A 72,089-nucleotide genomic window follows, 5' to 3' on the forward strand; every position below is an offset into this window, starting at 1 on the left:
CGGAGGGGAGTGCTTTCCCTATAGATCTTGTGATCGTCGTCGTGAGAGACAGAGAGGAGAGTCAGCGGTGAGAGGAGGGGAGAGTGAAGCGGTGGGATAAGGGAGTGTGATGAGTAGGAGTGGGTGAGGAGAGTTACGACGTGTGTGCCCCCTCGCATCCCTCGGGTCTAGCTCAGTGGAAGCAGATGATTCACCCGTTTTCAGCGAGCCACGCTCAGAGTTGCTTTAAGGTCCATGTGGGCTAGGATTTTGATAAGATCGAGGCTGTGAAATAGGCTAAAACTGCACCCAATGGGCCTAGATGAACTTAATGCCGATAACCAAAGGCATCCTTGATGTGGACATGATTTCCAGTTCATGTGGTTGTGCCTATGTCCAGATCGTGTGGGCTCGCAAAATACTCATTAGGCTAGTAAACAATAGATGTGGATCAATGTTGTTCTTTTCTTTATTTCTTTCTTTTTTTGTCTTTTGTATGTGCAATTCCTTCCGCTCAGTATTGTGTGACTTTATTATTTGTCTCTGTAATCATTTGTGAATGTTTTTTAACATAATACAATCAAAGTTATTCGCATATGTAAGCATACACTCATCCTTGAATGTTAATAGTGTTAAAATTGGATGCGTCCTAGCCATGCAAAGGCTTAGGTTGTGCTTTCTTTTTCGGGTGGTACTCACTATTTGTAACAACTTTCTTATACAGAAAGTGTTTGTATCAACTTGATGCCATATTATGAGTTAATAATGGCCTTCGTAGTAAATATGAGTATGTAAACTAGACTGTTATCTCACATAATAGCATCTATAACCGGAGTTAGCAAATCTGGCCCCATAAATGTCCGCGGACGTACGCGGTCAGTGTCCGGGCGTGTTTTTTTAGCCCCTATTTATTCGCTCATGCATGCATACACATTATTTTCTCTCACATATGTTCGGTCATTTGCATGTAATTGATGGAGATGAAGATAAAGAAGGAAAATAATGAATAAAGAAAAAGAAAATATGATACAGGGTGGGCCACTTCTTACCTAGCGGATCGAGCTGACGCGTTCGCGGGCCCTCATATCCTCCCTACAATTTGTTCTCAATATGAGAACTTATGGACAATCCAGACATATATAGATGATACGAGGGATTCAGGGATTCAGTTGAATCACTTTTTTTTCCTTCTCTCTTTACTGTCTTGTCTGACTATTGATTGGGCGTGTCCGTGAACTTTTATGAGGATTTGAGGATGCTGATTGTAGATGCTCCAAGGGGCGATATTTATGTAGTTTGGAACCATACTAAAAGTGTTGGGTGTGCTTTGTTGCGCCGTTGGTGTTATTGAATTTTCATTAAAAAAGTACTCTCTCTATTTCAAAATATTAGGTGCATTTGTTTTTCAAAAAGTCAAACCTCTAAGTTCACCCAATTTGTATTATCACGAAATGAATCTAGTCAAAGTTAAAGAAATTTGTCATTTCAAAAACTAATACAATTTATATTTTTGAACCGATTGAGTATTTGGTTTGGTGAGGTCGGGAGATGACGTAGTGTATTTTATATCTCTCCCTAATAATAAAGCAGCTACTGTTTCTGTCGTCCGTTGTGGCGGTTTTGCAAAAAGGTCCCTGACATTTTGTGTATTCAACCCGCACTCCCTTTTTAAGTGGAGAAAACGAAAAACGGTTCGTTCGGTCTGGTATATATAAAGTGCCACCTTTATTTTAGCAGAGTCATGTACCTACCGCAGTGGTCGACGCACCGCCAGCTTGCTCAGAGACCTGAGTTCGAGTCCAGGGCCGGCCTTTTTTCCGTTTGCTATTGCTTCATTTTTTTTGTATATTCAAATGCTTTTAAAACATTCATATCTTTTAAATCCTAACTCCAAATCTAACATGTTATATATGAAAATCGCTCAGAAAAAAGTGAAGATTTCAAATATGCTATTATTTTACATGTTACTTTCCTGTTTTTCCTTTCCTATTGCTTCATTTTTTGTGTAAATTCAAATGTTTTTCAAACATTCATATCTTTTAAATCCTAACTCCAAATCTAACATGTTATATATGAAAATCGCTCAAAAAAAAATAAAATTGGTCACGTAATTTTCAAAATTCATATTTAAAGCCCTGTGTCCCCGGTCGTTTTAGCATATTAGTAGCCCAAATGGCTATAACTCAACCCTTTTACCCCATAATCCTCGATTCAATCCCACATAAGCTTATTTTGTTATTTTTTCTATTGAGCATGTATTTTTTATATTAATAAAACAAAGAATTGTGGGGGCGCTTTTAAGGGCTGTTGTTTCACGCACAAATTTAAATATATGACGCACAAATTTTAAAACGGAGTGAGTATTTAAAATGAAAATATATGAAACACTGGTGAGCATAATAAAAGGTGTTGATAACCTATCGAGGTATCTCACATGCTTCATAAATTAAGCTGGTCTGTTTTTCCTCTCCGAAGAGCATATACGAAAACCGTAAGAGTCTAAATTTTTTTATTCAGTTGTAACACATGTACGTGTGACAAACTGAGACGAGAAAGAAGGGAAATAGCTATAGTCATAAGACATGTAACAATGTCCCCCGTTGCAACGCACGGGCATTTGTGCTAGTTTATTTATAATGCGGTGTTATGGGGGACTTTCTTGGTGTGATTCTAGGTTGTCTCCTAAACAATCCATACTTATGTGGTGAAACTTGTACGTCAATGATTCCATGTTTGCACTTCTTTTTTTTTATCTGGTGTGGTGGTGTGTGAGATTGATATGTTTATATAAGTTAGTTGATGCCATTTATTTGGAAAAAAAAACATTGACCCCGTCAAAATATGAACCAAATCCTCTATTCTTAAATAGTTACAACACACTATCTATTTTTTCTCTTCATGCAACTATACCACATCATCAAGTCATGCATGTAGTCATAAGTTATAATTTGTGCACTAATCTATTCATGCCACCTCATCAACCTTAATTTGTCTCATTTATTTTTATGTGGGCATACGGGTAGCATGTCAACATATATTTGTATGTTGTATATTTGGAGCGAGCAAACATATGTAGGTCATATGTTACACATTTTGGTTAAAAATGGCACCTCATTTGACTTCAATTCAACAGATCTCGCTTTTGACACAACATTTTATCACATCCTTCATATAATTTATTGTTTTTTAAATATATCCCCAGAGCACTCTTAATTTTGTTTTGTAATAGTTTTAGTTTTCTAGCATCTATTTATGCATATGTCTTAATTACCAAGGTTTCTGCAGCAACGCGCGGGACATCATCTAGTAAATTAAATACCTTAATCAAATGGAAGAGCTCAAAATTAAGAAGCATAGTGAATTAAAAGAATAGAATGAGAGAGTGCGTTAAGAAATTATTGACCCGATATAAACTAAGTGACCCAACTTCAAATTGGAGTGCTCAATTTATTGTGAGGCCTCTAAAATTAGAGAGCTTAAAATAATAGAATGAGAGAGCTCCTTCCAAAATTGTTGACCCGGTCAAATTGAGTGACACATTTTTAATTTGGAGACCTTAATTGATTGTGAGGCCTCTAAAATTGAGTGATTCAATTTCAAATTGAAGTTTTCAATTTGTTGTGAGGCCTCTAAAATTTGGGAGCTTAAAAACATACAATGAGAGAGCTCCTCGAGAAACTGTTGACCCAATCAAAATAAAGTAACCCAATCATAATTTGAAGACCTCAATTGATTGTGAGGCCTTAAAACTAAAGAGCTTAGTGTATTATTATATTTGAATTGAAAAATCTAAAAACCACAGAAACCCTGTTCAACGGAAGACCTGACACGTACGCACTGACAGGAATTCGAACAGTCAAGCACGGCACAAGGACTTCCTGGGATTGGAGAAATATTGTGCCTCATACCAAAATTTAACACGATTATGACACGGCCGACCCCATCATATTTCCAAGATTCAGCTTCCTCGCAGTTTCGCGAATTCATTGGCACCGCGCGTTTGGCACAGTCGTCCAAAGATCAAGTCAAAGCAAGTTTGGTCATGTTAGAAAGAACACGTCAAGCTGGATGCTTCACTACGTACGTACCACGCACGCACCGGTGCTGCCAATTCCAAACGACTCGAACCATCTGCCTATAAATTGAGCCGCCCACCACACCACGTACCAGTACCACTCACCAAAGCAAGCACCACCTATCTCTACTATTAAAGTAGGATCAAACGTCGTGATGGTTCGACCACTCGTTCGCTCGTTCCCCCACCCTCCTCCTACTTGTAGGCTCGGTGAAAACAAATCAGGAAAACCCACGACGGCATCCCCCCATCCCCGCATTCCCCGACCCCATCCCCGCACTCGTGCGAACTGTCTCGCTTGTCGCCGCCGAAGGGAGGACGAACCGCTCCTCTCGCGCAGTCGCCCGCCGCCGCACACGCCCCAGCGCCACTCGGCACTGCCCCCCTCCCCCCCCCCCCCCCGCGCTCGGTGCCGCCGCCACCCCCGCGTCGCAACCGCGCCCTCTCCCTTCCCACCGGCCCTCCTCGTCGTCGTGCCCTCTCCCTCCCCGCCGGCCCTCCGCGAGTGGGCAGCCACCGCCGCCCCCGCTGCCCCCTGCGCTGCCCAACCCCGCCGACGGACCCGAGCCAGTTCCCCTTAGCACATGCTTGCTACGAGGAGGCCCACGAAGCAATGGTGGACATCCTAAACCCGCCGAGGATGAGGAGGGGGCGCGTGCCGGATCTGCAGCGATGACAAGCACCCACTCCGCTACCCCTCCACCAGCATCAAGTTCGTGCACCAGCACTACCTCCTCCCGTCAGTATGAGGTATATACCATCTGCCGCTGACATCCCAGCCCCTGGGTTCCTCCATAGCAAGGTAGGTTCTTCGGGGATTCGATTCAATTTGATAGGGCAACTGATATGGTAGTGATTTCGTGTGTTTTGTATGATATTACTGCTCTATCTTGCTATAAATCTGCTGAAGCTAGAGTAAATGACTTTTTTTGCAGGTAATTCAGAGTTGGATTCGGTCTTTATAAACTCGACTTTTAGTTTTGCTCCATCGCCAGCTTATTTGCCTTACTTATGTATTCTTGGAAGAGTGAATAAAAGATGCTTGCATGATGAAATACAGGTAGCCACTCTGGGTTCATGTGCTGGAGAGATAAATCTTTGCAATCTTGACTATTGTATACTGCTTTGGAACCTTCCCGAGGCAAATCTGCAAAGCTATATGTGTTTATTTCCGATCCTACAATTATTGCTTTAAGAGAATCCATGATTTACCACATTTAACGAGTTGGTTCATGTACATTCATCAAGTGTTTTTGGCTTTCTTTCAGTTTATGCATGGAGCCGGACGCAAATTGTCGGGGGGATAACCCCGGGGTAGGCTCATCAAGCCTATTCCTTCATTTCCGGTCCAATGGACATGGACGTATGAGGATTCCCAAGGCCCAAGTCTTCTGGCCGGCAAGGCATCACCTGCCGGCTAGAGGACGAGGCGGCCACCTTTCTGGCCGGCCAGGCAACCCCTGCCGGCTAGAATCCAAGCGGCCTCCTCTTCGGAGCCGGCCTGGTCCCGCCAGACGGACTGGGGAGGAGGCGGCCATACTTAAGCCGGCTGGCCAAGCAGGCTAGCCGGCCGAGGATCACAAGTCACATCAGATTGTAGGTCAGGAAGAGACCTCACGATTAAAGGTAGCTACGCGTCAGCAAAGGTACTGGATCAGGGCGCCCGGCAGGTACGAGCGTCGGCGGCCATGCCGCTGACCTACCCCCGCTCTGATCCATCACCTAGCATAGTGTCGGACCGTCACACTCCCACTCCATTACTGCACTCGGCGTGGGGAACAGTGGAAGCGGTCATACTACCCGCCCATGAAGAATCTCGCGAGGCGACGCTTGACGTACATCGCGTGCTCAGCGTCAACCTTACGCAAGAGCCTCATTGGCCAGCCGGTGGGTCCCACAGGCAATCGAGACCATGCAGCCGGCGGGCCCCCCATCGACAAGACAAGACCCTTGTGGGCCCCTGGCCAGCCGGCGAAGCTGCCAGCCGGGTCCCACACTTGTACCCTTTATCCATATTGTAGGCCGGCGGGTTCGTCTATAAACCCCCACGGTCGCCCTCCATGCAAGGGGCCGATCATTCACCGGTCATTCAACACCACACATTCACCAACCACACACAGAGAGAGGTAGAGACGAGTCGGCTGCTCCCCTCTTCCTCCTCCCAACACAGCTCCAGGAGCGACATTGTACTCTGTTCCTATACATCAAACACTCTGGCAGGATTAAGGGTATTATTGTTGGGGAACGTCGCATGGGAAACAAAAAATTTCCTACGCGCACGAAGACCTATCATGGTGATGTCCATCTACGAGAGGGGATGTGTGATCTACGTACCCTTGTAGACCGTATAGCAGAAGCGTTAGTGAACGCGGTTGATGTAGTGGAACGTCCTCACGTCCCTCGATCCGCCCCGCGAACCGTCCCGCGATCAGTCCCACGATCTAGTGCCGAACGGACGGCACCTCCGCGTTCAGCACACGTACAACTCGACGATGATCTCGGCCTTCTTGATCCAGCAAGAGAGACAGAGAGGTATAAGAGTTCTCCGGCAGCGTGACGGCGCTCCGGAGGTTGGTGGTGATCTTATCTCAGCAGGGCTCCGCCCGAGCTCCGCAGAAACGCGATCTAGAGGAAAAACCGTGGAGGTATGTGGTCGGGCTGCCGTGGAAAAGTCGTCTCAAATCAGCCCTAAAACCTAGGTATATATAGGGGGCAGAGGGGGAGCCTTGCCTTGGGGTCCAAGGACCCTCAAGGGCTTCGGCCGAGCCAAGGGGGGCAACCCTCCCCTTCCAAACCGAGTCCAACTAGGTTTGGAAGGAGGAGTCCTTCCCCCTTTTCCCACCTCCTCTTTTTTTTTTCTCTTTGATTTTCTTCCTATGGCGCATAGAGCCTTCTTGGGCTGTCCCACCAGCCCACTAAGGGCTGGTGCGCCACCCCCAAGGTCTATGGGCTTCCCCGGGGTGGGTTCCCCCCCCCCCCCCGGTGAACTCCCGATACCCATTCGTCATTCCCGGTACATTTCCGGTAACTCCGAAAACCTTCCGGTAATCAAATGAGGTCATCCTATATATCAATCTTCGTTTCCGGACCATTCCGGAAACCCTCGTGACGTCCGTGATCTCATCCGGGACTCCGAACAACATTCGGTAACCAACCATATAACTCAAATACGCATAAAACAACGTCAAACCTTAACTGTGCATACCCTGCGGGTTCGAGAACTATGTAGACATGACCCGAGAGACTCCTCGGTCAACATCCAATAGCGGGACCTGGATGCCCATATTGGATCCTACATATTCTACGAAGATCTTATCGTTTGAACCTCAGTGCCAAGGATTCATATAATCCCGTATGTCATTCCCTTTGTCCTTCGGTATGTTACTTGCCCGAGATTCGATCGTCAGTATCCGCATACCTATTTCAATCTCGTTTACCGGCAAGTCTCTTTACTCGTTCCGTAATACAAGATCCCGCAACTTACACTAAGTCACATTGCTTGCAAGGCTTGTGTGTGATGTTGTATTACCGAGTGGGCCCCGAGATGCTTCTCCGTCACACGGAGTGACAAATCCCAGTCTCGATCCATACTAACTCAACGAACACCTTTGGAGATACCTGTAGAGCATCTTTATAGTCACCCAGTTACGTTGCGACGTTTGATACACACAAAGTATTCCTCCGGTGTCAGTGAGTTATATGATCTCATGGTCATAGGAACAAATACTTGACACGCAGAAAACAGTAGCAACAAAATGACATGATCAACATGCTACGTCTATTAGTTTGGGTCTAGTCCATCACGTGATTCTCCTAATGACGTGATCCAATTATCAAGCAACAACACCTTGCTGATAATCAGAAGACACTGACTATCTTTGATCAACTGGCTAGCCAACTAGAGGCTTGCTAGGGACAGTGTTTTGTCTATGTATCCACACATGTATATAAGTCTTCATTCAATACAATTATAGCATGGATAATAAACGATTATCTTGATATAGGAATTATAATAATAACTATATTTATTATTGCCTCTAGGGCATAATCCCAACAGTCTCCCACTTGCACTAGAGTCAATAATCTAGCCCTCACATCATCATGCGAATTACATTGTAATAAATCTAACACCCATACAGTTCTGGTGTTGATCATGCTTTGCCCGTGGAAGAGGTTTAGTTAGCGGGTCTGCTACATTCAGATCCGTGTGCACTTTGCATATATTTACGTCCTCCCCTTCGACGTAGTCGCGGATGAGGTTGAAGCGTCGTTTGATGTGTCTGGACTTCTTGTGAAACCGTGGTTCCTTTGCTAAGGCAATGGCACCCGTGTTGTCACAGAACAAGGTTATTGGATTCAGTGCACTTGGCACCACTCCAAGATCCGTCATGAATTGCTTCATCCAGACACCCTCCTTAGCCACCTCCGAGGCAGCCATGTACTCCGCTTCACATGTAGAATTTGCTATGACGCTTTGCTTAGAACTGCACCAGCTTACCGCACCCCCATTAAGAATAAATACGTATCCGGTCTGCGACTTAGAGTCGTCCGGATCTGTGTCAAAGCTTGCATCGACGTAACCCTTTACGGCGAGCTCTTCGTCACCTCCATACACGAGAAACATCTCCTTAGTCCTTTTCAGGTACTTCAGGATATTCTTGACCGCCGTCCAGTGATCCACTCCTGGATTACTCTGGAACCTGCCTGCCATACTTATGGCCAGGCTAACGTCCGGTCTAGTGCACAGCATTGCATACATGATAGAACCGATGGCTGAAGCATAGGGGATGGTGCTCATATGCTCTCTATCCTCATCAGTTGCTGGGCACTGAGTCTTACTCAATCTCGTACCTTGTAAAACTGGCAAGAACCCTTTCTTGGACTGTTCCATTTTGAACCTCTTCAAAATTTTATCAAGGTATGTGCTTTGTGAAAGTCCTATCATGCGTTTTGATCTATCCCTGTAGATCTTAATGCCTAGAATGTAAGCAGCTTCTCCTAGGTCCTTCATAGAGAAACTTTTATTCAAGTAATCCTTTATGCTCTCCAAAAACTCTACGTTGTTTCCAATCAGCAATATGTCATCCACATATAATATTAGAAACGCCACAGAGCTCCCACTCACTTTCTTGTAAATACAAGATTCTCCAACCACTTGTATAAACCCAAATGCTTTGATCACCTCATCAAAGCGTTTGTTCCAACTCCGAGATGCTTGCACCAGTCCATAAATGGATCGCTGGAGCTTGCACACCTTGTTAGCATTCTTAGGATCGACAAAACCTTCGGGTTGCATCATATACAATTCTTCCTTAAGGAAACCGTTAAGGAACGCCGTTTTGACATCCATCTGCCAGATTTCATAATCGAAAAATGCAGCTATTGCTAACATGATTCTGACGGACTTAAGCATCGCTACGGGTGAGAATGTCTCATCGTAGTCAACTCCTTGAACTTGTGAAAAACCCTTTGCCACAAGTCGAGCTTTATAAACGGTCACATTGCCGTCAGCGTCCGTCTTCCTCTTAAAGATCCATTTGTTCTGAATAGCCTTGCGGCCCTCAGGTAGTACTTCCAAAGTCCACACTTTGTTCTCATACATGGATCCTATCTCTGATTCATGGCTTCTAGCCATTTGTTGGAATCTGGGCCCACCATTGCTTCTTCATAATTTGCAGGTTCATTGTTGTCTAACAACATGATTGACAAGACGGGATTACCGTACCACTCTGGAGCAACACGTGGTCTCGTCGACCTGCGTGGTTCGACAGAAACTTGAACCGGAGTTTCATGATCATCATCATTAACTTCCTCCTCAACCGGCGTCGCAACGACATAGGTTTCCCCTTGCCCTGCGCCACCATCCAGAGGAATGAGAGATTCGACAACCTCATCAAGTTCTATCTTCCTCCCACTCAATTCTCTCGAGAGAAACTCCTTCTCGAGAAAAGCTTCGTTTTTAGCAACAAACACTTTGCCCTCGGATTTGAGATAGAAGGTGTACCCAACTGTCTCTTTTGGGTAACCTATGAAGATGCACTTTTCCGCTTTGGGTTCCAGCTTTTCAGGCTGAAGCTTTTTGACATAAGCATCAAATCCCCAAACTTTAAGAAACGACAACTTTGGCCTTTTGCCATACCAAAGTTCGTATGGTGTCGTCTCAACGGATTTTGATGGTGCCCTATTTAAAGTGAATGCAACTATTTCTAATGCATAACCCCAAAACGATAACGGCAAATCGGTAAGAGACATCATAGATCGCACCATCTCTAATAAAGTACGATTACGACGTTCGGACACACCATTACGTTGTGGTGTTCCAGGCGGTGTCAACTGTGAAACAATTCCACATTGTCTTAAGTGAGCACCAAACTCGAAACTCAGATATTCACCCCCACGATCAGACCGTAGGAACTTGATCTTCTTGTTACGATGATTTTCAACTTCACTCTGAAATTGCTTGAACTTTTCAAATGTTTCAGACTTGTGCTTCATTAAGTAGACATAACCATATCTACTCAAATCGTCAGTGAAGGTGAGAAAATAACGATATCCGTCGCGTGCCTCTACGCTCATCGGACCACACACATCGGTATGTATGGTTTCCAACAAGTCACTTGCACGCTCCATTGTTCCGGAGAACGGAGTTTTAGTCATCTTGCCCATGAGGCATGGTTCGCACGTGTCAAGTGAATCAAAGTCAAGTGACTCCAAAAGTCCATCGGCATGGAGTTTCTTCATGCGCTTTACACCAATATGACCTAAGCGGCAGTGCCACAAAAATATGGCGCTATCATTGTTAACTCTAACTCTTTTGGTCTCAATGTTATGTATGTGTGTATCACTATCAAGATTCAATATGAACAATCCTCTCACATTGGGTGCATGACCATAAAAGATGTTACTCATAGAAATAGAACAACCATTATTCTCTGACTTAAAAGAGTAACCGTCTCGCAATAAACAAGATCCAGATATAATGTTCATGCTTAACGCAGGCACTAAATAACAATGATTCAAGTTCATAACTAATCATGATGGTAACTGAAGTGAAACTGTGCCGACGGCGATTGCATCAACCTTGGAACCATTTCCTACGCGCATCGTCACTTCATCTTTCGCCAGCCTTCGTCTATCCCGCAGTTCCTGTTTCAAGATGCAAATATGAGCAACAGAACCGGTATCGAATACCCAGGCACTACTACGAGAGCCAGTTAAGTACACATCAATAACATGTATATCAAATATACCTGATTTTTCTTTGGCCGCCTTCTTATCAGCCAGATACTTGGGGCAATTGCGCTTCCAGTGACCCATACCCTTGCAATAGTAACACTCTGTTTCAGGCTTAGGTCCAGCTTTGGGTTTCTTCGTCGGATTGGCAACAGGCTTGCCGCTCTTCTTTGAATTAACCTTCTTGCATTTGCCGTTTCTCTTGAAACTAGTGGTCTTATTCACCATCAACACTTGATGCTCTTTACGGAGTTCAGACTCTGCGACTTTCAGCATCGCAAACAACTCGCCGGGAGACTTGTTCATCCCTTGCATGTTGTAGTTCAACACAAAGCCTTTATAGCTTGGCGGCAGTGATTGAAGGATTCTATCAGTGATAGCTTCTTGCGGGAGTTCAATCCCCAGCTCAGCTAGACGGTTTGAGTACCCAGATATTTTGAGCACATGTTCACTGACAGACGAGTTTTCCTCTATCTTGCAAGCATAGAATTTATCGGAGGTCTCATACCTCTCGATCCGGGCGTTCTTCTGAAAGATAAACTTCAACTCCTGGAACATCTCAAATGCTCCATGACGCTCAAAGCGACGTTGCAGTCCTGGTTCTAAGCCATACAAGACTGCACATTGAACTACTGAGTAGTCCTCCTTACGTGCTAACCAAGCGTTCTTAACATCCTGATCAGCCGTAGCGGGTGGTTCATCTCCTAGCGCAGCATTAAGGACATAATCCTTCTTCCCAGCTTGTAAGATTAGCTTAAGATTACGAGCCCAGTCTACAAAGTTGCTTCCATCATCTTTCAACTTAGCTTTCTCTAGGAACGTATTAAAATTCAGGGTGACTGTCGCGTGAGCCATGATCTACAACACAAATATATTCAAAGTGGACTTAGACTATGTTCAAGATAATTAGAGTTTAACTTAATCAAATTACTCGCTAAACTCCCACTCAAAAAGTACATCTCTCTAGTCATTTGAGTGGTTCATGATCCACTTACACTAGCTCAAGTCCGATCATCACGTGAGTTGAGCATAGTTTCAGTGGTAAGCATCCCTATGCTAATCATATCATCTATATGATTCACGATCGACCTTTCGGTCTCATGTGTTCCGAGGCCATGTCTGCACATGCTAGGCTCGTCAAGCTTAACCCGAGTGTTCCGCGTGCGCAACTGTTTTGCACCCGTTGTATGTGAACGTTGAGTCTATCACACCCGATCATCACGTGGTGTCTCGAAACGACGAACTGTAGCAACGGTGCACAGTCGGGGAGAACACAATTTCGTCTTGAAATTTTAGTGAGAGATCACCTCATAATGCTACCATCGTTCTAAGCAAAATAAGGTGCATAAAAGGATTAACATCACATGCAATTCATAAGTGACATGATATGGCCATCATCACGTGCTCCTTGATCTCCATCACCAAAGCACCGGCACGATCTTCTTGTCACCGGCCCACACCATGATCTCCATCAATGTGTCGCCATCGGGGTTGTCGTGCGACTCATGCTATTACTACTAAAGCTACATCCTAGAAAATAGTAAACGCATCTGCAAGCACAAACGTTAGTATAAAGACAACCCTATGGCTCCTGCCGGTTGCCGTACCATCGACGTGCAAGTCGATATTATCTATTACAACATGATAATGTCATACATCCAATATATCACATCACATCATTGGCCATATCACATCACAAGCATACCCTGCAAAAACAAGTTAGACGTCCTCTAATTTTGTTGTTGCATGTTTTACGTGGTGACCATGGGTATCTAGTAGGATCGCATCTTACTTACGCAAACACCACAACGGAGATATATGAGTTGCTATTTAACCTCATCCAAGGACCTCCTCGGTCAAATACGATTCAACTAAAGTTGGAGAAACTGACACTTGCCAGTCATCTTTGAGCAACGGGGTTACTCGTAGCGATGAAACCAGTCTCTCGTAAGCGTACGAGTAATGTCGGTCCAAGCCGCTTCAATCCAACAATACCGCGGAATCAAGAAAAGACTAAGGTGGGCAGCAAACGCACAACACCACCCACAAAAACTTTTTTGTTCTACTCGAGAAGACATCTACGCATGAACCTAGCTCATGATGCCACTGTTCGGGAACGTCGCATGGGAAACAAAAAGTTTCCTACGTGCACGAAGACCTATCATGGTGATGTCCATGTACGAGAGGGGATGTGTGATCTACGTACCCTTGTAGACCGTACAGCAGAAGCGTTAGTGAACGCGGTTGATGTAGTGGAACGTCCTCACGTCCCTCGATCCGCCCCGCGAACCGTCCCGCGATCAGTCCCACGATCTAGTGCCGAACGGACGGCACCTCCGCGTTCAGCACACGTACAACTCGACGATGATCTCGGCCTTCTTGATCCAGCAAGAGAGACGGAGAGGTAGAAGAGTTCTCCAGCAGCGTGATGGCGCTCCGGAGGTTGGTGGTGATCTTATCTCAGCAGGGCTCCGCCCGAGCTCCGCAGAAACGCGATCTAGAGGAAAAACCGTGGAGGTATGTGGTCGGGCTGCCGTGGAAAAGTCGACTCAAATCAGCCCTAAAACCTCTGTATATATAGGGGGAAGAGGGGGAGCCTTGCCTTGGGGTCCAAGGACCCTCAGGGGCTTCGGCCGAGCCAAGGGGGGCAACCCTCCCCTTCCAAACCGAGTCCAACTAGGTTTGGAAGGAGGAGTCCTTCCCCCTTTTCCCACCTCCTCTTTTTTTCTCTTTCGTTTTCTTCCTATGGCGCATAGGGCCTTCTTGGGCTGTCCCACCAGCTCACTAAGGGTTGGTGCACCACCCCCAAGGTCTATGGGCTTCCCCGGGGTGGGTTGCCCCCCCGGTGAACTCCCGGAACCCATTCGTCATTCCCGGTACATTCCCGGTAACTCCGAAAACCTTCCGGTAATCAAATGAGGTCATCCTATATATCAATCTTCGTTTCCGGACCATTCCGGAAATCCTCATGACATCCCTGATCTCATCCGGGACTCCGAACAACATTCGGTAACCAACCATATAACTCAAATACGCATAAAACAACGTCGAACCTTAAGTGTGCAGACCCTGCGGGTTTAAGAACTATGTAGACATGACCCGAGAGACTCCTCGGTCAATATCCAATAGCGGGACATGGATGCCCATATTGTATCCTACATATTCTACGAAGATCTTATCGTTTGAACCTCAGTGCCAAGGATTCATATAATCCCGTATGTCATTCCCTTTGTCCTTCGGTATGTTACTTGCCCGAGATTCGATCGTCAGTATCCGCATACCTATTTCAATCTCGTTTACCGGCAAATCTCTTTACTCATTCCGTAATACAAGATCCCGCAACTTACACTAAGTCACATTGCTTGCAAGGCTTGTGTGTGATGTTGTATTACCGAGTGGGCCCCGAGATACCTCTCCGTCACATGGAGTGACAAATCCCAGTCTCGATCCATACTAACTCGACGAACACCTTTGGAGATACCTGTAGAGCATCTTTATAGTCACCCATTTGCGTTGCGATGTTTGATACACACAAAGTATTCCTCCGGTGTTAGTGAGTTATATGATCTCATGGTCATAGGAACAAATACTTGACACGCAGAAAACAGTAGCAACAAAATGACACGATCAACATGCTACGTCTATTAGTTTGGGTCTAGTCCATCACGTGATTCTCCTAATGACGTGATCCAGTTATCAAGCAACAACACCTTGTTTGTAATCAGAAGACACTGACTATCTTTGATCAACTCGCTAGCCAACTAGAGGCTTGCTAGGGACAGTGTTTTGTCTATGTATCCACACATGTATATAAGTCTTCATTCAATACAATTATAGCTTGGATAATAAACAATTATCTTGATACATGAATTATAGTAATAACTATATTTATTATTGCCTCTAGGGCATAATTCCAACAATTATCTCTACGGAGAGCCCTGAACCTGGCTACATCGTGCGTCCCATGCGTGTACCAACCTCGTTTCCAGCGCCCACCTTTGTCTCTTCGGTTCTCACCGACTTTAGCCTACCTATGGCATATGTTGTGAGTATTCACCGACATTTGGCGCCCACCGTGGGGCCGATCGCGGCAGCGGCTGGTTTTACGCGCTGGGCGGGGCCCCGCACCTACACCACCAGATGCATCGCGTTCGGATCAGTTTGCATGCCCGTGGAGCCCGCTTTCGACGAGGCGACACCCATCATGATCGACGTCCCCGTTCGCCATGCGGATTCGGACGAAGATTCTGACGACGAGGCCCTCCCTAGCATCATCGTCGCTGCTATGGAGAACCTCAGCGTTCTCTTCAGTGACCTTCATCTCAACGACGGCCCGCGCTACTTCGGCGAGGACTTCGACGTTGAGGCGCTCTGCGCCAGCTTCAGCGGGCTCTCTATCGCTGAGATGCCTGCCCATGATGTTTATCCCAGTAACGTCCTCATCTTTGACGGCCCTCCGCCGTTGGTGGGGTTCTTCAACCCATACCACGTTGCTGCCGTCTCCAACACCGTGGAGGTGATGGTTATCGGCGCTGGCACCAGCACGGCTCCCGGCAAGGCCTCCGTAGGCGCTGGCAAGCCCGCTGCGGCCACCGCTGATACTCTTCGGGACGCCATCGCCGGCCTGAAGATACCTGTCACCACTTCCGCCGACCCTACTGACGCTCGGGCCTCGTTGGAGGAGGCTCGCAAGCATATCTTGGAGGAGGGCATCGCCGTAGCTTCGGCGAAACGTCGGTTGGAGGCTACGCAGCGCGAGTATAACTCCGCATACGGTCTCACTCCGATTTCCGAGGCCCCTAGCCGGCTTGGATCGGTCTGCAGCTGCGGCTGGTTCATCGCCGAGGTTCTAGGCGGTGATCTACCCACCTACGAGACTCCTGCGGCCAACATGCGAGTGGCGCAGGCAGCCATGGAGGAGATGGCAACCCTGGAAGGTGAGGAGCGCGCCTTCAAGGAGAAGCGGGTCAAGGATCTCCTTGACGCCGCCAACCAGCAACATGCTCGGCTTGACCCCGGTCAGGCTCAATCGGAGTCCCCGGGACCGAACTTGGGGGCACGCCGCAACCCTAGCGGCCAGCACCATGCAGAAGGATCTTCCTTGCATCGTCCTTCCGGCTGAAGGGGCGAGGGAAGCCAAGACCGGCGCTCTCAGCGCCAGAGCGAGCACACTTCGGGCTTGCGTCGCGGAGGCGACGAGGGCGATTCGGAGTGTGAGGTTCTTCCCCCGCGAAGAACTCACGTCTCTGGCTCACGAGGCGCCTCCCCTCTCGCCACCGGGGCTGGCGCCCACGCCACCCAGGATGAGCGGGACGCCCGCCGGCGTCTCATCGTCCTGGCCCAGTCAGCCCTCCTAGAGGAAGACGAACCCGTCTGTCCGGCATGCTTCGGCCCCCGGATCCGAGGGGAGCCGTTCCCCCAAGGTTTCACCCTACCTCGGGATACACCAAAATACAACGGCACGGCCAAGCCAGAAGACTGGCTGATTGACTACACCACGGCCGTAGGCATCGCCAGGGGCAACAAGCGTGTAGAAGTTCGCTACGTGCCACTCATGTTGGTCGGCTCGGCCCGGACTTGGCTCAATAGCCTCCCGGCCGGCAGTGTAAACTCCTGGGTGGACTTCGAGGAGGCGTTCATCCGCAACTTCACCGGCACCTACAAGCGCCCTGGCCGGCCCCGCGAGCTGGCTATGTGCGTCCAAAAGGCCGACGAACCCCTTCGCGACTACATCACACGGTGGACTGAGCTCCGCAAGTCCTGCGAGGTGGTGCATGAGGTACAATCCATCCAGCACTTCATTGACGGTTGCCGAGACGGCACCCTCCTCAAGCACAAGCTCATGTGCGCCGAGCCCACCTCTCTGGCGGTGCTCAAGCCCAAGGCGGACAAGTACGCCACGACCAACTCCGCAATGCGCATCAAGGTGACCGCCTCGGACAAGGTTGTGCCTACGCCGGCTACTCCCAAGCCGGCTGGGGACAACCGAGGTGGCCAGAACAATTACAAGCGCAAGGCAGATCAGATGGATCCCCGCTCCAACAGCAAGTTGGTGGCCCATGTGGAGGGCGAGGCGTCGGCTCCTCAAGCCGGCCCTCCACGAAAGCGTCCCAACCGGAGCAACCCCAACTGGCTGCCCAAGCAGTCCTTCGAGCAGCTGCTCGACGCCCCTACAAGATACATTCTGGGGCGCAGCTGTCTTCCCATACCCTTCGACAGTGCAGCTTTGCGCGCCGGTTGTCGCAAGGGGATGGCCTGCCAGCTCTTCCGGGTGCACAGGCGGCACCTCGTGCACCGGCACCCAACCACACTCCGCCTCCGCCACCGCCGCCTCGCGATGACGGTCATCACCCAGACGACTATCCTCATCAAGACGGAGCGTTCGTCGTCTTCACCGGCGAAGGCGACGACAAGAACAGCCTGCGCGAGAGGAGGCACGAGGTAAACACCACTGTCTCCCTGGTTCCCCAGTACATGCATTGGTCTGACAAACCAATCACATGGAGCCGGGTGGACCATCCTGCAGTGATGCCCAACCCGGGATCATACACACTCGTCCTCGACCCCACCTTCCCTTCCAAAAGGCTCACCTACCGATTCTCCCGGGTGCTGGTCGATGGCGGCAGCAACATCAACATGCTCTACCTCGACACTCTCCTCAAGCTCAGGCTCAAGGAGACGGACGTCCTGCCAACCAGCACCGTCTTCCATGGCATCGTGCCTGGGCAGTCGTGCTCGCCCATCGGCAAGATCCAGCTGGACATCCTCTTCGGCGACAAAGCCCACTTCCGCCGAGAGTCCATATGGTTCGAGGTAGTGGACCTCAGTAGCCCGTATCACGCACTGCTGGGAAGACCGGCTCTGGCCAAGTTCATGGCTATTCCGCATTACGCCTACCTAAAGATGAAGATGCCGGGTCCCAAGGGCATCATCACTGTTGTTGGCGACTACAAGAAGTCGATCGAGTGTGCCCAAGATAGAAGCCACCTCGCTGACGCCTTGGTGATTCCTGAGGAGAAGCGGCAGATCGACCGACTCGTGGCCCACGCTACCGAGCAACCGGCGATTCCTTCTCCTCCGTCCCAATCGGTCGGCGAGGGCTCTTTCAAGCCGGCTAAAGAGACCAAGCAGGTCCCACTCGACCCTGCCAACCCGAAGCAGTGCGTCACCATCGGGGCTGGCCTCAGCCCCAAATAGGAGGGCGAGCTCGTCGACTTCCTCCGTGAGAATCGGGACATCTTTGCATGGTCCCCCAAGGACATGCGGGGTGTTCCGAGGAAGTACGCCGAGCACAAACTTCACGTACGACCGGATGCGAAGCCGGTGAAACAACCCCTGCGCCGCTTCGCCGAGGGGAAGCGACGCACGATCGGAGAAGAAATCACCCGACTCCTCGCAGCCGGCTTCATCATGGAGGTTTTCCACCTGGACTGGCTGGCTAACCCAGTCCTGGTGCTGAAGAAGAACAACAAATGGCGAATGTGTATCGACTACACTAGCCTGAATAAGGCATGTCCGAAAGACCCTTTCGCGTTGCCTAGGATAGATCAAATGATCGACTCCACTGCAGGCTGCGAACTGATGTCGTTTCTAGATGCTTATTCAGGCTACCGTCAAATCAAGCTGGATCCAGCTGATCGCCTGAAGACCTCCTCCATCACGCCCTTCGGGGCCTACTGCTACACCACCATGACGTTTGGTCTGAAGAACGCAGGTGTGACATTCCAACACTGCATGCAGCAGTGCCTACTACCACAGATTGGCAGAAACATCCACGTCTATGTGGATGACATCGTCATCAAGACGAAGCACCACTTCAGCCTCCTCGACGACCTACGGGAGACGTTCGTTAATCTACGCGAATACAAGATCCGGCTCAACCCTGAGAAGTGCGTCTTCGGGGTCCTAGGCGGCAAACTCTTGGGGTTCTTCGTATCCGCCCGCGGCATCGAAGCAAACCCTGAGAACATCTACACCATCGAGCGGATGGTGCGGCCGGCTCGGATCCTCGACGTCCAAAAGTTCGCTGGCTGCTTGGCATCCCTCAGCCGATTCGTCAGCCGACTTGGCGAGAAGGCCCTTCCACTCTACCAGCTCATGAAGAAGACGACAAAGTTCGAGTGGAACGACCAGGCGGACGAAGCCTTCCGCGACCTCAAGCGGGTAATCTCGAGCCTGCCAATCTTGGCAGCCCCATCTGAAAGGGAACCCATACTCATATACATCGCGGCGACCACTCGCGTGGTCAGCGTAGTGTTGGTAGTTCAGCGTAAAGAGGAAGGCAAGGCCCTGCCAGTGCAGCGCCCTGTCTACTACCTTAACGAGGTCTTGTCCGCCTCTAAGCAGAACTACCCTCATTATCAGAAAATGTGTTATGGTGTTTACCTTGCTGCAAAGAAATTGAAGCAATACTTCCAAGATCATGCCATCACTGTGGTGAGCACTGCTCCGCTTTCAGAGATCATGGGCAACCGTGATGCCACGGGCAGAATTGCCAAATGGTCCATCACCATGGCGGACCATGATATTCGGTACGAGCCTCGCACCGCCATCAAATCACAGGTGGTGGCCGACTTCTTAGTCGATTGAGCCGAGACCCAGTTCGAGCCACCGCCTCCAGACTCCACGCATTGGCGGATGCACTTCGACGGCTCGAAGATGCGGACAGGGCTGGGAGCCGGCATCATCTTGACGTCTCCAAAAGGGGGCCAGCTCAAGTACGCTCTCTAGATCCATTTCGCCGCCTCCAACAACGTCGCCGAGTACGAAGCACTGGCTCATGGCCTCCGGCTTGCCAAGGAGATCAGCATCCGGTGGCTCATATGCTTCGGCGATTCAGACTTGGTGGTGCAGCAGGTCTCTGGCGAATGGGACGCCAGGGACGCCAACATGGCGAGCTACCGCTTCCTCATCCTGCAGCTCAGCGGCCCTTTCGAGGGTTGTGAGTTCCACCACGTTCCCAGGGCGGAAAATGAGGCGGCCGATACACTCGCGAAGATTGGCTCCACGAGACAGGCCATTCCAGCCGGCGTCTCCCTCGAGCAACTCCATAAGCTGTCTATCAAGCCATCTCCCGAGTCGGCATCAATCTTTGTACCGGCCGACTCTACGATACAAGCGTCGTCGGCTCCGCCAGTTACGCTGGCTGCGGACCCCATGTAGGTTGTGCTGGCGGCACCGACTCCAAATGCGGCACCGACTAAATCCACGGTGCAAGCGCCGTCGGTTCCACCAACTACGCCGGCTGCGAATCCTATACCGGCTCCATTGGTCCCAACGACTCCAATGGCGGCACCGGCTACAACAACAACCCCGGCTCTGTCCGGGCTCGAATCCTCCCAGTGGGTGGACGTCATGGAGGTAGACGGCGAGCCGGCTGTAGTAATAGCACCAGAGACACCATCAAGCTCGGGGGCTGCAGAAGCCTCCAACAGTCAAGACGAAGCAGAGGCGACCCTTGTGTCGGCTCCATCATGGGCTTAAGCCATTCTGGCCTTCCTTCTTTGCGGCGAGCTTCCTCAGAACGAGGCGGAGGCGAGACAGATCAAGCGCAGGTCCACCGCCTACGCCATCATCAATCGCGAACTGGTGCGACGCGGCGCGACCAGCGTGTTCCAATGCTGTGTCGAATCAGAAAAAGGGCAGGAGATCCTCAAAGACATCCACCAGGGGGAGTGTGGGCATCGCGCCGCTCCAGAACCCTGGTGGCCAAAGCATTCCGCCATGGATTCTACTGGCCCACGGCCCTCGAGGAGGCCGTGGATCTGGTGGACAAGTGCGAAGGCTGCCAACGCTTCACTGCACAGAGCCACATGCCGCCTTCGGCACTCAAAACCATTCCGTTATCCTCGACATTCGTCGTCTGGGGACTGGACATGGTTGGGCCCTTCAAAACGGCTCGCGGAGGGATGACACATCTTTTGGTAGCCGTCGACAAGTTCACCAAGTGGATCGAAGCCAGCCCTATCAAAAAGCTTGACGGCCCCACTGCTGTCAGGTTCATCACAGACATCTCTGTCCGATATGGCGTTCCCCACACCATCATCACCAACAATGGCACCAACTTTGCCAAGGGTGCCCTGGCGCTCTACTGTTCCAAGGTAGGCATCCGGCTCGACTTGGCTTCAGTGGCACACCCTCACTCGAACGGCCAAGCAGAGAGGGCCAACGGCCTGATCCTAGCCGGCATCAAGCCAAGGCTGGTGCCACCACTGGTCAGGTCAGCCGGCTGCTAGATTGAAGAACTGTCGGCTGTGCTATGGAGCCTCCGCACCACGCCCAACCGGTCGACCGGCTTCACTCCATTCTTTCTGGTATATGGGTCTGAGGCTATTATTCCCACGGATGTCGAGTTTGACTCGCCTCGGGTCACCCTATACACAGAAACGGAGGCGAAGGAGGCCAGAGAAGACGGTGTGGATCTCCTCGAAGAAGCAAGGGACTTGGCTTTGAGCCGGACGGCCATCTACCAACAGAAGCTGAGATACTACCATAGCAAAAAGATCAGGCCTCTCTCTTTCAAGGAGGGAGACTTGGTCCTCAGAAGAATCCAGCGCACTGCCGGCCAGCACAAGCTCTCATCCCCCTGGGAGGGACCCTTCATCATCAGTAGGGCGCTGCACAACAACGCTTACTACTTGATTGACACCCAAAAGCCAAGGAAGCGCAAGAGGGATGACTCCGGCCAAGAAACGGAACGTCCATGGAATGCGGTGTTGCTTCGCCCGTTCTATTGCTAAAAGGCAAAAGTCAAGCAAAGGAAAGAGCATGCACATGTATCTTTCTCCCTCTTCAGGGAACAACAAATGCAATAAAAAGAGCATGCTTCATGTTTCTTTTTATTGAGAGTTTTCACTCAGTGTACGCCCTATGACACGCTTCATTAAGCTCGGGGGCTACACCGTGTACAACCTCTTGCTGGCTTAATCAAGCTCGGAGGCTACGCAGCGCACGCCCCTTGCTGGATTTAACAAGCTCGGGGGCTCGCTAGCCGCCCGGACGCCCTCCATTGTAAATGAACACATAGTGTACCGGCTAATCCCTGGTCACCTCGTACGAGCCTGCGGGCTGGCTCCGGCCGCTCAGTTTGCGAGGTGACGCCAGGTCAGGTCGAATACATGCAAAGTTCGGCTACACTTGGGTCGCCGGATCGGGCTGGCTTGATCATATATATGATCTCATTCAAGTCGGCCTCTGATTGCTTATGTCTTGTTCTTTATGTCTTGATGGCTTCGGATAAGAGAAGTCAACCAGGAATCAAAAGACAGGATCATAAGACAACACGCTTGGCATACGAATATAATGCTGAATATATACATTCACAAAAGCATTGGCCCACGACCCACGTTCATTACATCCCTCCGGGGGTAGAACAAAACACAAAAGGACACCGGTTACGGGACTGCGGCCTCATTGGTCGTCTCGGCCACTGCTCCTGATGTGGTAGCATCACCGCCTCCGGCTGCTCCCGAGGTGGTTGCGCCGTCTCCCTCATCGAGGCCGCCGGCTCCGTCCACACCGGAGTTGGCGTACGGCGCACCGCTGGAGGCGACAGCAGATTCCGTAGCCCGGACCGCTTCGTCGGAGCTGCCGTCGGCGTCATAGGGCTGAAGGCCGTGCAGATCTTCAGCGGTCACACCGCCATCTTCACCCCGCTCCAAAACAAAGTTGTCCCAGGCTGCGTACTCGGCGACGTTGCTGGCTCTCACACGGAGCTCCTCCTCCATGCCTTGCAGCTCCGCCTCTGAGTCATCGCGTTGGGCAGCCAGCTTGCCCAAGTTCAGGTTCCGATACCATGACTTGGCCAAGCGTATGGCCATATAAGCCCAGACCGCGCGGCAGAGGCATGCCAGGCATCCAGGCGCTCTCCACCCACTGCAAGCCAGCGGGCGAGCCGGCTCATGGAAGCCGGCTCCACGCCTTCCGGCCACAAGGCCACCACCATCGACGAGCCTGCGACCTGAAGTTGAGCCACAGACTCGCCCAGGGCGCGCACGCGGGCCCGAAGGCCCACCCCGATCTCCTCCACGCTCCAGCCGGAGGTAGTATCTACCTCCTGCCCGGCCGCGCGGCGCTCCTCACGGCACACCTCGACGGCGGTGTCGGTCGCGATCTGGGTCTCGGGGAAGAGACATGGAGTGACGGCAACCAGGACGTAAGAGCACAGCAAAAGGAGGAGACAGCAAAAAGACCAAACATAAGACAAGGAAGAGAGACCCACGATGGAAGGCGCCGTCGGTCTCATGAGAGACCTCGAGGACCTCGCGCTCCCGCACCTTACTCGCATGAGTAAGGCGGGCAACTTCCTCCTGAAGGGTCGCCGCAGACTCCAGAGCCTTGGCCAGCTGCGTCTGCTTCTGGACAAGGGCCTCATCCTTCTCCCTCAAGGCGGCGTCCTTGAGGTCCACCTCCTTGAGGTGAAGCGACGCGAGGCGGTCCACGTTGGCAGAGTAGGAGGCCTCCTTCTCCTGCGGCGTGGCCCGCAGCCACTCCAACTCGACCCGGCCGGCCGCCTCGAGCTCCTTCTTCTCCGTCTGAAGAAGGTCCAGCTTCTCTTGGAGCCGGCCGCCAGCGTTGCGCAGGGCGTCACGCTTCGCGGCGACCTCGCCCAGCCGGGCTTCAAGCTCGGCAATCCGGCTATCGGCCCCCAGGTGCTGGGTCCGTAGCTCGTTGTATGCATGTACCTCAGCATCATAACGCGTCTGCCAAAAGAGAGAAAAAGGGAACATGATTAAGATTCGACCTGGTTAAAACCTAACCAGCCCGATTCTCGGGGGCTACACCCAGTGGGTGCGCTAGCGCGCCCCCACTGAAGAAAACTATGCAGGGAAAAGGGCCTCCAAGAGATTCGGACCGGTCGGCAATCGACCCGCCCGATTCTCGGGGGCTACACCCAGTGGGTGCGCTGTCGCGCCCCCACTAACGCCAAGAGAAGAGAAAAAAGTACAAAAAACCAAAGAAGGCAATGCCTACCTGGGTGCGGGCTTCCAGGCGCTCCATGTCATTGCATACCACGCGGGCCGACTGCTCCACCTTCGACCGGCTACTGGAAAACATCGTCACCAACTCCGGTACGCCGGAAAGAACGGTGTCAGCGGGCAGTCGCAGGCGGGCCAAGTTCGCCGCCCGCCATGTCCTCATAGGCCGGCTCCCAGCCCGACCCTCGGCTCCTGGCGCAACAGGGCCGTGCTGAGGAACGACGATGGCGCCGGCTCCTGGTGCCGGCTCGACAGCCGGCTCGGGCGCCGTCCCGGCCGGTGCTACCTCCTCCGCAGGAGGCGGATGGGCCGCGTCCGGCGCATCCATGGTCGCCCCTGGGGTGTCAGGGGCTGTGTTCGGCGCTGCCAAGTCCAGCTCCGGCGCATCCAGGGCCGCCTCAGCCCTGGGAGAGTCAGGGATCGTCTCCAGGTCCACCTGCACCGACGCTGCCGGTTCGGATGGCTGGGCCCCTCGGTCCTTGGGGCCGGCCTCGCTAGCTGGCTCCTCCGCACGGGCATGTGCGGAGGGGTCATGTCTAGCCTTCGCACGCTTCTCCATCGGCCTCTCGACCCGGCTGGGGCGAGGTTGACCCACGGCGGCCTTCCCCGCAGCCGTGTCCCACCGGCGCTTGGACTCTATCTCAAGCTCCCTCTGGGCAGCATCAGCTACTGCCGAGCCAGCCCGCTCGGCTGCGGAGGCGGTCTCTTTATCCGCATCCTCCGCCTCCCTGTCAAGCAAAGCTCCTAAGGAACAAAGCTCATCCCAAGATGGACAAAGGAAGCGAGGAGGAAACCGTACCCCGCTACTACAGGGACCTCCCTCCGGCCACCACCATGGCGCCTCTTGGCGCCGCCTGCTCGCTGCCCAGATGGAGGACCCGGCGCCGGCCGCTTAGAGGCCGGCCGAGAAGCTGTGGCACCCTTGCCCTTCTTCTCGGTTGCCTCGCCAGCAGCGGTCACTCCGCCACCTTGACGCCGGCCACGCGTCAGTGGTGGGCTGGTGACCTCCTCCACCTCATCAGAGTCTTCCTCGAAGGCTGCACCAGAACAGAATAAGGCTACCTCATCGTCGTCTGTCCAGTCTGGTACGGCGGGCCGTGTGTACTCACCAGACGGCTCGGTCCCTTCCGACTCCAGGGGATCCTTCGAACCGGCGGAGGAGTCTGAGCGGGGTTCCATCGCGCCCTCGTCCTCAATCTCTGAGGTGTCGGACACCTCCACATCGAGAGCGGGCTGACGGAGGGACCCCTGCAGGGTCTCGAACAGCTATGAAAAAGAATTCAACCAAAGGCTCAACAACGCCACCAGCTTCGAGACAAAACAACAGAGAAAAAGGGAGTAAAGCTACCATCGGAGGCGGGTGAGCCCTGTTGGACGGGGACATCCCCCACGTCCATTCCCCGCCCTCATCCATGCGGGCGGTGGAGATCAGGTTCACCCTTCGCGCTACAGCGCCCGGGGTGAACCTCTTGGTGGATAGCCGGCATGGATCAAGCCGTCCGCTCATCTGGCAGACCAGATGCGGCCGCCTCTGCAGAGGCAGAATCCGGCGGACCACCATGGTGGCGAGAAGGTCGCGGCCGAGGAGGTCGCTCTTCTCCAAGATGTCGAGGTGGGCACAGATAAGCGCCACCTCAGGATGCGGCCTGGGAGTCTTCGCATCCCAGTTTCGCCGCATCGGGGGAGCGATGGCGAACGGAGGCATGTTGAGGGCGTCCTGGGCCGGGTCGGCGCTCTTCACGTAGAAGAAACCCTTCTGCCAATGCTTGATAGATTCTTGCAGAGGCATCTGGGGGAAGCCAGATTTCAGGCGATGATGCACCAACGCGGCCCTGCACGATGTCATGGGGCGCGGCCCCTTGAGCTTCTCCACCTCGGATTTCTCCATGGCAATTGATTGCTGCTTGAAGAAGAATAGGCTGCGCCACAGATCGACGCGAGGCTCGATCCCCACGAAGCCCTCGCACAGGACCGCGAAGGCGGCCAGCTGCAGTATGGCATTCGACGCCAGATGATGCGGCTGCAGGCCGAAGAAATGGAGCCATTCGGCGAAGAAGGAGCTAGCCGGGAGCCCGAAGCCCCGGTAGAAGTGCTCGACGTAGACCACGACCTCTCCCGCGGCGGGTGCGGGAGCGGTCTCGGAGCTGGGGAGGCGCACCAACACTTGGGAGGCCGAGGGCAGCAGTCGATGGTGACGAAGCGCCTCGATGTGCCCCTCGTCGACGTCGCTGCCCTACCAGGCTCCCTGCGAGGACGCCTTCTGCGCCGACGACTTCTTCGAGGAAGAACCGCCGGCCATGGCTGCGGGTGGCGAGAGCTCTAAGTAGTTGGCGATGTCGCGACGGCGAATAAGAAGACGAAGGGCGCGAGCTCTTCTTCTCAGGACGCAGGGAGGAAGTGAGCGCGGATGCAGGGCGAGAAGAGGGGGCGAATGGCTTCCTCGGAACCCTCGCGTCCCATTTAAACCCCCACGAAGCGTCGTGGGGAGGGGATCCGGTGCGCACCGGGCCCCATTAATCCCGTGTATTACGGGCGGTAACGCTTCCCTAAGCCCAACCACCACGGAGTAAATCCACAGAGGATCTCCCGCGCGGAGGCTGAGGGGGCGTCGTGGAGGGACCTGGGGCCTGGTCCGGTCCCGTCAGCAGTAATCGCCATCATTACGCCAGGCGGGGCATGGCACGTGGCGTTCTCCGAACAAGTTACGACTAGACCGAGGCGTCGCTTCGAAGCCACCCGATTTCGAAGCCGGCGTCCTTCACCGCGAATAGCGGTCAAAATATCAAGACAAATCAACAAGCCCGTGAGGCCGCCCACCCGCAGGCGGCAGACCTCGCCAGCTTCGGGGACTACAGTCGGGGGGATAACCCCGGGGTAGGCTCATCAAACCTATTCCTTCATTTCCGGCCCAATGGACATGGACGTATGAAGATTCCCAAGGCCCAAGTCTTCTGGCCGGCTAGGCATCATCTGCCGGCTAGAGGACGAGGCGGCCACCTTTCTGGCCAGCCAGGCAACCCCTGCCGATTAGAATCCAAGTGGCCTCCTCTTCGGAGCCGGCCTGGTCCCGCCAGCCAGACTGGGGAGGAGGCGACCACACTTAAGCCGGCTGGCCAAGCAGGCTAGCCAGCCGAGGATCACAAGTCACATCAGATCGTAGGTCAGGAAGAGACCTCACGATTAAAGGTAGCTACGCGTCAGCAAAGGTACTGGATCAGGGCGCCCGACAGGTACGAGCGTCGGCGGCCACGCCGCTGACCTACCCCGGCTCTGATCCATCACCTAGCATAGTGTCGGACCGTCACACTCCCACTCCATTACTGCACTCGGCGTGGGGAACAGTGGAGGCGGTCATACTACCTACCCATGAAGAATCTCGCGGGGCGACGCTTGACGTACAGCGTGTGCTCAGCGTCAACCTTACGCGAGAGCCTCATTGGCCAGCCGGCGGGTCCCACAGGCAATCGAGACCATGCAGCCGGCGGGCCCCCCATCGACAAGACAAGACCCTTGTGGGCCCCTGGCCAGCCGGCGAAGCTGCCAGTCGGGTCCCACACTTGTACCCTTTATCCTTATTGTAGGCCGGCGGGTTCGTCTATAAAACCCCCCGGTCGCCCTCCATGCAAGGGGGCCGATCATTCACCAGTCATTCAACACCACACATTCACCAACCATAGAGAGAGAGGTAGAGACGAGCCGGCTGCTCCCCTCTTCCTCCTCCCAACACAGCCCCAGGAGCGACATTGTACTCTGTTCCTATACATCAAACACTCCGGCAGGATTAGGGGTATTATCTCTACGGAGAGCCCTGAACCTGGGTACATCGTGCATCCCATGCGTGTACCAACCTCGTTCCCAGCGCCCACCTTTGTCCCTTCGGTTCTCATCGACTTTAGCCTACCTATGGCATATGTTGTGAGTATTCACCGACACAAATACTAAAGGTGTTATAGTTTAGGACTTTAGGTGGTCTAATACTTCGTGTATGGGGCCATGGGATGGGAGCACATCACAAAAAACATTGGCTAAGTAAGTTTGTGTTTCTTTTAAATCTCTGCTTTCTCTTACTGCACATATCCCGCCTCAGTTCATAACCTAACTAAATCATGTAGTCCATGTTCGTAAAAGTTATAAATTGTTCAATTCCTCTTTTGCTTACATGCTTAATTAGCTTTCTATTTATTCTTGTAAGCATGTGATGAGTGCAGATTCTGGGTGGAGATGGAGATGGTTTTGCAAGCTGGGAATGTGAGGGATTGGGTCTACACCACACCACTGCATGTTCACTACACCATCGGTGTGCTATCTCCCACGTCCATAGATTTTTGGCCTTCCAATGCTGCAACTATGGACGTCCATGCTTTATGGCATGAATACTATTGAAAAATATAGGTCCCTATTAGTCTTCATTATAGCTTACCAATGTTGTCAGTCTATGATTTACTCCCTCCATTTCTAAATATAAGCTCGTTTAGAGATTTCAATATGGTCTACATACATATGTATATAGACATATTTAAGAGTGTAGTTTCACTCATTTTGCTTCATATGTAGTTCGTATTGGAATCTCTAAAAAGGCTTATATTTAGGAACGGAAGGAGTTCAATACTTTTTATCTTCATTTTTACCACTCTCATCCTATAAAATGAGATAGAGTGTTGTAGGTTTTGATGATTCTTGGAGAAATAAACACTTATGCTAACGAAGCAACGCCCAACGTCTCGAGTGTGGTCACGTTCTGAAACCAAGCAACCATCCTCCTCCGTTCTCATCCAGCAGCAGCAAAATATTTTTGCTCTCCCTCGTTACTGAATTTAAATTGGGGGCAACATTTAAGTTCTGAACACTTGTTACTAAATCATGATCCTAATTGTTGTGCTCGTTGTTGTGTAGTGCTGAATCATGGAATACATTGATTCTCTGCAGGTTTGGCCCACAACGACGGCTCCTCCTCGTGCTCATCGGCCTCGTGCCCAAGTGCTATGCAAGTCTGCATTGGGTATAGACTGAAATTTTGATCTTTACTACTGAGAAAATTCAGTTGGCAAACAAAGTGCCCAAGTGCTTTGTGGTTTCTAACTTTCTATTCTAGCAACTGTGAAATAAAGTGATACTCTTTGCCCCTTCATGCATAATTCAGTTGGCAAAGAAAGGTTGCTATGCACATAAAATTCAGTTTACTCCAAAATCAGTAAACTGAATTTATTTTTCAATCCATGTACACACATACTTAATTTAGTAAACTGAATCATTTAAAGTAAACTACCCATTCTTTTTTGCCTAACTACCTATTCTTAGATTCAGTCAAATAGCTACCTATTCTTTTTTGCCTAACTACCTATTTTTTTACAATCATGCTCTCTTTATTTACAATCGCAACAAATTAAAGAAAGGAAAAGAAACTACAACCAAGAACATGTTAGTGGATCAGAACATGTTGTTAGCAAGTCTATATTTACTCAAGGTCATGTTGTTAATGCATATTTTGTACATCATGTATGCATGAAAATCTTGGAACAATTAGTTTGTTGGCTATGTCTTGTCATAGCTGGGTGCTCCTCCTTCAAAAGAATTAAACGTGACCTCCTCAAATCATAGTTTAGCAAAGAGAACATCGGAGGTAAAATCACAAGCAGGAAACACTCTTATGTTTGTCTGAAATTATTTCCTGCACACCAATTGTTTATCTCAACTTCAGTTCACTGTATTGATGGCTAGGAGGAACTGGAGCAAACTCTGCTTGCCATATGAGACTTGAGCACGAAGCTCCTTAACCCGAAGGCTGAAGTGAACAAATATCCTAACAGTCTTGTTTTATTTTGATTTTCTCCAAAATTAACAGTGAATTTGATTGAATTTACTCTATACCTTCATACTACAGAGGAGGAGGAGCAGCACGGGCACGAGAGAAGCACGGGAGACAGCATAGCTCCATCGGTGGGAGCTCGAAGCGAAGCATTAGTGGGATCTCAAGGAGAACCAGAAGAGGGAGCTCGATGAGAAGCAGCAGCCAGAGCTCAAGGAGAAGCAGTCGCCGGCGATGGTTCGACCAGCGATGGTTCGACCTCCCTAACGATACCTCTTCCCTCGAAGGCACCCACGTCCTTCCTCCCACTGATTTTCTTTAATTATATCCTACAAAAAACCAGCGAGGAACCGACCGGTTTACTATGAGAAACCAGCCCACGTTTTTTGCTAAAAAAAGGAAAAACAGAACCACCTCCCACGTCCCACGAGCAAGCATACCTCCCACCTCCAGCCCCTAGCTCAGTCGCTCCCGATCCCTCATCTCTTTCCTCTCCCCCTTCATCGAAGCCGATGCTCGTCGCCCTGCCCCACGCGTCACCTGGCCGGCCTCGATCTTGACCCGCCGTCGCTCCCCCTAGAGTAGAAGCCCTCCGAGGTCGACGGCGTTTCTCGGCTTTGTCCTTGGAAGGCAGGCGCCTCAACGATGATCCACGCATGGTTTCATCGGGGATCCCGGCAATGGTGTTGCCGACAAGCAGTGGCAAATCTAGGATTTTAGATTAGGGTATGCCGGCCAAAAAAAATCACACACGATAAGGTTTAAATTCATGAATTAAGCTGAAACCATCCACTAAATACAATATAAATAGTTCAAAAATCATACTGATAATTAAAATATCGGTATATATGTGAACTAGAGACTTACAATGCTATTTTTGTAACTATTTTATTCGACGCTGTCGAAGGGACATAAATGTCTTGATAATATCATCTTCATCAACTTGAAAGAAAAAATATCCCGCTCAATAAAAGTGACTAGACAATCATCCAAAAGACTATTTCCCATCTTACTTCGTAACTTTGTTTTCACTAAAACCATTGCAGAAAATACCCTTTCAACACTTGCTGTTGCCACTGGTAGAAGCAATACCAATTTGAGGAGCTCATAAACCAAACCATACACTTTGTGCCTCTTTGTTTGAACAAGCTTAACTGAGAGATCAACAATATTGTTTAGACCTTTGAATCTATCATCCTGTCTCATGTCATCAATATAATTACGTAGCTGCAATTCAAGCATGAGCAAATTATTATTTGAGAATTCCTTTCGATAGAACTCAGCTAGTCTGCGTAGCTTCTGTGCATCAAAAGAATCAAATGAATTAGAAGGATTGAAGGCTGACATGCAAGACAACAACTCCATATTAATCTCGTCAAACCTATTATCAAGTTCTTGACTTATTTGATCAATAACACCAATATATACTTCTCTTCTGAAGTGGTCATCATTGGTTTGCTTTCGAGCACGAGCTTTCCTTGCTGATTTGCCATAAGGAACATAATCACCATCCATAGCAGGAACATCAACACCATGTTTGTCACAAAATGAAGTGACCCTCTCAAGAAAATTATCCCAACCATCAGACCTCAATTCTTGCATTCTTTTCTTTGCCGCATTAACAAGTGATATTGCATTAAGAATATCTTGCTCCCTTCTTTGCAAACACTCCGATAACTCATTTGTGTATCCAAGAATAATATACATCAATTGTGCAAAGAAAACAAATTCAATTGATGTATATACCTGGAGCATTGTCCAACACATACTTGTTCACTTCTTCACTGTTTCCAGCAAGAAACTTCAAAAGTTCAATGAAATTCCCTCTGTTGCTAGATTGTTCACTTTCATCATGTCCACGAAACGCCAACCCTTGATTCAAAATAAACTTGATACACCTAAGTGAATAAGTCAACCTTTTCTTATAAAGACAAAGATCCTCGTCACTCCTCTTCTCAATATTATAATCAATTGCTACTTTGGGATTTTTAAAGTTGATGTATCTCTCTTGAGCTGCAATATGTGCCTTAGAACCCAAATGTTTCAGAAGTGCTTTCTCTCCTATATTCCAATTCTTCCAGCCATCAACAGTAAATGCATCTGACCCAGTACCCTTCTTGAACAAGTAGCATATAAAGCAAAATGCAGCATCCTTCTTAATACTATACTCAACCCAATCATGATTGTACATCCAACAATAATTGAATTGGCGATCTTTACCGAAAATCTTTCTTTTTGGAAAATCATGTGCAAAAGGTTTGCATGGAGCTTTAATAATATATGCTCTTCGAATTGCATCTTGATCATTAACATGATAACTTAGAATGGGATGTCTTTCATCTGGATCATGTGGAAGACGATTGATGTCATAAACTGGTGGCAATGAAGACGGTTGTGGCAGTGGCGGGGGCATAGGATTTACAATTTCCTCAATTACTCTCTCATGAGTCTCCCCTTCCACCACAAGTTCAACTGGATCAGGGGAATGATTAGAAGTAGCAGCATCCACCGTTGCCTTCTTCTTTGCTGCATGATTTTGAAAAAGAGATGCAATGTCCCCGTTTCTCTTCATAACTGCATAAATATTACAAAAATAAGTGATATTGCATTAAGAATGACTTGTGGGTTCTCCAGTTCACATTCTGCAGCTTCTGTAAATAGTGCTTACCTGCAAATTGTCACTTGGCCGTCTTGGCGTTTCTCTTAATCTAATGAAATCAGTGCTCCCTACTTTTTGTCAGAAAAATTATGTAGCTTTAGTGCATATTGCATTCTTTGTGTACATACTAAATTTATATTGCGATCAGTAGTTTTCTTCAGATTTCTCTATACTATTCATCATAACAATCATAATTTTCTTCATATCATCATATGCACTGAATCAAGATTTCTACAATAATTGGAAATAGTGCATGCGGTTGGTCAAGTGTTTCTCTAACCTGGAGACCGGCGATGATTAGATTAAATCTCCGTGGTCAGCTGCGCGGCGGCGGCGGCAACAGCATGCATCGGCGTTGCGACTCGTCACTCGTGCCGGTCGGCGGCTCGGCGGCGTGCGCGTCCTACTGCCAGTCCTGCCTCCTTGTCCTTGGCGACGTTTGCCGGTCGCCGGTCTTCCTGCCAGTCCTGCCTCCTACGACGGCGCGATCCTAGCCGATAGATGAACCGTCGCTGAGTCCAGTCCTGGCTGAGTCGCGTGATCCGTAATTAGCGTCGGTGGCCAAAAGTCTCCAATCGCTAGCTGTGCATGGGCCAAAGAGTCTCCAATCGTATGTAGGACGGAGGGGAGACGGGCTACGGTGGGCTTCCTGCATACGTCCTCAGCCTAGTTGTCCTGCAGGTAAGTGTTTTTTTTGTTTTTTTATAGAAACATGTATATATACATGTACACTTGACAAAATTTCAGGGTATGCCGGGGCATACCTGGCATACCCTGTAGCTCCGCCGGCACCGAGGTTATGCAGCAGTAAGGCCCGTTCCTGTCTGGCCAGAAGATAGCGTCCTTATTTCCCTATGTGGAGCCCGCGGAGAGCATCGGAACGAGCGGCGCGATGGCACCACACACGCCGATGGTGGCATGGTTCTCCTCGATGCCCGACAAGCTGAGGAGCGCACACACGGCATTCTGCTTAGCCGAGGCCGTCCCGGTCCACAGCGTGTAGATGAGCGACTTGATGGCGCCCGCCGCCGTGATGGCTGAACGGTTGCGCTCCTCCAGCGAGAGGTTGAGCAACACCTTCACCGTGTTCTCCTGCGCCATCGGGTCGGTGCTCCGCAGCAGCGGGACTAGCGCGGGGATCGCCCCGGGCATGCTGACAAGCTTGCAGATGTCCGAGCGGTGCTTGGCCAGCAGCCTTATCCTGGCCACCGCCGCGCGTCATGCGTCGGCCCCAACACCTGCATGCACTCCAGCACGAACGGCTCCACGCGCTCGAGCAGCGCCGCGTCTGCCGACATATCCATGGACCCGAGATTGTTCAGATCCACGGCAGCGAGGTCCGGCGCGTCGGATCCGGGCATGGCGGCCACGGCGGCCAGTCGCTCGAGCTCCCTGGAGATGTCGGAGTTGAAGCTGGAGTAGTTGGAGAAGTCCCGGGACATCTCGAGCATCTCCGTGGCCGCGGCGTTGGCGGAGGAGGACTTGGCGACGGCTGCCGGGAGCATCTCCATGGCAGTGCCCAGCAGTACCATGACGAATTTTTTGGTAAGGTTATGGCAGAATTCTGGGTTGTACCACTCGTGTGAAACCAGATCAGTCCATCGTTGATTTCGAAATCGCCATCGCCCAGGCCAACACTCACTGACTGCCTTTGTCACTGCTAGGAACTGAATCCATTTTAAATACAGTAGTACACGATCAAAATTATCTTACTTAGTTGCTTACCTCTGAAATGTTTATTGGAAAGTTGGTTTTAGAGTATTATTATACCGATGGTCGTTCAATTGAAGAAAAAAAAACACTATGCAATGATGCACGGCTGCTGCTATCTGATACTCTGAATTCTGAAACCTTTTGCCGTTCATGCATCCCCTGAAGAAGGATGCATCGCAAGTTAAGCGAAGCAAGGTCGAGATAATCAAGGAGAAGAGCAATTTTATTTGCTACCCTTTGAATGAGGAGCTGGTCTCACAGGCTCCCAACGTCAACGAAACTGCTGTCGAGCTGATTAAGTTCCATGGAAGCTATCAACAGAGCGACCGAGAAGTCCGTGGCCGGAAGAATTACTCGTTTATGCTCCGGATAAAGAATCCTTCCGGAAAAGTTCCAAACCAGCTTTACTTGGCTATGGATACACTGGCTGATGAGTTTGGGATTGGAACGCTCCGTCTGACAACCAGGCGAACATTTCAGATGCACGGCGTTCTTAAGAAGAACTTGAAGCATGTCATCAGCACTGTGATTAAGAATATGGGATCAACCTTAGGTGCTTGTGGAGATCTCAATAGGAATGTGCTTGCACCTACCGCACCATATGTGATAAAAGATATTCTTTTTGCTCAAGAAACAGCGGAGAATATTGCAGCACTTCTCGCGCCACAGTCAGGGGCTTATTATGACCTGTGGGTGGATGGAGAGAAGATAATGTCAGCGGAAGAACCTCCTGAGGTCACTAAAGCGCGAAATGACAACTCACATGGAACAAACTTCCCTGATTCTCCTCAGCCAATCTACGGGACCCAGTATCTGCCCAGGAAGTTCAAGATTGCGGTCACTGTTGCTGGTGATAACTCTGTTGATATTTTGACGAATGACATCGGTGTTGTTGTAGTTTCAGATAGTGCAAGGGAGCCTGTTGGCTTTAACCTCTATGTAAGTGCTAAAGAAAATTCCGCTCCATCTTGTACTGTATTTAGCAATGCTTACCTTTTTTTATTTATCCAAAATTTTCAGGTTGGAGGTGGCATGGGAAGGACACACAGAATAGAAACCACATTCCCTCGGCTGTCTGATCCACTTGGTTATGTTCCTAAGGAGGATATATTATATGCTATAAAGGCAATAGTTGTTACACAGAGGGAAAATGGAAGAAGAGATAACTGCAGGTATAGCAGACTGAAGTATCTGCTTGACAGCTAGGGAATTAACAAGTTCTGGGCTGAAGCTAAAAAATATTATGGAATTTTTTTTGAAGATTTCCGTCCATTGCCAGAATGGCAGTTCAACAGCTACCTTGGGTGGCAAGAGCAGGTATAATTCCCCAGCATAATTATCTTGGTCAAGATGTGGCAAAGAAATTTTTGGAAGAAATTATTTACTGTGTTTAGGGAGGCTTGCTAATATTTTCATACAAAATTTCTGTTATTCGTCATTTTTAATTTAGTTTACTTCCTCGATGTTTTCAATTTTGACTTGGCTTGCGCATTTATTTATTCTCTTGATGTAGTCTGCATATAGTGTTTGATAAATCCTCGCATATCTCTCGCATGTTTGTTCGTTCACAACATTTTTACATATCAATTGGTTATTTCTTGAAATTCGGCTTTTCAATTATTTTTATCTTTATTGTTTATTGCAGGGTGATGGTAAATTATTCTATGGAGTGCACGTTGATAATGGTCGTCTTGGGACCAGGAAGGCCAATCTTTTGGGAGCTTCACAAATAGAATGGTGAGCGGATTTTGTTTTTCCATCGAATACTATTGCAGTTTAGTCATTTGGGAAGGAATTTTTTGGACCTTTCTAGAGAATAAGGGAGACATTTAGTCAGAAGCCCCCAAATGTTGTCTCTTCCCTGCTATGTACAGAGCACCATTCATTCTAATGTTGTTTCTATGCAGCTTCTTGATCTGTCTTAGTCTGTCTATCCTCAAAATTATTATTGTACTTGTATAATTTGACACTGCCGTGTATTTTGGACATATTTTGAACACACACAAACGCATGAGTGAAAATGAGTTCCGACATTGAAGATGACCTCAATCATTAATTTAATTCATTTATATGCATAATAACCCGTAAAACGCAAGGTCATTTTACTAGTAAGAGTAAAGACGGGATGAAGGGCGCGGTCACGTTCGACGTGACGAACGAGGCGTCGAGCACGGCCGGCGGGCAGCGGTTCGACCAGGAGTCCAGGAGTACGGCGCCGCCTACGCCAAGCAGGCCCTGTCCGACGCGTCCTCCTTCACCTGGGGCGTCTTCAACCAGCCGGAGCCCTCCGACCGCAGGCCCGCCGACGGCGACACCGTCATCCTCGCCGTCCGCGACACGGCCGGCATCACCTCCACCAGCGGCAGCACCGTCGAGCTCAGCGCCCGCTACGTCGGCGGCATCACCGGCGACGACCTCAAGGACCAGGTGACCGGGGGGCTGCACCACGAGGTGGCGCACGTGTGACAGTGGGGGCTGCAGGACTACAACGCGCACTCGGGGGTCTTCGAGGGCGTCGCCGACTACGTGCGGCTCAAGGCCGGGTACGTGCCGGGGCACTGGGTGAAGGCCGGGGGCGGCGACCGGTGGGATCAGGGGTACGACGTGACGGCCAGGTTCCTCGACTACTGCGACTCGCTCAAGCCCGGGTTCGTGGCGGAGATGGACGGCAAGCTCAAGGGCGGGTACAGCGACGACTACTTCATGCAGATCCTGGGCAAGAACGTGGACCAGCTGTGGAGCGAGTACAAGGCCAAGTATCCTGGGGTATAGTTATGTTCTTTTCGGGTACTAGCAAAAGGGCCTGTGCGTTGCAACGGGAGAAAAGTAACTATAATCTTTAAGAATTCTGATTATATTGATCATATTACGTCCTTCAAATTGTAGGACATTTCTTGAAATGCATGAACATTTTTTGAATTAGCAAATATTTTTTTTAATTGCACCCAAAAAATAATACACAAACTTTTTTCTCAAAATCATGGACTTTTATTGTTTTCACCAACATTGTTCTCAAAATTATGAACATTTTTTTGAATATGGGAATACTTTTACAAATATCCCGAGTATTTTTTGAATTTACAAACATTTTATGTTTTCTTCAAAATTCTCAGTTTTATAAGTTGCAAAAGTTTTTCAAAAGTCTATATTATTTAAATTTTAAAAAATGAAACAGAAAATGAAAATAGAAAATGAGACTAAAAACAGAGGCACGAACTGTTTTTAAGATTTTTACACGGACTTTTGTTTAAAATTATTAATTTTTTTCATTTTACAGACATTTTCTAAAAATGTAAACATTTTTTTGTATCTGCAAACATTTTTCAAAACTGCTGAGTAGTTTTTGAATTCTCAAAAAAATATGTTTTTTAATATTTTATTTCAAAATTCTCAATTTCTTAAATTTAAGAAAAGTTATTTGAAGTTCTAAATTATTTAAAGTAGAAACAAATGGAATTGAAAAGTAAAATAAAAAACTAAACTAAAAGAACAGGCGGCCACGCATGGGCCGGCCCAAATAGGTGCTGCATCTTTTTTCAATGCCCAGAGCGTAATATAGGAGGTGCCTACATGGGCCGGCCCAGTCAGGAGATTTTCCTGTTTGAAACGTTTTCTATGACTTATAAGTGGCAATTGTGGGTAATTTTCATCAATTTTATGGGCAATGTTAATGACGGACGACAGAAGCACTAATTGCTTTATTAATAGGTAAAGATAGTCATGTTGTTGTTGTTGTTTTCGAATGGATATAGTTATGTTGTTGTGATCTGAATCATGTTGTACCTATATAAGCAGGTGGGCTTATTGCGGGATTGTGTTATTTTCTACCGCGGTACTATTTATTGACTGACCTGAAATAAAGTGGTTGTTACGAATCAGTTTTTTTTAGCTGATTGTTACGAACCAGTTAGTATCAAAGGTTATGTAGAAGTGAAGTAAATTAAATTGAGTGTGCTTCAGTATCCCTTAAAACTTTTTCCACAAATCTCGATGCAGATCGATGGTTTCGATTAGAACGACCATTCTAATATAATTGGTAAACTGGTCCCTTTTAAATCATCCTCGTCTGATATCTCGTCGGAAACAACCCATAGGGTCCGCTTCTACACGCATTTCTCGACAACCAATAATAATATGTTAATATCAAGACGATACGAGTTGCATCATATCTATGCAACAACATAATATCAAGACCAAATCGAGACATTAAGAATGCACACGACAAATCACTCAAAGATGTAAAAGAGCGAAGAAAACCGATGCAGCCTACACACTTGCAACCGCCAGATCCAACCACTAGGGGTCAATTGGGTTTTTACCCCAAAGAGCATGCCTAAGCAGACTCCATACAAACACCTTCAACAAGAACATGGTGCATAAATACCACCATTGTCAAGTGCAACAATCATAGTTGGATCTAGGGTTTTCATCCCGGAGCTCGAGACCTGATGCTCTAAAAGCGTCCACCAAGCCAAAGTCATCATCTAGGTTTGTAACACAAGAATATAAAACATATGCACAATGAAGGACAAGGACTCTCCAATTATATTTTGCTAGTGAACATTAGAACTATAACTGATTGACATATAAAAATATGTACTTTTTTTAGAAAAGGAGGATTACCTCCGACCTCTGCATCAGCACGATGCATACAACCTATTTATTAATAATAAGGCAAACAAATTGCGGTTCAACATCGTCTCCGACAAAAGAAATCAAAAACATAGGTAAATATAAAAGTGCCACAACCGGCAAAATAGGCGTAGATGTCTACTCATCTATTCTATTATTGGACTGCCATCCAAACCGGTCGAAGATATCCCGCGCTACCGTCTCCCATCGGATAGACCCAGTAATCAAAGGCTCCCTGGTTTCTGCAGGAGTGAGTAATGACCATGTATGGATTAATGTCGCAGCTCTGTGTAGTACCTGCAAAAAGTGTATGTTTGTATGTCTGTCAAAAATCACATCATTCCTACAGTTCCATATAGCCCAAAAAAGTGCACAAACTCCAATACGAATGTGTCTAGCCATAGTCTTATCAACTCCATCTAGCCACGTTTCAAATAACGTGTCAATACTGTTCGGAGGTAAAATATGTACATAATTGACATCTTTTGTTTCCTTGCCAGCCTCTCATGGATTTGATCATAAACAAAACATAAGAGCAAAAGATTTGTGATTTTCAGAGGCACCTTGATTTCGACATCAACCATTTCTGTTGTTTTTCTTTATGGTGAACATGCAGTCCTCACATTGTTTTTCTAAAACCGGTCATATCCCCCGCCAATTGTTAAAGACACTGGCCACAGAAATCCTAGTGTCTCCACATTTGTTCTAAATCTAGGACGACTTTGTAGCACTTTTTTTTATCAAAATTAGGCCATGGTTGCTTGTTTGCGTATCAATTGGATTGTAATGATCATTAACACAAGTGTAGGACATGTCATGATACGCAACATGAAGGAATCACTTTAGTTTTTTGGTTTAGACCACACATACCCACCAGGTCAACAAGGATTGGTTGCCAACCACATGACATTCACATACCCACTTGAAATGACCAAATAATTAATGAAAAGCTCGTGGTAATCTCTCTCTGGAATCATTTCTGACATCCAATGTGTACACCAGTCGTTTTGGTTCATATCCATATCTGAAAATACAAGTGTCACGTACTACTGAAACTGGTTGGCCTTCCTCCTGTAGCTCCCGCATTATACTGAGGCTTGCTCTGGATTCTGTAACAGAGCTCACATACCCAAATGTGTACCACAAAGTTTGAAAACGGCGACATTGCAAGTGCAACGGCCTGCACAGAAGCCCAAAATTACGTGTGCTGGGATGGAATTCATGCCACAGAAGCTGCAATGAATATCATAGCATAATAACTGCAGTGATGAGTGGCTTGTACTCATGTCCGCTTCTAATCTCTCTAGAAAACTTTGAGACAGTCTCATAGACTGATCAAAGCCCAAGTTTAATCGAGAGAGTGCTGCTGACACCAAATTGCGCATTATGTCAGTTAACAGCGGTGTAGGATGATAAAGAAAATAATGGCCTTAAAGAAGGTCCTCTTATATACTCGCATAGGCTAACCACAGCACAAGTTTAATCACAGTACTTGTTTCTCTTATAAGGTACAACTGCATGTTGTAAACTTGTTACTCCCTCCGTTCCTAAATATAAGTCTTTTAAGAGATTTCACTAAGAGTCTACATACGAAACAAAATGAGTGAATCTACACTTTAAACTATGTCTATATACATCCGTATGTAGTCCACTAGTGGAACTTCTAAAAAGACTTATATTTAGGAACGGAGGGAGTAGATTAAATGGATAGTACTGAAGGGATCAGACAAAACAATTCTAGTAGTATCTACTGTCAACTCAAGTTTCTGATCCACAAGAATCATCATGGAGACATGGACAATCACAACCAGAAAAAAAAAACTCAGCACAAGAATCATCCCCAGAAGGATATCATTCAGCAAACATAACATCCAAAAGATCTGAGAAACGGAGATAAAGTAGATCACATCCATTGCAAATTTCCAACTAGTTCAAGGTGAAGTGGCGACATGTTTACGTGAATGTGATGAGGAATTCAGCTTCGTCTAATCCACATCAACCAGCCCAGCCAATTTCAGAATCACATAAACTGAGCCGAAAGCCCAAATAAAATCACCAAATGCCTGCAGAAACGGGCAAAAGAAAAGTGCAAGAAACTGAATCGCACAGGAACCAAAGATAAATAACAGATCGCCGCGGCAAAATCGCGAAGCCAATGGGGAACAGCATAGTGTCCAAACCTATCACTTGCATTATCACCTTTCTTCGTGTCACAAGAACAGTGCAGAATCACGGAGCTGCTGCTGCTTTATATTGAAAATAGTGACACTGTGGGGACAGAACTGGCATGATAACTGAACTTTTCCATTGCAATTTCATTCAAGCATCACGATACAAAGGATCAGACGACACATCATATCAACACAAACGAACAGAAGCACCGGACACACATCCGGACCACAGGACAAGACTGCTACTAGCCAGCGGCGACCCACAACCTAGGCGCGCTCCCCGCGGATGCGGCGGGCGAGCTGGATGTCCTTGGGCATGATTGTGACGCGCTTGGCGTGGATGGCGCAGAGGTTGGTGTCCTCGAAGAGCCCGACGAGGTACGCCTCGGCGGCCTCCTGGAGCGCGGAGACGGCGGAGGACTGGAAGCGGAGGTCGGTCTTGAAGTCCTGCGCGATCTCCCGGACGAGGCGCTGAAAGGGGAGCTTGCGGATGAGCAGCTCCGTGCTCTTCTGGTACTTGCGGATCTCCCGGAGCGCGACGGTTCCCGGGCGAAAACGGTGGGGCTTCTTGACGCCGCCGGTCGCCGGCGCCGACTTGCGCGCCGCCTTAGTCGCCAGCTGCTTCCTCGGGGCCTTGCCGCCGGTGGACTTGCGCGCCGTCTGCTTCGTGCGGGCCATCGGAGATGGGGGAGAAGGATCTGGCTGCTGCCGCTGCTGCTGGCTGTGGCGATTGGAGATTGGGATTTCGCTTGGCGGTGGTGGACTGGTGGAGGAATGGAGGTGGGTTTTAAAGGGGATCGGGGGATGCTTTGCGCGCGATGATTGTGTGATTCGGGTTTTGGCCAGGCGGGACGGGCGGCGGGGGATGGGACGAGAGCCGTTGGATCGGGCCCGAATGGAGGGTGTGGATTCGGGTTTGCGGCCATCACGCGGATCGCGATCCGTGGGCTCCATGAGCTGTCGTGCAAGTTGACAGCGGGGTGGACGAGCTCATCTTTGGCAGACTCGTAAACGAGTTAGAGCATCTTCAACCAGCGCCTTAATCGCCGCGCGCTAAAAATACTATGCAACATTGAAATACAATTTTTAGCGTGTCAGAGTGTGCCAGCTTCAGTGGTCACGTCAATGTATAGCGCACGCAAGCCGTTCAAGCGGACGCGCTAAAACTTAGCGCGTGCGAGCAGCCGGCGCTTGCATTTTGTTCATTTTAATAAAGATAAATATGGATATTTCAAACATAAAATAAAAAGACATAGCATAGTTTAATTCCACGACACATCAACAATCATGTCATGCCTCCCATGAGAGATGCAAAACTCATGCCTCTCATGCCCCCCATGGTAGCTCCGAAGCCACCCATACCTCATATGCCGCCCATGGTAGCTCCGACGGGGGCACGTGTGGCGACGGGCGCCACCCATGGCGCCATGAAAAGGATGCGCGCGAGACCGGTGCTCGGAGGAGCTCCAGCGGAGACGAGCCATAAGCTCGTCGGGCTAGGGTTTGCATCGGCGCTTGCAGGGACGGTGGAGGGATCGCGCGCGTATGAGGGGTGAGGGGGGTGTCGGTGCGGCTGTCCATCAGGCGGTTTCGACGGCGACGACGCGGGCAGGGCGAAGGCGCGTCGGCGCGGGGTGGAAGCGGAGTGGCAGCGCGAGCGCTAGATTGTCCAGAGCGCGGTAGCAGGCGCACGAAATTCAGGGCGTGTGATGCCATTTCGCGCCCCGCGCACTGGACTGTTTATAGCGCGCGCGCGTTTTTTACGTCTCTGTTGTAGCGCCCGAAGCGGCTGCGCGCTCTATAATTTTGTTTTTTGCAGCGTGACGCTTATATAACGCGGTCGTTGGAGATGCTTTTACTGATACACACTACAAAACTAAACATCATTGGCCGGCCAAATTACATCATCATTAACTAGTTTCTGACCCATCAGTGCCTTGAGGTGTGTGATGACTTGATTATCAAAGACCGGCCAGCAACGCAGCAAGTCATGTGGTATTAATATTTGTTAGAGGGGAAAGAGGGATACGATGAAATAGTTGTTGTATTGTTTGAGCCTCATGGACATAGATATAGGAGTACATAATTAACTTGGAGTACAAGGCAAGCCAGAATAATTCCTAGTCTATCTTATGTTTCCTAACTAATCACGATACTCAACATCCACCCGCAGTCACAACGGTAGCGACACAGACGGAGAGACTGGAGAAGAATCCGAAGGTAAGCCGACGGTCATCCCTCCACAGTCGTTACGGTCGGTGCATCACCGAAGTTGTGGCTGGAGTGAAAAAGCGACGAGGTTGCTCAAGCAAGGTGGTAGCCCTTTGTGTCGATGTCGAGGTAGCCGAGAGCGTAGGGTGACGTAGCCGTGGTCGAGGTAGCCGTGCGAAAAATGTCATGGTCAATGTCGAGCCGGGGTAGTCGGTGTCGAGGAAGTCGACGTGGAGCTGCAGGCGCAAGGAGGCGCCGAGTTAGTCATGGGCGCAATGGTGTCAAAGAAGTTGTGCGCCGGGAAGAAGACGTAGTTGACGACGCGTAGCACCGGGTTTGCCAAGCCCGGGGACGCATCATGGATGAAGGCACGCATCGGTGTTGTCAGCATCACGCATGCGGAGACGGACGAAGTCGATGTTGACGATGCGTCGCTCCAGGCTTGCCAGGCCTGGGAACACACCGGGACGAAGGCACGCTTCAGTGTTGCCAGCACCAGGCATGCGTAGACGGGGACCTACACACAACTTGTACGCCATGTCGAGGAGGTTAGCAGAGAAGGACTCGATGATGGTTGTAGCGCAAACCGGTGGCGGCGATGAAGTGGTCAGGGAAGACGATGGCGACGCTGGCGATGAACTGGTGTTGGACGAAGATGAAGGAGGTGGATGGGCGGCATGGCTTGAGTGAGTGAGCTGCAGTAGCACCAAAGGAGAGCGGCGGTGGCTGGTTAGGAGCGCGGCAGCGATGCTCCAAGTAGGTGAGGAAGAGCCCGACAGCATGATGAAGACCGGCGCGGATGATAGCATTCCTACGCCGAAGGACGGGGTGCGGTGCATACCATAGGAAGTCGATGCGCGGGGACGGCAAAGTGGACCGCGCGGATCGGGGCGACGGTGGGAAGACCTCGGGATGGTGGCGTAGACCGTGTGTCGTGACGCTATGGCCCAAAGGGGCGACGCAACGGCGGTGTGCGGGTCGATGCAACCATGGGGACGGCCTCGGGCGGTTGCGGGGACCGTGTGCCGCCGCACTATAGCCCAAAGGGGCGGTGTAGAAATGCCTCGTGAGTCGGGGCAACCGTAGGGAGAACCGCTGGGCGGCGGAGCGGCGGCCCGACGGGGCAACGTAGCGGTAGCCCGTTGCTCGATCGGTGGAGGGGTGCGCTGTACTTGGGGGCAGCCTTCACAGGAACTGCGGAGGCGCATGCAACCGACTGATCAGGGCAGTCATACGGTGCAGATGGAGTCAATCGTGACGAGAGGGTTCAATCCGATCGCACGCGAGGTCGGGGGTGCTACTCGGTGATGATGACGGCGTCATGGACGATGAAGCGAGATGGTCGAGCAAACCAAGGCGACGGCGGCCGACGGGGAACGACATGCCAGAGGAGGCCGACGATGGGCCGGGGAGCCCGAGGCATCCGACAAGCCGAGAGAGTCGGCAGTCCCGGCGCAACAGCGAGCCCGACAACCGGCGAGACCAAGGCAGCCGGTGAGGGGGCGGCAACCGGCATGCCTAAGGAAACCGATGATCCCAAGGCGACAGGCGAGTAGCGACGAAGACGGAAGATGGGTGATACAGACGTCCTGTTCAGCGCGGGGCGACGACGACGGTGTAAGTGACGGGGCGGGCAGATGCGCGGACGAGGGCCATGATGGGCCGCCACGTCGCGCAAGGCCTCCAGGTCGAAGTAAAGGCCGGTTGGTCACGCCATGTCGGAGTAGGCGCGCAGGTGTCGATGACGGCGGCGGACGACACAACTCGATCTTAGATCAGAAAACCAAAAAGGAAGAACGTCGATCAAGAGACCGGCAAAAGAGAGAAAGCATGTATCAAGAGTTCAGGAAAAAAGACTCTCTAGGGCAGCCGGTCAACAAGACCAGCGGACGAACCCTAGGTACGGGCGACGCGGCCCTTGGCAACGGTCATGGAGGCCGACCGCCATGATAATTTCTAGTCTATCTTATGTTTCTTAACTTGTAGTACAAAACAAGCCATGATAATTTCTAGTCTATCTTATGTTTCTTAACTAATCATGATACTCAGCAATATTGACCTTCAGATGGTCAGTGTTAACAATTCCGTTCACCATTGCATTCCTGCACTTTATTTAGATATGGTTACCAACAATGCAACCAAAATTGATAGAAAGATATAGCACAATACACAAGCATAATCATTCATTTGCACATTGCTTTTCATAACATAATTCATGTGTACATTTGCACCACTTATAGCTAACGGCTCGAGAATACTAGACAAAGCTAGGCACTTCACATTGAGCCTCTTAACAAACTAGAGAGAGGACTCATATTTTCTCACCGATCTCTATACTAATTTATAAACCCTTTAGTCATCTTATTTTGTGCAATGCCACTAAAATGTAAATCTGCACACAACAAGAATTCTGGACAATTAGCATAAATATTTGTTGATTCATTTGACACACATGTAGTTAAGAATATAATGCATAAGTTTAATACATTCAGTTCGAGGACTCTCTCGGCTTCTCAAAGAAGCAACAAATGGATATTTGTTGTGTGTGTGAAGATGGCATAATATTCCGACATTTGTTTCAAATTCTAAGAAACTATTCCTCCTCGCTTCTTTTATTTTTTCACAATGCAACTGAAATATATGGCATGTGCAATAGAAATATTCTCTTTAGATTGCTGAGTTTGATTAGACATAAAAAAGTAAAGTAATATGCAAAAACCAAGTATAGCATTGAACAACATTCCACTATATCTCCTAATGAGGGAGTTGGTTGCATTTATACTATTTTCGTTCGATGAAATCTTCATCACTATATTGTCACGAGACAGGGCAACCCACAAGAGCATTTTCTAACACATATATGGAAGAGTAATATTTTCTAAGATATTCATAGGTACGTGGAACACATAACAATTGTAAGATTCATAGCAAGAAAATTACATGCATCCCGGAATTTTAACACATTTGTGACATGGATAGCATAGTTGAAACTACAACATAGTTACGAAGGAATGGAGCTCACCAACGTGGCCAACATCACACTCGAAGAACATTGGAGTACATGTTGTGTCTACTACCATGCACCCAGGCACGTATACACATCTGACAGAAGGGCAGATCCCCGAGGCAAAGCAACCCCGAAAAGAACCCAACTATGACCCAGGTGAACGATCGGGGGTGTCGGCACGGGAGACCTGGCATCCCACATAGTGCGGCGGTTGATGGATAGGAATGCGACAATGGCCCGATGGGAGAGCGCCACCATGACATCTGGATGGCTTGCGAGAAAGGCCACCCCCAATTAGTGGCCGAAGCGAGAGGATGGATAGTAGGGAGGTCGGCGGGAGGGACGGACTAGACACGGGAGTGAGGGTAAAGAATGGTAACATGGAGTGGATGATTATTATAACAGGTTGCATACAAACAATATTGACCGATGAAAAAAGAGAAGGGTCAGACTTAAGTTGGTTGTACAAAGTGGTCATATGAAGTAGTCGGTTAGTGACTATAATCGATCCCATTTGATCATCAATACATCATATCACAAACCAATCATTTTTTAACCGGTCCGTGATAACCTACAAACTAAGACTACGTATACATATCACTAACACATCGTGTCTGGATGACCAATGCTAAGCCTCATCACTGATGTGTGGTCAATGCCCGGTCGGTGATGAGTGGTGAGTGTTATTCGATTCTACATTAGTGGCATCATATGAGCTAATTTGAAGCATTGAAATTAAGACATTTAATTGGAGACAACCAAATGGCTGGCGACTTCTCATTCAGATCAAAATCATCACATAAAAGCATGCAATAAGTTTAAGTTTGCTAATGTTAGACTTAAAAAGATGGTGCTAAATCATTTGGTGTAGTTTTTGGATTGCATATATTGCACATATGGGATAACCCTCTTGGTCTCTCATAATTTGAATTTTTAATGCAAAGCATAACATTTCTAGATTCATGTATTGCCATATATCTTGAGATTTGCACTAAAGTATGAATATGTCGTGGTAGATTGAGTTGTCATAACAGGGCAATCAGGTGATTGATGCTTGCAATACTGACATCATACATACGTATATGCCAACAACAATACCCTATTTTTCAAATTATAGGGTCGGGAATAAGCTAAGGGTTTATCACCACTGTCATCAATTCATTCTATTACCAAAATAGAAATACAATAATTTATCAGATCCTCACATCATGCTACAAAACTGATGAATCTGGATAGACCATCCTCTAGATCTATTGTTCCACGAGGCTGGAAAATAGTCCACTCCCCAAATAACATGCTATCTCTACTTCATTAATACAATCAACCCACCCAACAAAATATTCCAAAATAAAATGTGGCGTGCAATAAAGTAGATGAATCACACAATGGATCGTAACATTACCTCACGTCGAATTGTATTATAGGCACTATTTGGATTGAGCCACACATCGCCCTACCAAAATTTTGGCATGACCAAGGAAAGCATGACGAAAACATTGGTTATACGTTGTTTGCTTTGTAGTCTGCATAAAAGTTGGCAAAATGTTAGGCTATCATTTGGTTTATGGCCAAATGACTCGACAAACATCTGGCAATTCATGTTGGTGTGTTTGTTTGCCTCCAAAAACTGAATTTGGTTTGTGACCAGCCAATTAAACATTATATTATGTACTCAATAATAAGATTGTGAACAGACTAAATTTAACTATAACCCTCTCAATGATAAGATTTGAAGTGGACCAATGTTTCAGATTGGCACAATTCACACAAATTCTTATATACAACATGCCCATTCATGAGCCAAATTAATCGAAAGTCTACATATACTAATTAACCATCTTCCTCAACATGCCCGTGGAGCAGAGAGAAGAATAAACAGAAATAGAACCATGATTAGGATGAATACTATAGGCTTTTATGATGACTATGGACATAAAGTTAAATTCTTTGGGCTGGTTGGGAAAAGTTAAAACTTCCTAAGAAGGAGGGTGGCCTTAGTTTCTAGGATCTTCACTCCTTCAACATGACGATGCTTGTGAAGCGGGGGTAGTGACTTATACAAGCTCGTGACTCTTTGTGCACAAATTCTTCGAGCCAAGTAATTCATGCATGGAGACATTCTTTTATGTGATACGGGCCGGCTCGTAGGCACGTCAGGCCCGCTAGCCTGTTAGTTTTTTATTTTATTTTTAGGCTATTATTTGGGCTGATTTTGGCCTGTTAGGTTGTTTTTTGGGCCTATTTTAATATATTGGGCTGTGTTTTGGGCCGATTTTGGCCTATTAGGTTTTTTTATCCTATATATATAAAAATAAGTAAAAAAATAAACGGGTCGTGCCGTGCTGGCCCGCGTGCCCAACCCTCCGGCCCAGGCATGGCCCGAGGCGTGCCGCATGCCTAGCACGACCCGTTTAAATCGTGTCGGGCCGGGCCCATGTCGTGTCGTCGTGGCGGGCTGGCGGGCCGGCCTGTTTAGCCCGGCCCGTTTGGCCAGGTTTGGTTCATCTGATGAGATCATCGTGGATCAAGTGGGAGCCACCATGGGTATCGAGACCCCGCTGATGGTTATTGGCCGGAGAGGTGTCTCGGTCATGTCTGCGTGTTTCCCGAATCCGTAGGGTCTACACACTTAAGGTTCGATGACACTAGGGTTATAGGGAATTGTTATACGAGGTTACCGAAAGTTGTTCGGAGTCCCGGATGAGATCTCGGACGTCACGAGGAGCTCTGGAATGGTCCGAAGGTAAAGATTGATACATAGGATGGATGGTTTTGGACACCGGAAATGTTTCGGGCGTCACCGGTAGCGTACTAGGACCACCGGAAATGGTCCCGGGGGTCCACCGGGAGGGGCCACCTGCCCCAAGAGGTAGCATGGGCCAAAAGGTGGAGGGCAACCAGCCCAAAGTGGGCTGGTGCGCCTCCCATAGACGGGCCCAAGGTGCAGGAGGTGGAGAGGGGGGGGGAAACCCTAGGCGCTGGTGGGCCTAAGGCCCACCTAGGGGTGCGCCACCCCCTCCCCCTGCCCTGGCCGCCGCACCTCCCATCTAGGGGGGCTGCTGCACCACCTAGGGTGGGAACCCTAGGGGTGGCACCCCCTCCCTCCTCCTATATATACCTAGGGGTTTGGGGCTGTTTTGGACACCGTTTCTTCTCTCCCTCGGCGCAACCCTCCTCCCCTCCCTCCTCCTCCTCCCACGGTGCTTGGCGAAGCCGTGCCGAGAGACCTCGTCTCTCCATCGACACCATGCCGTCCTGCTGCCGGAGATCTTCCCCAACCACTCCCTCCTCCTTGCTGGATCAAGGTGCGGGAGACGTCACCGGGCTGCACGTGTGTTGAACGCGGAGGTGCCGTGGTTCGGCACTAGACCGGAATCACACCGCAATCTGAATCGCCGCGAGTACGACTCCATCAACCGCGTTCTAGCAACGCTTCCGCTCAGCGTTCTTCAAAGGTATGAAGATGCACTCACCCCTCTATCATTGCTGGTCTCTCCATAGGAAGATCTGAATATGGCGTAGGAAAATTTTGAATTTATGCTACGTTACCCAACAGTGGTATCAGAGCCAGGTGTTGTATGCGTAGATTCTATGTACGAGTAGAACACAAAAGGTTATGGGCGATGATTTGTCAATTGCTTGCCGCTACTAGTCTTATTCTTTTCCGGCGGTATTGTGGGATGAAGCGGACCGGACCGACCTTACACGTACGCTTACGTGAGACTGGTTCCACTGACAGACATGCACACCGTGCATAAAGGTGGCTAGCGGGTGTCTGTCTCTCCCACTCTAGTCGGATTGGATTTGATGAAAAGGGTCCTTATGAAGGGTAAATAGCTTTGGCATATCATCGTTGTGGCTGTCACATAGGTAAGAAGGCGTTCTTGCTAGAAACCCAAACCAGCCACGTAAAACTTGCAACAACAATTAGAGGATGTCTAACTTGTTTTTGCAGGGTTTGACATGTGATGTGATATGGCCAAAGTTGTGATGTTGCATGTGTGATGTATGAGATGATCATGTTACTGTAATAGGATTCACGACTTGCATGTCGATGAGTATGACAACCGGTAGGAGCCATAGGAGTTGTCTTAATTTATTGTATGAGATGCAACGCCATGTGTTTACTACTTTTACTTCATTGCTAACGGTTAGCTATAGTAGTAGTGATAGTAGTAGTTGGCGTGACGACTTCACAGACACACGATGATGGAGATCATGATGATGGAGATCATGGTGTCACGCCGGTGACAATGATGATCATGCGATGCCTGAAGATGGAGATCGAAAGAGAAGAGATGATAATGGCCATATCATGTCACTATATGATTGCATGTGATGTTTATCATGTTTTTCATCTTATTTCTTAGAACGACGGTAGCATAATAAGATGATCCCTCTTAAAATTTCGATAACGTATTCCCCTAAGTGTGCACCATTGTGAAGGATCGTTGTCTCGAAGCACCACGTGATGATCGGGTGTGATAGATTCTAACGTTCGCAAACAACGGGTGTAAGCCAAATTTACACACACAAAACACTTAGGTTGACTCGACGAGCTTATCATGTATAGACATGACCTCGAATACAAGAGACCGAAAGGTCGAACATGAGTCGTATGGTTGAATACGATCAGCATGAAGTTGCTCACCATGACGACTAGTCTGTCTCACTCCATGTGACGGAGAGGTATCTCTGGTCCCACTCGGTAGAACATCATCATGAGCTCAATGTGATTAAGAAGTTAGTCACAGGATGACGTGCTACAGAACGAGCAAAGAGACTTACCGGTAACGAGATTGAACAAGGTATAGGTATAGCGACGATTGAATCTCGGGCAAGTTCTATACCGACAGACAAAGGGAACTTTATACGGGATTGATTGAATCCTTGACATCGTGGTTCATCCGATGAGATCATCGTGGAGCATGTGGGAGCCACCATGGGTATCCAGACCCTGCTGATGGTTATTGACCGGAGAGGTGTCTCGGTCATGTCTGCGTGTTTCCCGAACCCGTAGGGTCTACACACTTAAGGTTCGATGACACTAGGGTTATAGGGAATTGTTATACGAGGTTACCGAAAGTTGTTCGGAGTCCCGTATGAGATCCCGGACGTCACAAGGAGCTCCGGAATGGTCCGGAGGTAAAGATTGATATATAGGATGGATGATTTTGGACACCAGAAATGTTTCGGGCATCACTAGTAGCGTACCGGGACCACCGGAAATGGTCCCGGGGGTCCACCAGGAGGGGCCACGTGCCCCAAGAGGTAGCATGGGCCAAAAGGTGGATGCCAACCAGCCCAAAGTGGGCTGGTGCGCCTCCCACAAAGGGGCCCAAGGCGCAGGAGGTGGAGAGGGGGGGGGAACCCTAGGCGCCGGTGGGCCTAAGGCCCACCTAGGGGTGCGCCACCCCCTCCTCCTGCCCTGGCGGCAGCACCTCCCATCTGGGGGGGGGCTGCCGAACCACCTAGGGTGGAAACCCTAGGGGTGGCACCCCCTCCCCTCCTTCTATATATACCTAGGGGTTTGGGGCTGTTTTGGACACCATTTCTTCTCTCCCTCGGCGCAGCCCTGCTCCCCTCCTTCCTCCTCCTCCCACGGTGCTTTGTGAAGCCCTGCCGAGAGACCTCGTCTCTCCATCGACACCACGCCATCGTGCTGCCAGAGATATTCCCCAACCTCTCCCTCCTCCTTGCTGGATCAAGGTGCGGGAGACGTCATCGGGTTGCACGTGTGTTGAACGCAGAGGTGTCGTGGTTCCGCACTAGATCGGAATCACACCGCGATCTGAGTCGCTGCGAGTACGACTCCTTCAACCGCGTTCTAGCAACGCTTCCGCTCAGCGATCTTCAAAGGTATGAAGATGCACTCACCCCTCTCTCGTTGCTGGTCTCTCGATAGGAAGATCTGAATATGGCGTAGGAAAATTTTGAATTTATGCTACGTTACCCAACAGTGATGACACACAAGTATAGGGAATCTATCATAGTCCTTTCGTTAAGTAAGAGTGTCGAACCCAACGAGGAGTGGAAGGAAATGACAAGCGGTTTTCAGTAAAGTATTCTCTGCAAGCACTGAAATTATCAGTAACAGATAGTTTTGTGATAAGATAATTCGTAACGGGTAGCAAGTAACAAATGTAACAATGCTGCAACAAGGTGGCCCAATCCTTTTTGTAGCAAAGGACAAGCCTGGACAACTGTTCCATAAGGAAAAGCGCTCCCGAGGACACATGGGAATTTATGTAAAGCTAGTTTTCATCATGCTCATATGATTCACGTTCGTTACTTTGATAATTTGGTATGTGGATGGACCGGTGCTTGGGTGCTACCCTTACTTGGACAAACATCCCACTTATGATAAACCTCTCTCGCAAGCATCCGCAACTACGAAAGAAGAATTAAGATAAATCTAACCATAGCATGAAACATATGGATCCAAATCAGCCCCTTACGAAGCAATGCATAAACTAGGGTTTAAGCTTTTGTCACTCTAGCAACCCATCATCTACTTATTACTTCCCAATGCCTTCCCCTAGGCCCAAATAATGGTGCAGTGTCATGTAGTCAACCTTCACATGACACCACTAGAGAAGAGACAACATACATCTTATCAAAATATCGAACGAATACCGAATTCACATTATTACTTATAACAAGACTTATCCCATGTCCTCAGGAACAAACGCAACTGCTCAAAAAGCATATTCATGTTCATAACCAGAGGAGTATTAATAATAATTAAGGATCTGAACATATAATCTTCCACCAAATAAACCAACTAGCATCAACTACAAGGAGTAATCAACACTACTAGCAACCCACAGGTACCAATCTAAGGTTTTGAGACAAAGATCGGATACAAGAGATGAACTAGGGTTTGGAGAGGAGATGGTACTGATGAAGATGTAGATGGAGATTGACCCCCTCTCGATGAGAGGATCGTTGGTGATGACGATGGCTTCGATTTCCCCTCTGGGAGGGAAGTTTCCCCGGCGGAATAGCTCCGCCGGAGCTCTAGATTGGTTCCGAAGTTCCACCTCGAGACGGCGGCGCCACATCCCAAAAGGTAAGATATGATTTTTTCCAGGTCAAAACCCTTTATATAGTAGAAGATGGACACCGGAGGCCTGCCAGGGGGCCCACAAGCCTGCAGGGCGTAGTCAGGGGGGTAGTCTGCGTCCCTAGCTTGTGACCTCCTGGTGGGTCCCCTCCAGTATTTCTTTTGCCCAATATTTTTTGATATATTCCAAAACAATTCTGTGTAACTTTTCAGGAATTTTGGATTTGTGCAGAATAGGTCTCTCAGATTTGCTCCTTTTCCAGTCCAGAATTCCACGTGTCGGCATTCTCCCTCTTCATGTAAACCTTGTAAAATAAGAGAGAAAAGGCATAAGTATTGTACCATAATGTGTATTAACACCCATAATGCAATAAATATCGATACAAAAGCATGATGCAAAATGGACGTATCAACTCCCCCAAGCTTAGACCTCGCTTGTCCTCAAGCGAAAGCCGAGATCGAGAAATATGCCCACATGTTTAGAGATAGAGGTGTCGATAAAATAAAATATGGACATGAAGGCATCATGGTTATATTTAGAACAACAAAACGTATTGATATAGAATATCTTATGCTAGAGTAACAATTCATTCACAAGGTAAAATATGAATCAAGAACTCTATTGAGATCTAACAAACTATGGTTTCAATCATTGAAGCAATTCAAATTTATAGCAACGTAGGAAAGAGTCAATATAAGAGCTTGTAAAGCAAATACACATACTCAATCATCTTATGGTCTTTCATAATTGCTAACACTCACGCGGTACCTATGAGGTCAAAGCTTCAATAAGACACACAAAAAGATAGGGGCTTATAGTTTTGCCTCCTAACGATTTACCTCAAGGGTAATGTCAACAATAATAACTCATGACCACCCACATCCGAGTGGATATATTTGTCTAGATCATTCCCCAACACATGACGCTTGCCAAAAGATAAAGGTGAAATAAAGGAAATGGTGAAGATCACCACGATTCATACATAAAGGTAAGTACTAGAAAGTAAAGGTAATAGATAGGCCCTTCGCAGAGGGAAGCAAAGGTTATCATGCGATTTTATAGTTGGATGCGCAACCTCTTAATGCAAAAGAACATCACTTTATATTGCCCCTTGTGATAAAGAACTTTATTATGCAGTCTGTCGCTTTTATTTGTTCTATATCACAAGTTCGTATAGAGTTTATTTTCCTCGCACTAATAAATCACACATATTTAAAGAGTGATTTTTATTGCTTGCACCGATGACAACTTACTTGAAGGATCTTACTCAATCAATAGGTAGGTATGGTGGACTCTCAAGGCAAAACTCAGTTAAAGGTTTTTGGATGCACAAGTAGTAGCTCTACTTGGTGCAGATTTTTTTGGCTAATATGAGGTGGAAGCAAGCAACACATGTTGAAGGATCTACAACCATATAACTTCTTATTCGGAAATAAGCAAACATAACTCATTATGTTGTCTTCCTTATCCAACATCAACTTCTTAACATATATTTTAATGAGTGCTCACAATCATAAAATATGTGCAAGATAATATATTTATATGTGAACCTTTCTTTCTTTATTACTTCCTTATAATTGCAACAATGACCAATAGCTTTGTTTGTCAACTGACAACAAATTTCAATCGACATACTTTTTATATGTGAAGTCATCACTTCCCATAAGACCATTACGTATGCTCTTTTGCTTTTATTCTAAACTTATTTCTATTTATTTTTTCTCAAGATCATAGCAAGCAAGCAAAGCCCTTGACTCAAAACTACTCTTTATTATATAACTCTCAGACTTGCTTACATAGGGGGGACATAAAGAAAAACTAAAAACTAAATCACACTAAAGCTTTATTCTACTAGATCAAGATATAACCAAAAGGATCGAACAAAGAAAAACGAAGAAAGTAAAAAAGGTGCGATGGTGATACGATACCGGGGCACTTCCCCCAAGCTTGGCACAAGCCAAGGGGAGTGCCCATACCCATGTGTTTTGTTGTCTTTCTTCGGAGGTGGTGATGTTGGAGTTGTTGGTGAGGTTTGATAACCCACAAGTATAGGGGGTCGCAACAGTTTTCGAGGGTAGAGTATTCAACCCAAATTTGTTGATTCGACACAAGGGGAAGCCAAAGAATATTCTCGAGTATTAGCAGTTGAGTTGTCAATTCAACCACACCTGAAAGACTTAGTATCCGCAACAAAGTATCAGTAGAAAAGTAGTGTGATAGCAACAGTAGCAACAGTAACAGCAGCAGTGACAACAGTAGCAGCAGAGTAACAGTAGCAACAGTGACAGCAGTAGCGACAGAGTAACAGTAGCAGCAGTGACAACAGTAGCAACAAGGTAACAGTAGCAGCAGTGACAACAGTAGCGGCAAAGTAACATAACAAGGACCAGTAGGAAAAACTCGTAGGCATTGGATCGGTGATGGATGATTATGCCGTATGATATTCATCATGCAACAGTTAAAACACAGAGAGATATGTAACTAGCTCCAGTTCGTCAATGTAATGTAGGCATGCATTCCGTAGGTAGTCATACGTGCTTAGGGAAAAGAACTTGCATGACATCTATTGTCCATCCCTCCTGTGGCAGAGGGGTCCTAATGGAAACTACAGGATATTAAGGTTCTCCTTTTAATAGAGAACCGGAACAACGCATTAGCACTTAGTGAATACATGAACTCCTCATAATATGGTCATCTCCGGGAGTGGTTCCGGTTATTGTCACTCTGGGGTTGCCGGGTCATAACACAAAGTAGGTGACTACAACTTGCAAGATAGGATCAAGAACACACATATATTGACGAGAACATAATAGGTTCAGATCTGAAATCATGGCACTCGGGCCCTAGTGACAAGCATTAAGCATGGCAAAGTAGTAGCAACATCAATCTCAGAACATAGTGGATGTTAGGGATCAATCCCCATCAAAACTAACTCGATTACATGATAGATCTCATCCAACCCATCACCGTCCAGCAAGCCTACGATGAGATTACTCATGAACGGTGAAGAGCATCATGGAATTGGCGATGAAGGAAGGTTGGTGATGACGATGGCGACGATCTCCCCTCTTCGGAGCCCAGAACAGACTCCAGATCTGCCCTCCAGAGGAAGAACAGGTGGTGGCGGCGCCTGTGTATCATAAAACGCGATGAACTCTTCTCTTTGATTTTTTTCGGACGAAAGGGACTAAATAGAGCTGGAGTTGGAGGCGGTGGAGCTCTGAGGGCCGTGATACGTCTCCATCGTATCTACTTTTCCAAACTCTTTTGCCCTTGTTTTGGACTCTAATTTGCATGATTTGAATGGAACTAACATGGACTGACGCTATTTTCAGCAGAATTGCCTTGGTGTTGTTTTTGCGCAGAAATAAAAGTTCTCCAAACGTCCTGAAAATATACGGAGATTATTTTTGGAAAATATGAAAAATACCTGCGCAAAGATCCACCGAAGGGGGTGGGCGAGTGGGCCACAAGCCGTGTACCCGCCACCCCCTGGTGGCGTCTAGCAAGCTTGTGGGGCCCATGTGGCTCTGCCGCCCCCAATCTCAGCTCTATAAGTTCACTTTCGTCCCAGAAAAAATAAAGAGAGAAGATTTCGTCGTGTTTGCAATACGGAGGCGCCGCCACATCCTGTTCTTCATCTGGAGGGCAGATCTGGAGTCCGTTTTGGGCTCCGGAGAGGGGAAATCTTCGCCATCGTCATCATCAACCTTCTTCCATCTCCAATTCCATGAAGCTCTTCGTAGTTCGTGAGTAATCTATTCGTAGGCTCGTGGGGCGGTGATGAGTAGGATGAGATCTATCATGTAATCGAGTTAGTTTTGACGGGGATTGATCTCTAGTATCCACTATGTTGTGAGATTGATGTTGCTACTACTTTGCCATGCTTAATGCTTGTCACTAGGGCCCGAGTGCCATGATTTTATATCTGAAATTATTATGTTGTCACCAATATATGTGTGTTTTAGATCCGATCTTGCAAGTTGTAGTTACCTACTATGTGTTATGACCCAGCAACCCCGGAGTGACAATAACGGGAACCACTCCCGGTGATGACTATAGTTTGAGGAGTTCATGTGTTCACCAAGTGCTAATGCGTTGGTCCGGTTCTTTATTAAAAGGAGAACCTTAATATCCCGTAGTTTCATTTTGGACCCCGCTGCCACAGGAGGGATGGACAATAGATGTCATGCAAGTTCTTTTCCCTAAGCACATATGACGACACACGGAATGCATGCCTACATCACATTGACGAACGGGAGCTAGCCACATATCTCTCCGTATTATAACTATTGCATGATGAATATCATCCAAACAAATCACCGACCCATTGCCTACGAGTTTGTCCTACTATTGCTGTTACTTGTCTTGCTCTGCTGCTACTGTTGTTACTTGTCTTGCTCTGCTGCTACTGCTGTTACTAGTGTCGCTTGCTACTGTTGCTACTTGCTACTGCTGTCACTATTGTTGTTCCTTGCCACTGCTATTACTCGTTACACTGCTGCTACCTGCTACAATTTTGATTCGCTCGTCGTTGACGGGAACTGACAATTTCCGGCGACGGGCAACTTCTGGCGCCATTGATACAATCGTTAGGAATAGTCTGCCATCAACATATCGTTTCTGACATCGTTGTTATCTACTTTGCTACTGACTCTTTGCTTGCAGATACTAATCTTTCAGGTGTGGTTGAATCTGATAAATTCAGCTGCTAATACTCGAGAGTATCCTCTGACCTCCTTTTGGCGTATCAACAAATTTGGGTCGAATACTCTACCCTCGAAAACTGCTGCGATCCCACGCGTTGGTGGGCCGTCAACAACATTCTTGTAGTTTCGATTGCCGGAGAGTGCTAGTAGCATTCTTTTGGTGCCGTTGCAGGGGAAGGTCTGCTGTCACGGAGTCAACATTTTTCTGGCGCCGTTGCCGGGGAGGTATTGCTATATTCTATGAGTCACTTGGGATTTATATCTGCTGATCACTATGAAGAATCTGAAGGATCCAAAAACCAAAGTCTTGACCTCAACTACGAGGGGAGGTAAGGAACTGCCATCTAGCTCTGCACTTGATTCACCTTCAGTTATGAGTAAGTTTGCGACATCACCTCCTGCTAGAAATCTTGATATGTCGCCTATGCGTGATGATACTATGCTTGATACTATGCCTGATGATACTATGCTTGATACTGCTTTGCCTGATATTGCTAGAGATGCTATGCCTGATATTGCTAGAGATGCTATGCCTGATGATGCTATGCTTGATACTGCTAGAGATACTACTTTGCATGATGTTCCACTAGGGGTGTTCCTTGATGCTCATATTGCTAGAGTTACTGCCAATGCTCGTGATGCTTCTGAAACTGCCAATACTATTGAGATAGAACCTGCTTTTGCTCCTGCTAGATCTAGCTCTCCTAGATCTGAATTGCCTGATATACCTGAGGGTTACGTTATGGAGGGAGAGATAGCTGAGGATTTTCTTGCGTGTATGGATGCCTATGACGCTGAGAAATTACTTCTCAAGTGGAAGGAAAAATCTCTGAAAGTTAGGATGAAATACGACCCGAAGTTTGCCACTTCACCTATCTTTATCACCGATAAGGATTATGAATTCTCTGTCGATCCTGAGATAATCTCTCTAGTCGAATCTGATCCTTTCCACGGTTATGAGTCTGAGACGGTCGTAGCCCATCTTACCAAACTACACGATATAGCCACCCTTTTCACTAGTGAGGAGAAGATCCGCCACTACTATATCCTCAAGCCGTTTCCTTTCTCTCTAAAGGATGACGCTAAAGCCTGGTTCACCTCTCTTGCTCCTGGATGTGTGAGTAGTCCCCAGGATATGGTCTATTACTTGTGTGAGAAATATTTCCCTGCCCATAAGAAGCAAGCTGCTTTGCAGGAAATATACAACTTTGCTCAACTCCAAGAAGAGAGTCTCCCACAAGCTTGGGGGAGGCTCGTCCAGCTACATAATGCTTTGCCTGATCACCCTCTTAAGAAGAACGAGATACTTGATATCTTCTATAACGGACTTACCGATGCCTCTAGAGACCACCTAGATAGTTGTGTCGGTTGTGTTTTTAGGGAACGAACTGTAGCACAAGCTGAGACCCTTCTGAATAACATCTTGATCAACGATAATGCTTGGACTATTCCCGAACCACCTCCTAAGACAACTCCGAAGAAAAGAGGTATTCTATTCCTCAGTTCCGAAGATATGCAAGAAGCCAAGAAATCTATGCAAGAGAAAGGCATTAGATCTGAAGATGTCAAAAATCTACCACCCATCGAAGAGATCCATGGTCTCGATAACCCGATACAAGTAGTAGAAGTGAATTCTCTGCGTAGGTTTGATGAGAGTGATATTCCTTTTGACAAACCTGCTAGACTATGCTTTGATGAATTTGACAACTTTGTTGCCAAACAACAGAGTTTCAATGATTATGTTAGCAAACATTTGGAACAAAGTACTCGTATGCTTAGCCATTTAAGTGCTTGTGTAGACAGAAATGTCAATGATGTGAAGCTTCTGAGTAAACATGCCTATATGATTAGTACTCAGGTAGAACAAGTACTTAAAGCTCAGAATGACTTGCTCAATGAATTAAATGAAAACTCTGTCAGAGTCATTACTAGAGGAGGCAAAATGATTCAGGAACCTTGGTATCCTGAAGGTCATCCTAAGAGAATTGATAAAGATTCTCAAGGAGTCAATGCTGATACACCTAGTCTTCCTAAGGAGAAGAAGAAGGATGATAGAAACCTACATGCGAGTTCACCGAATACTGTCACACCCGAAGAACCTAATGATATTTCTGCGTCTGATGCAGAAACACAATCTGGTGATGAACATGAACCTGGTGATAATATGGACAGTGATGTTCATAATAATGCTCAACCGAGCAATGATGAGGATGTGGAGATTGAACCTATGGTTAATCCTGATAACCCACAACCTAAGAGATATGATAAGAATGACTTCACTGCTAGGAAGCATGGTAAAGAAAGGGAGCCATGGGTTCAGAAAACTATGCCCTTTCCTCCTAAGCCATCCAAGAAAAAGGATGATGAGGATTTTGAGCGCTTCGTTGAGATGATAAGACCCATCTTTCTGCATATGCGGTTAACTGATATGCTCAAAATGTCTCCGTATGCCAAGTACATGAAAGATATCTTGACCAATAAACGGAAGATACCAGATCTTGAGATCTCCACCATGCTTGCCAATTACACTTTCAAAGGTGGAACTCCTAAGAAACTTGGTGATCCCGGAATGCCCACTATACCTTGCTCCATTAAAGGAAACTACGTAAGAACTGCCTTATGTGACCTTGGAGCTGGCGTTAGTGTTATGCCGCTCTCTCTTTATCGTAGACTTGAATAGGATAAGTTGACACCCACTGAAATTTCTGTGCAAATGGCCGACAAATCAACTGCTTTCCCTATCGGCATTTGCGAGGATGTGCCTGTTGTGGTTGCTAACACCACTATCTTAACAGACTTTGTTATCTTGGATATTCCCGAGGACGATGCCATGGCTGTCATCCTTAGAAGACCCTTTTTAAACACTACATGGGCTATTATAGATTGCAACAAAGGCAATGTCACTTTCCATGTCAACGGTAATGAGCACACAGTGCACTTTCCGAAGAAACGATATCAGGTACATTGCATCAATGCTATCGAAAAGACTTCATCGATTCTTATTGGGAGCTTTGAATGCCCTATTCCTCGTGTCAAGATGAAGTATGATTTGCTTGTTGGGGAGATACATATCCCCATTGAGGTGACTTAGTGGCTATTCGAAAATTCTCCGTTCTCTTTTGCGATTCGAGAAAATTTTGTCGAGGGGATTTGATCAACCCCATTGACGGATTTCTTTTGATGACCATGAAATGGATGAATCAAAGAGTCACATACCTCTGTTTTAAGCTTTAATTCTCTGTTGCTTAGAAGAAAAATGATAGAATTAGTTTAGTTTTTCCTGTTTTCTGTTTTAGCGTCCCGGAGAAAAATACCCCGAAAATAAAAGTTCTCCGATGGTCCTGAAAATTTAGTATGATTTTTTTTGGAATATTTGAAAAATATTGGGCCTGAGAGCTGGCCCGGGGGCCTGACCAGTGGGCCACAAGCCCTGCAGCCGCCGCCCCTGGTGGCAGCTAGCAAGCTTGTGGGGCCCACAGGGACCCCCTCCACTCATTCCAGCTCCCATCCTCTTCTCCCACCTCTAGAAAAAAAAATTTCGCAGCTCAAGCCCGTGTTCTTGCTCATTTGGCTGTGATTTTCGATCTCCTTGCTCAAAGCACCATTCTCCGAACCGTTTTGGGGAAATTACTCCATGGTAAGTGACTCCTCCATTGGTCCAATTAGTTTTTGCTCTAGTGCTTTATCCTTCGCGTATTCTTGCTACCTTGGTGACCCTGTTCTTGAGCTAGAAATGTTGATTTTAGCTGGTCCCAAGTAGTTTTAGCGCGTGATACGGTCTCTAGGCACTAGTAGGAGTAGTTGCTACAAGTTGGGTTAATCTTTATTCACTTTTCTTCCAAAGTCTCTAAAAATTTCAGAATTTTTCAGAGCTTGAAAAAGGAAAAGATGAGGAGGTTCTTGAGAGGCTCTTCAAGCCGTAACCCCAAGGAGGATGAGAGGAACCACCCCAAGTACGTAGTCCTTCGAGTCACATAAGTTCGAGCGTGCGAGTGCCAAGTGATGAGTTTTTTGCGCGTCGCTGGGCTTTATGAAGACTTTTATTACTTGGTGGAGAACGCAGGTCTTACTGCGTTCGTTGAAGATAAGTGCTCACAATACCTCCTCCTCACCAATATTTTCGTTCAAAGCTTCAACTTTTATCCGAGGAAGAATCCTCCCATGGTTGAGTCCATGATATACGATGTCCCCCAGTGCATGACGCTACAAGATTTTTGCAATGTGTGCAAATTACCTTATGTAGGTGATATTCGTGACCCTCGTCCACGAGATTTGGAGGATTTCATTGGTATTATTGCTGTTGGAGAGGAGAGAGGAGTGTCTCGCGCTAGAATTTCTAGCATACATTTTCCTGTGCTTCGGTACTTCTCATTATTTGTGGGAAAATGTTTGATTGGCCATAGGGAGGCTGGATCACTTAGTTCTCCAGACCTTGCGGTTCTGCGCGAAGGCCTTTATAACGATAAGACTTATAGCCTAGGTGCTATAGTAGCCCAGCGGTTGAACACCAACCGTTCCAATGGTGTCGTCTATGGAGGTATCTATGCTACCCGTCTTGCCAGACACTTTGAGATACCCATTAGACTGGGAGAGGAAGGAGAGATGCTTCTCCCTGAGAAATATCTGGATTATGACAACATGGTTCGCCATGATTTTCTGGATAGAGATGCTAGTAGACGGATGATTTATAACCTGGTATTTAGTCAAGGTACTCGAGAGAATATTACTTTGCCCGCTCCTTCTTTGTTCGATGTTCATGCAGGCAGGTACACTATTATGCCCTCGGACATCTACGCATATTGGGGCTTGGTCCAACCACAGGTTCCTGTGCCCGAGCCGCCAGTCGAGTACCAGACGCCAGTTTATCAGTGGGAGCCAGAGGAGCTCACACAGAAGTGGCATCCACAGTCTGCTCCAGAGTACCCCGGAGCTGGTTATTTCCCACCTTAGGAGTAGACCAAGCTAGGCCAAAAGCCTAAGCTTGGGGGAGTACGTGTTCTCACCGACATTACATTCATGCTTATGCTTTCACTTTGCTAGCCGATGTTTACACTTTGCCACTGCATTATCCATGCTAGTTTATTTTCGTTTTCTTGTTTTGTGTCCTTTTGAGAAAACCCAAATAGATTTTTCTTTCTTCTTTTACTTGTTGGGAGCTTTCCCGTGTAAATAGTTTTCTTTTTCTTTGGGTCAAGGTAGAAGATATTGGTTACAATGTTTAGTGGCTCTTGCATGCATACCTATTTAGCTTTCAAAGAGCCATATTACTTTGTCTTCTCCTTTGTGTTTGCCTGCAGATTTCAGCTTAGTCCAATGCACGAGCACTCTTATTATTGTTCACATCGTTCTATCATGCAAATGAAAGGCAATAATGATGATATATGATGAAGTGACTGAGACTGGAAAAGTTGGTATGAACTCTATCTATTTTGTTTTTGTAAATATGACTAGCTTGTCATCCCAGATTCAGCTTTGTTGTGAGAGAACCATGTTTGAAATGACAACTTAGAGATCATAGTTTCTGAGGCCATGCTTATTTAGCTAGGAGCTTATAATGGTTTGTCTTGAATGCCAACATAGATTTTGAGATGACTATGATGTAGTATGATAGGATGGTATTCTCCTTTGAATGATTCAAGTGGCTTGACTTGGCGCATGTTCATGCATGTAGTTGAAACAAAATCAACATAGCCTCTATGATGTTCGTGTTCATGGTGATTTATATCCTGTTCATGCTTGCATTCAATGCTATTCTAACTTATTGCATCTTGATGACTGTTGTCGCTCTCTAGTTGGTCGCTTCCCAGTCTTTTGCTAGCTTTCACTTGTACTAAGCGGAATACTGCTTGTGCATCCACTTCCAAAAACCCAAAAGTTTTTCCATGAGAGTCCACAATACCTACCTATTTGCGGTATCTACCTGCGTTCCAAGTAAATTTGCATGTGCCGCTCTCTAAACCTTCAAGAAATAATCTGTTTTGCATGCCCGAACCGCTCATGTGGTGACAGGGGGCTATTGGTATCTTCCATGCTAGGAGTGTTATCCTCGACATGTGTTTATTCACTGTCATTCATGAGAAAGGGGCCGGTAATTGGAATGCCCAGTTCCACACTTAAAATCGAAAACATAACTGTAAAACAAGACTCCCCCGGATTGATGTTAGTATGGACGGTACCCGAGGATTCGACTAGCCGTGGAGTGTGATTGATTGGTGGTGGGGGAGTTAAAACTTTACTTTTCTGTTTGGGAACCGCCTATAGCATGAGTAGCATGGAAGATATTGAGAACTCTTGGTCATTGCGTTGACAATGAAAGCATGCCACCCAAAATTATTATCTCTGTTTTCAAAGCTTGAGCTCTGGCACCTCTGCAAATCAATGCTTCCCTCTGCGAAGGGCCTGTCTATTTATTTTCCTGTTGAGTCATCCTCTTCTTATATAAGCACCAATTAGAGAGCACCTTTTTCATTTTTATGCTTTGCTTTTGATTGATATTGAGTATGACTAGGACTGGATCTTCGTTGCTATGAATTACAATGTTTAGTCAGCCCTTGATTTTTGGAAGTGCTATGCATTTATGTTTTGCGGTCTCAGAAAGAGCTAGCGAGATACCGCCAATTCATATTGCTTCATGCTTGTTTTGATTGAAGTGTTGGTATTTGAAACTCATTATTATTTGCTCGTTAGCTGATTATGCCATTGATATTAGTTTACCGTGAGACCTTTGTGTCACTTGCTTATGTGGTTAACTTGTGATCTTGCTAAAATTTTGGTTATGAGTTAGACATAGTTGCAACAACAAGATCAAACAGGGTTTGTCGAAGTTTTTATTTCTCTCTCAGTTTGTCAACTGAGTTGCTTGAGGACAAGCAAGGTTTTAAGCTTGGGGGAGTTGATACGTCTCCATAGTATCTACTTTTCCAAACTCTTTTGCCCTTGTTTTGGACTCTAATTTGCATGATTTGAATGGAACTAACCTGGACTGACGCTGTTTTTGTGCAGAAATGAAAGTTCTCCAAACGTCCTAAAAATATACGGAGATTATTTTTGGAAAATATGAAAAATACCTGCGCAAAGATCCACCGAAGGGGGTGGGCCAGTGGGCCACAAGACCTGTAGCCGCCACCCCCTGGTGGCGGCTAGCAAGCTTGTGGGGCCCACGTGGCTCTACTGCCCCCAATCTCAGCTCTATAAGTTCACTTTTGTCCCAGAAAAAATAAAGAGAGAAGATTTCGTCGCGTTTGCGATACGGAGGCGCCGCCACATCCCATTCTTCATCTAGAGGGCAGATCTGGAGTCCGTTTTGGGCTCCGGAGAGGGGAAATCGTCGCCATCGTCATCATCAACTTTCTTCCCTCTCCAATTCCATGAAGCTCTTCGTAGTTCGTGAGTAATCTATTCGTAGGCCCGCTGGGCGGTGATGAGTAGGATGAGATCTATCATGTAATCGAGTTAGTTTTGACGGGGATTGATCCCTAGTATCCACTATGTTCTGAGATTGATGTTGCTACTACTTTGCCATGCTTAATGCTTGTCACTAGGGCCCGAGTGCCATGATTTCAGATATGAAATTATTATGGTGTCACCAATATATGTGTGTTTTAGATCCGATCTTGCAAGTTGTAGTTACCTACTATGTGTTATGACCCGGCAACCTCGGAGTGACAATAACCGGAACCACTCCCGGTGATGACCATAGTTTGAGGAGTTCATGTGTTCACCAAGTGCTAATGCGTTGGTTCGGTTCTTTATTAAAAGGAGAACCTTAGTATCCCGTAGTTTCCTTTTGGACCCCGCTGCCACGGGAGGGATGGATAATAGATGTCATGCAAGTTCTTTTCCCTAAGCACGTATGGCGACACACGGAATGCATGCCTACATCACATTAACGAACGGGAGCTAGCCACATATATCTCCGTGTTATAACTGTTGCATGATGAATATCATCCAAACAAATCACCGACCCATTGCCTACGAGTTTGTCCTACTACTGCTGTTACTTGTCTTGCTCTGTTGCTACTGCTGTTACTTGTCTTGCTCTGCTGCTACTGCTGTTACTACTGTCGCTTGCTACTGTTGCTACTTGCTACTGCTGTCACTACTGCTGTTCCTTGCCACTGCTATTACTCGTTACACTGCTACTACCTGCTACAATTTGGTTTCGCTGTTCGTTGACGGGAACAGACAATTTCCGTCGACGGGCAACTTCTGGCGCCATTGATACAATCGTTAGGAATAGTCTGCCATCAACAGATCGTTTCTGACACCGTTGTTATCATACTACTTTGCTGCTGACTCTTTGCTTGCAGATACTAAACTTTCAGGTGTGGTTGACTCTGATAAATTCAGCTGCTAATACTCGAGAGTATCCTCTCACCTCCTTTTGGCGTATCAACAAATTTGAGTTGAATACTCTACCCTCGAAAACTGTTGCGATCCCACGCGCTGGTGGGCCATCAACAACATTCTTTTAGTTTCGGTTGCCGGAGAGTGCTAGCAGCATTCTTCTGGTGCCGTTGCAGGGGAAGGTGTGTTGTCATGGAGTTAGGCCCCACAAGCCTGCTAGGCGCGGTCGGGGGGGGGGGGGGGGGGGGGCGCCTGGTGGGCTTGTGGGCTCCTCGCTCCACCCCTCCGGTTTATTCTTGCGCCAGTATTTTTTATATATTCCACAGAAAGTCCTCGTAAATTTCCAGGTCATTCCTTGAACTTCTATTTCTGCGCAAAAACAACACCAAGGCAATTCTGTTGAAAACAGCGTTAGTCCGGGTTAGTTCCATTCAAATCATGCAAATTAAAGTCCAAAACAAGGGCAAAAGAGTTTGGAAAAGTAGATACGACGGAGACGTATCAACTCCCCAAGCTTGAAGCCTTGCTTGTCCTCAAGCAATTCAGTTAACAAAATGAAGGAGACAAAAGAAAAACTTTTACGAACTCTGTTTGATCTTGTTGTTGCAATTATGTCTAACTCATATTTAGATTTCAGTAAGATCATAAGCTAACCACATAAGCAAACATTTAGGTATCAAGATGTACTCGTATCAATGCCATCATCAACAAGCGAGCAATAATAATAAGTTTCAAACATCAACACTTCAATCAAAACAATCATGAAGCAAAATGAACAGATGGTATCTTGCTAGCTCTTTCTGAGACCGCAAAACATAAATGCAGAGCACCTTCAAAGACCAAGGGCTGACTGAACATTGTAATTCATGGCAAAGAAGATCCAGTCATAGTCATACTCAATATCAATTAAAAGCAAAGCATAAAAATGATAGAGGTGCTCTCTAGTTGGTGCTTTTATAAGGAGAGGATGACTCAACAGAAACATAAATAGATAGGCCCTTCGCAGAGGGAAACATTGATTTGCAGAGATGCGAGAGCTCAAGCTTTTAAAACAGAGATAAATAATTTTGGGTGGCATGCTTTCATTGTCAACGCAATGACCAAGAGTTTTCACCATCTTCCATGTTACACATACTATAGGCGGTTCCCAAACAAAGTTTTGACTCCCCCACCACCGATCAATCACACTCCATGACTAGCCGAATACTCGGGTGCCGTCCATACCAACAACAATCCAGGGGGAGTTTTGTTTGCAATTATCTTTTCGATTTGAGCATGGAACTGGGCATTCCAATTACCAGCCCCTTTCTCGTGAGTGATAGTGAATAAACACATATCGAGGATAACACGCCTAGCATGGAAGATACTGATCGCCCCTTATCACCACATGAGCGGTTCGGGCATGTAAAACAGATTATTTCTTGAAGGTTTAGAGAGTGGCACATGCAAATTTACTTGGAACGGCAGGTAGATACCGCATATAGGTAGGTATGGTGGACTCATATGGAACAACTTTGGGCTTATGGAAGTGGATGCACAAGCATTATTCCCGCTTAGTACAAGTGAAGGCTAGCAAAAGATTGGGAAGCGACCAACTTGAGAGCGACAACAGTCATCAAAATGCATTGAGATTAACCAACATTGAGTGCAAGCATGAGTAGGACATAAATCACCATGAACATGAATATCATAGAGGCTATGTTGATTTTGTTTCAACTACATGCGTAAACATGCGCCAAGTCAAGCCACTTGAATCATTCAAAGGAGGATACCATCCTATCATACTACATCATAATCATCTCAAAATTCATGTTGGCATCCAAGACAAACCATTATAAGCTCCTAGCTAATTAAGCATGGCATCAAAAACTATGATCTCTAAGTTGTCATTGCAAACATGTTTCTCTCACAACAAAGCTGAATCAGGAACGATGAGCTAGTCATATTTACAAAAACAAAATAGATCGAGTTCATACCAGCTTTTCCAGGCTCAGTCACTTCATCATATATCGTCATTATTTCCTTTCACTTGCACGACCGAATGATGTGAACAATAATAAGAGTGCTCGTGCATTGGACTAAGCTGGAATTTGCAAGCAAACACAAAGGAGAAGACAAAGTAATATGGCTCTTTGATAGATAAACAAATATGCATGCGAGAGCCACTAAACATTGTAACCATGGTCTTCTACCTGGACCCAAAGAAAAAGAAAACTATTTACATGGGAAAGCTCCCAACAAGCAAAAGAAGAAAATGAAATCTTGTTGGGTTTTCTCAAACTAGACAAACACACGAGAAGAAAGCGAGAAAAAGAAATAAACTAGCATGGATGATACAGTGGGAAAGTGTGAACACCGATTAACAAAGTGAAAGTATGAGCATGAATATAAAGTCGGTGAGAAACACGTACTCCCCCAAGCTTAGGCTTTTGGCCTAAGTTGGTCTACTCCCATGGCTAGTCCGGGCGATATCCAAAATCATAAAGGGGGTTGTACGGGAGCGCGACAGCCACTGCCTGAATAGCTGCCTCATGGAGGCGAGAAGCCTTTGACTCCCTCTCATACTCCTCTGCCTCTCCTCTGGTTATGTAATATCTCCGTTTTACCTGAAAGTCAAAGAAGGCAGGAGCAGGAAGGGTAATATGGAAAACACATTGTCGGTTAAATATTAACCGATATAGGAGGGATTCATTATCCCTCTCAAGGAACTGATAGCGTGTCATAGCGGCGTGATCAAGGAAAGTTGTATGGAGCGGGGGATCTCCTTCGCGGATGGGTACTCCAAGAAAATTTGCTATGCGAGTGGCATAGATCCCACCAAAGAAATCCCCTTCATTAGCATTATTATTCAGCCTCCTTGCTATCATAGCTCCCATGTTGAAACTTCTATCACCCGTTACTGCGCTCTAAAGAATATTGAGGTCAGGTGCGCAGAGGTGACAATGCTCGATCTTGCCGTTAATGCATCTACCTATGAAGAGGGCAAAGTAATGCAAGGCAGGAAAATGAATGCTCCCCATGGTAGCCTGCGTAATATCTCTAGTTTCTCCAACAGTTATACCAGAGAAAAATTCCCTAAACGAAGATTTAGGAGGATCACTGAGGCTACCCCAATCAGGTATCTTGCAAATTCTATTCAAATCCTCTAAATCCATGGTATACGATTTGTCATAGAGATCGAACAGTACAGATGTGTCATGGCCAGCTGAAAATTGGAATCTACGAACAAAAGAGGCAGTGAGAGTAGTATACTGTTCACATTTATCGTAGATGAATTCTTCAAGTCCAACATTGTGAACAAGTGTATCAAACTCGTCTTTGAAACCTGCATCAATCATGAATTCATCAGAAGGCCATTCACATGGTTGTACTTGTGCGTTCCTCGGTTGGTAAGGATCGGGTTCCCGAATCGCGAGACGGGGACCCATCTTGCTTGAGGAACCACCATGATAGTTTCTCCTAAACATCTTCCTTTTCTGAAATTTTCAGTGACTCAAAGGAAAGGTGGACAAGGCTCAACGAAACTCATAGCAACTACTCCTTCAAGTGCCTAGAGGCCATATCACACATCAAAACTACTGACCAGCTAAAATTAGCATGCAAAGCTCAAGAACAGGGTCACCAAGGCAACAAAAATACGCAACGAATAAGGCACTAGAGCAAAAACTAATTGGACCAATGGAGGAGTCACATACCAAGGAGCAATTTCCCCAAAACAGTTTGGTGAATGGGGCTTGCACAAGGAGATCGGAAATCGCAGCAAGAAGAGCAAGAACACGGGTTTGAGCTGTGAAACGATTTTTTCTGGAGGTAGGAGAAGGAGATGGGAGCTAGAATAAGTGGAGGGGGGACACGTGGGCCCCACAAGCCTGGTAGGCGTGGCCGGGGGGGGGGGGGGGTGCCCGCGCCTCCTGGGCTTGTGGGCCACTGGTGCATCCCCCTGACTAGCTCTCCGTCTCAGAATTTTTGAAAAATTCCAGAAAAAATCATACTTGATTTTCACGGCATTTGAAGAACTTTTATTTTTGGGGCATTTTTCTACGGGGCGCAAAAAGCAGAAAACGGGAAAAACTAAAGCTAAATCTATCATTTTTCTTATAAGCAACCGAAGGTGAAAGCTTGGAACAGAGGTTTGTGACTCCTTGATTCATCCATCTCATGGTCATCGAAATAAATCCGTCAATGAGGTTGATCAAGTCTCCTTGACAAACTTTTTCGAATCGCAAAAGAAAACGGAGAATTTTCGAATAGTCACTAGGTTACCTCAATGGGGATGTGCATATCCCCAACAAGCAAATCATACTTCATCTTAACAGTAGGTATAGGGCATTCAAAGCTCCCAATAAGAATCGATGAAGTTTTTTTCAATAGCATTGATGCAATGTACTCGATATTGTTTCTTCAGAAAGTGCACCGTATGCTCATTACCATTGACATGGAAAGTGACATTGCCTTTGTTGCAATCAATAACAGCCCCTGCAGTGTTTAAAAAGGGTCTTCCAAGGATGACCGCCATGGCATCATCCTCAGTAATATCCAGAATAACAAAGTCCGTTAAGATAGTAATGTTAGCAACCACAACAGGCACATCCTCGCAAATGGCGATAGGGAAAGCAGTTGATTTGTCGGCCATTTGCAAAGAGATTTCAGTGGGTGTCAACTTATCCAGTTCAAGTCTACGATAAAGAGAGAGAGGCATAACACTAACACCGACTCCAAGGTCGCATAAAGCAGTTCTAACGTAGTTTCCTTTAATGGAGCAAGGTATAGTGGGCACTCCGGGATCACCTAGTTTCTTAGGAGTTCCACCCTCGAAGGTGTAATTAGCGAGCATGGTGGAAATCTCAACCTCAGGTATTAGTCCGGGTTAGTTCCATTCAAATTCTGCTAAAAACAACACCATGGCAATTCTGCTAAAAACAGCGTTAGTCCGGGTTAGTTCCATTCAAATCATGCAAATTAGAGTCCAAAACAAGGGCAAAAGAGTTTGGAAAAGTAGATATGACAGAGACGTATCAAGGTTGAAGGTTTGTCATCCGTCTTCCAAGGCATGGGCTCACCATCGTGAAAAGATGAACTAGTCTCCGGGATCCTGAAGCTTGCAGCCAAACTCATTTTCTTAAATCTGTATCCATACTCACAGTTTTGGTTTTGCAGGTCATAGATCTTGGCTTGGAGGTGATCGATTTTCTCGTAAATCTTGAAGACGTGATCCCAGAGGTTCTTGGCGTCCAGCTTGTGCTTATGGGCAAACTCCGCGATCATAGGTGATTGACATTGAGTCCTCGTTCCACCATCCCTTGGCACTTGAAGACCTGTTGCTCCATTGCTTCGAGGCTTGTCTCCATGCTTCTAGTCTTCCTTGGCCCCTCAACATCACGAATGTGCAACACCCCCTCATGCATCTCAATGGTTTGAGGGTGTTGCAGCACCTCCACAAGGTAGGGTTTGATGACCCTCTCAAAGAACTTGTCCTTCAGAGTACTTGAAGACGCCATGTTGAT

The 72,089-nt window shown here is 47.5% G+C and overlaps 1 protein-coding gene and 2 pseudogenes across 1 annotated transcript; 2 read left to right on the plus strand and 1 right to left on the minus strand.

Moving 5' to 3' along the window:
- The first annotated feature begins 34,592 nt into the window (after positions 1-34,592).
- Positions 34,593-36,183, plus strand: LOC123408319 (annotated as a pseudogene).
- Positions 36,184-36,567: 384 nt separating this feature from the next.
- On the plus strand, positions 36,568-37,214 carry LOC123408320 (annotated as a pseudogene).
- A 4,143-nt stretch (positions 37,215-41,357) lies between these two features.
- LOC123411359 (histone H3.2) lies at positions 41,358-42,009 on the minus strand. The gene has a single exon (XM_045104288.1). It carries the CDS (start codon positions 41,921-41,923, stop codon positions 41,513-41,515), a length of 411 nt encoding a protein of 136 aa, XP_044960223.1. The 5' UTR covers positions 41,924-42,009; the 3' UTR covers positions 41,358-41,512.
- Between the last annotated feature and the right edge of the window lie 30,080 nt (positions 42,010-72,089).

The sequence above is a fragment of the Hordeum vulgare genome, chromosome 7H (assembly GCF_904849725.1).
Source record: "Hordeum vulgare subsp. vulgare chromosome 7H, MorexV3_pseudomolecules_assembly, whole genome shotgun sequence".
Lineage (NCBI taxonomy): Eukaryota > Viridiplantae > Streptophyta > Magnoliopsida > Poales > Poaceae > Hordeum > Hordeum vulgare.

What these genes read in the sequence shown, in the direction of transcription:
- LOC123411359 (XM_045104288.1), bottom strand. Translation starts at nt 41,923, where the DNA reads ATGGCCCGCACGAAGCAGACGGCGCGCAAGTCCACCGGCGGCAAGGCC.